The sequence below is a fragment of the Carassius gibelio genome, chromosome A19 (genome assembly GCF_023724105.1).
Source record: "Carassius gibelio isolate Cgi1373 ecotype wild population from Czech Republic chromosome A19, carGib1.2-hapl.c, whole genome shotgun sequence".
Lineage (NCBI taxonomy): Eukaryota > Metazoa > Chordata > Actinopteri > Cypriniformes > Cyprinidae > Carassius > Carassius gibelio.
Genome location: NC_068389.1, coordinates 27,257,371 through 27,329,459, shown reverse-complemented (window position 1 = coordinate 27,329,459; position 72,089 = coordinate 27,257,371). Strand labels below are relative to the sequence as shown.

Sequence of the window (72,089 nt, the reverse complement as noted above, 5' to 3'; positions counted from 1 at the left end):
GTGAAACAAAAAGCTTTTACAACATTATACACTATTCCATTCAAAAGCTAAGTCTGTATGTATGCATGTATGTATATATATATATATATATATATATATATATATATATATATATATATATATATATATGTATATATATATATATATATAGTTAAATAAATTATAGAAATTCATAATTTTATTTAGCAAGGATTCTTTAAATTGATCAAAGGTGATGATAAAGACATCCTTTTACAAGAGATTTCTATTTCAGATAAATGCTGCTCTTCTGAACTCTCTATTCATCAAAGAAACCTGAAAAAATTATACTCAGCTGTTTTCAACATTATCATGATAAGAGTTTTTTTTCTTTTTTTTTAGCAGCTAATCAGTATAGTTTGCAGCACTTGGATCAAATAAATGCAGGCTTGCATGGTGAACAGAAGAGACTTCTTTAAAAAAACATTAACAAGCTAACTGTTCAAAAACTTTTGACTGGTAGTGGATACTATAAGCAAATTTAATTTTTCTCTAATTTCTAGCTTTTAATTGACTTAGAAATCTATAACTGCTGGACAATAACACATAATAATGATTTGCTTATAAACTACATACTTTTTTTTTTTTTTTTACAAAATAAGGCAGAATAGTTTCTATACTGTAATAAATGCTGTGTCAATTAGCACTTTATTGTTCACATACTTTATTTATCACCTGTTGGAGATTTGTTTTGGACCTGAAAAAAACCAAACCCGAAAACAACTGTTTTCATACAGCGATAGCTGGACGCTGTTGCCCATATTAGGAGATTCCTGGTATTACTTTCTGCGCGAGAGCACCCTCCGGCTTCGAGTATAAATGAAACACACTGCATTAAAGTTTAGCGCTCCGTGATGTTCATTTCGCCTTCTCGGTCCGAAAAAAACATCAGGCCATGCGCAGACTATGACTGTCTCTATGAGTTTAAATCTATATTTATTCACACCAGCTCTTGAAAACCTCTATACGAACACACTTGCCCGAAAATAGTGCGGGGGACGATAGTTCCGTGATGATAAAAATGGGGGGACACGTCCCCCGCGTAATCTACGCCCCTGCATAGAGGTTATTAATGTAGGCTGAAATATAGTGTTTTTTAATAGTTTAAAGGTGATCTTATGGTGCATTGCTCGTTAAAAGTTAGGCTGTTAATATAGAGAAATATCATTCTAAATCATTTTTACTATTAAAATGCATTTACTTTTTAGGTCGAAGTTTTCAGATCGGGACTTCGGAGCCTGTTCGCGACTCGGTTGATTCAGATCGGCACTTCGGAGCATGTTCGCGACTCGGTTGATTCAGATCGGCACTTCGGAGCATGTTCGCGACTCGGTTGATTCAGATCGGCACTTCGGAGCCTGTTTGCGACTCGGTTGATTCAGATCGGCACTTCGGAGCATGTTCGCGACTCGGTTGATTCAGATCGGCACTTCGGAGCCTGTTCGCGACTCCGTTGATTCAGATCGGCACTTCGGAGCCTGTTCGCGACTCCGTTGATTCAGATCGGCACTTCGGAGCATGTTCGCGACTCGGTTGATTCAGATCGGCACTTCGGAGCATGTTCGCGACTCGGTTGATTCAGATCGGCACTTCGGAGCATGTTCGCGACTCGGTTGATTCAGATCGGCACTTCGGAGCCTGTTTGCGACTCGGTTGATTCAGATCGGCACTTCGGAGCATGTTCGCGACTCGGTTGATTCAGATCGGCACTTCGGAGCCTGTTCGCGACTCCGTTGATTCAGATCGGCACTTCGGAGCATGTTCGCGACTCGGTTGATTCAGATCGGCACTTCGGAGACTGTTTGTGATTTTTTAAAATTCAGATCTGGACATCTAAGCAGGAAGTGTTTGTCAAACAGTTCATTAGTGATAACTGAATATTTGGACCTGAGGCTTTTTTTTTTATCTTGTCGATTTGATTTTTAAATGATTTCAATGACAGGAAGTTGCATGTGTTGTGTTTTATGAATTGTGAATGGATTTATCAACTGAGAAATAAAGTTATACAGAAATGATCATGAACTCTTCAAGATGATAATGAAAAGAAAAAAGGTAATATTTCATATAAAATTATATCCTCCTATATAAATTATATTCCTCCTCAGATGATTATTTAACATGTTTATTATTGTGGGACATTAGTGTGTAAGTGCTACACACACACACACACACACACACACACACACACACACACACACACTTACACACACTTGATCTATAATCCCCTGCAGAGACACTGAAATACAACCTTTTTTGTTTCAAACAGATCATTGAACAATAATAAACAGTGGCGGCTCTAGACGAATTTTACTAGGGGGGCAAAGGAGGGGCCACTATTTAACCAGAGGGGCACATTAAAAATGGCAACATATTTTATTTAAATGTAACGCAAATAAATACAAAATTAATTATTGAAAAAATCTACACAGTAATTTTACACAATCTAAACATGTTAATAAAAAAAAATTATTATTAGTACTCTTATAATATTCAATCAGGCAATCATACATTTCACAATTTAATATTTATATATGAATGTCAAGAATTCAGAAGTGCATATATTTATAATGCTTACACTACACTACACAGAAATAATATACAATTAAATTATGCTTATTTTAAATGTATTGTGCAGGCTAAAAATATAATAAGCTTTTAATAATCTTTCAGTGCGCAAAACCATGATAATATGAAACGCTTCAAAACTGAGCTCACAAAGTGATTTATAAGTCGCTTTGGATAAAAGCGTCTGCTAAATGAATAAATGTAAATGTAAATGTAAAACGTGTGTGATCTAACAGGCACACTTTTAAAAACAGCAACAAACATAAATACAAATACACAAAATAAAAGTAATTTTATTTCCACAGCCTTTTTATCTACAGATCAAGCATTATAATATGAGTATATAATATTGGAGAGAGTTTTACCATGCATCCTGCTGTAAATGGACGAGGTGCGCGCTATTTACTGAATGGAGAATGATTGACAGCCGCAGAGGAGGGAAAACAAGGTTTCCGTAAACTTTAATTTAATGATGTAATTAGTCTTCTGTCCATAACATTAAGCTATGGAATTGCTTCAGATAACCAAGTCACCCAAACTGATGTGAAAAAAACGGGAGGCGCCGAAAAGCGCGATGTTTGCATCCCTGAATATGATTATTAAAGGGTTAGTTCACCCAAAAATGAAAATTATGTCATTAATAACTCACCCTTATGCTGTTCCAAACGTGTAAGACCTCCTTTTATCTTCGGAACACAGTTTAAGATATTCTAGATTTAGCCCGAGAGCTCTCAGTCCCTCCATTGAAGCTGTGTGTACGGTCTACTGTCCATGTCCAGAAAGGTAAGAAAAACATCATCAAAGTAGTTCATGTGACATCAGAGGGTCCGTTAGAATTTTCTGAAGCTTCGAAAATACATTTTGGTCCAAAAATAGCAAAAACGACGGCTTTATTCAGCATTGTCTTCTCTTCCGTGTCCATGTCTCTGATGGCACATGGACTACTTTGATGATGTTTTTCTTACCTTTCTGGACATGGACAGTAGACCGTACACACAGCTTCAATGGAGGGACTGAGAGCTCTCGGACTAAATCTAAAATATCTTAAACTGTGAAGATAAAAGAAGTCTTACATGTTTGGAACAGCATAAGGGTGAATTATTAATGACATAATTTTCATTTTTGGGCGAACTAACCCTTTAATGTTCCTAAGTGTTTGGGTGCGCTGCACTAATTTACCCATGTAGAAGGTTGTGTCAGATTAGTTCTGCTTTTGGCGCTCGCGTGTAAAATCATATTACTTTTTTTTTCAGCACGGGGGTGGCCAGGGACATGTCTACAGAGGCACGGGCCTCCCTAGGCCTCCGTGTAGAACTGCCACTGATAATAAATGAAGTACCTGAAGCTGACAATGAAGTAAATGTATAGTAATTAGCACAGATGATTAATTTAGCGCTGTAAACGCGTGTGTGAGGGGCCGAGAGGCGCCGCGGAGCGTCAGACGCGCGTGAGGACCAAACACAGCAGAACGGTGGGACATTTCACTCTTCTTATTATTTCTCTTTTACTATAGCGATTTATTTAAAGTGAATAATATGAAAAGCGAGTACAATGGTACAACAACATACCGGTATAATAGAGTTATAATAGCATAAAATTATATGTATAATATGAATTATACCATAACATAACAAGTCAGTTTGGGGTTCGCGAATCATTTGAGTCAGTTTGGATCGCGAATCATTTGAGTCAATTTGGGAGTTCGGAGTGGCTTCGCAGATCATTTGAATCAGTTTGGGAGTTCGTAGCTGGTTCGCGAATCATTTGAGTCAGTTCGGGAGTTCGGAGCCGGAATCGCGAATCATTTGCATGAGTTCGGGAGTTCATAGTGGGTTCGCGAATCATTTGAGTCAGTTCGGGAGTTCGGAGCAGGATCGCGAATCATTTGAATGAGTTCCCGAGTTCGTAGCGGGTTCGCGAATCATTTGAGTCAGTTCGGGAGTTTGGAGCTGGTTCGTGAATCATTTGAGTCAGTTCGGGAGTTTGGAGCTGGATCGCGAATCATTTGAATGAGTTCCCGAGTTCGTAGCGGGTTCGCGAATCATTTGAGTCAGTTCGGGAGTTCAAAGCGGGTTAGACCCTATGGATCTATATAGAACTCCAATGAACCCTTTTTTTCTAAGAGTGTTGTCCAGTGTTGGGCAGTATTGCCTTTATTAGTAACGCGTTACTGTAACGCACTTACTTTTGACAGTAACTAATACTGTAACGCATTACTTTTTAAATAAATTAACTCCGTTACCGTTACCATATGGTGCATTTTCCGTGACTTTTTTAAAAAATTAATTAATTTTGACTGAAGTGCAGCCTAACCTGTTTGCAGCAGCGACGCATTGTAGGATTGTTGGATGCCAACCACAAATTTATAATCTGCGCGCACACTTTCGCAATCCGTTCCCATGGATTTGTAAACTGTAGCCTACTCACATATTCATGCAGCAAGCTCCTACATGTTAACTTACAGTTTAAATGAATATTATTATGTGGAATGGGTCTACAGCAAAGTGTCTTAAGTGATTCTCTGTATGTTTTTCTCATGCAGGTGAAACATAGTTGAAAACATGCAGCCTGTCTGTGGAGTCACCGGCTTTCAGTCAGCTCCTTAGCATGATAACATAGATTTCATTTTTAAACAGCATCTTTATACATACATATACATATGTATATGTATGTTTCTCAAAATTGATTCTGTATAATTCAGATTGCTTTCATTTATTTATTTCAAAATGTTTTGTGTTATGTTGCCCATTGTTGATAGTTTTCATACTTAAGCTGTGAAAGGAACATTTTTAAGGGCTCAACACAGCAGCTTTTATGATGCAGAAGCCACTTTAGTTTTTGATTCTGAATATATTATTCAGGTGTTTTGTTAGTTATTTCAGAAATCCTTGTGATATACAGTCGTGGCCAAAAGTTTTGCGAATTACATAAATATTAGTTTTCAAAAGGTTTGCAGCTAAACTGCTTTTAGATCTTTGTTTCAGTTGTTTCTGTGAGGTACTGAATTACAAGCACTTCATATGTTTCAAAGGCTTTTATCAACAATTACATGACATTATCCAAAGAGTCAGTATTTGCAGTGTTGAACCTTCTTTTTCAGGACCTCTGCAATTCGACTGGGCATGCTCTGAATCAACTTATGGGCCAAATCCTGACTGATAGCAACCCATTCATTTATAATCACTTCTTGGAGTTTGTCAAAATTAGTGGGTTTTTGTTTGTCCACCTGCCTCTTGAGGATTGACCACAAGTTCTCAATGGGATTAAGGTCTGGGGAGTTTCCAGGCCATGGACCCAAAATTTCAACATTCTGGTCCCCAAGCCACTTAGTTTTCACTTTTGCCTTATGTGCCATAATGATGGTGCTCCATCGTGCTGGAAAATGCTTTGTTCTTCACCAAACTTTTGTTGGATTGTTGGAAGAAGTTGCTGTTGGAGGGTGTTTTGGTACCATTCTTTATTCATGGCTGTGTTTTGGGGCAGAATTGTGAGTGAGCCCACTCCCTTGGATGAGAAGCGATCCTGGCACTTGCTGGACTTTCTTGGACGCCCTGAAGCCTTCTTTACAAGAATTGAACATCTTTCCTTGAAGTTATTTATGATCCTATAAATTGTTGATTTAGGTGCAATCTTAGTAGCCACAATGTCGTTGCCTGTGAAGCCATTTTTATGCAACGCATAAACGTATTTCTTTGCAGGTCACCATAGTTAACAATGGAAGAACAATGATTTCAAGCATCACCCTCCTTTTAACATGTCAAGTCTGCCATTCTAACCCAATCAGTCTGACACAATTATCTCCAGCCTTGTGCTCGTCAACATTCTCACCGGAGTTAACAAGACGATTAGTGAAATGATCTCAGCAGGTCCTTTAATGACAGCAATGAAATGCAGTGGAAAGGTTTTTTTGGGATTAAGTTAATTTAACTATGCAATTCATCTGATCACTCTTCATAACATTCTGGAATATATGCAAATTGCTATTATAAAAACTTTAGCAGCAACTTTTCCAATTTCCAATATTTAGATTATACAATATTCAGTTTGTGCTGGTTTGCCTCAATCAAAATAATGTTTAAAATTACTTTCTGTTTTACTTTGTGTTTGTATAGACCATAACGCATAAAAGCGCATTAATGAGAACATTAAAGAAAGTTCTTTAAAAAAAGTAACTAAAAAGTTACTTTTAACACTAATGCATTACTTTTTGGTGTAAGTGATCAACAAAGTAATAGAGTTACTTTTTAAATTAAGTAACTAGTAACTGTAACTAGTTATTATTTCTTAGTAACTAGCACAACACTGGTGTTGTCATAACGCTCACTTTGGAGATTGAAAATGTTTCTTTTTTGAGACCCCAGGAGCCTACATTCAGACCCAGATAAGAGGTGGAAGTTCAAAAGAGGAATCTTTATATTACCAAACTGCAGGGAGAGGAAGAGTAGATATAAGTCATGATCTGCAAGATTAACCACAATCTGAGGCATCGGAGCGTGTTTGCAAAACATTTGATTCAGATCGGGACTCCGAAACGCGTTTCGCGAATCATTTAATCGGGGCTTCGGAGGGAGTTCGCAAAACATTTGATTCAGATCTGATCTCCGGATCGCGTTTCGCAAAATCATTTGATCTGGGCTTCGGAGCGAGTTCGCAAATCATTTGATCCAGATTGGGACTCCGAAGCGCGTTTCGTGAATCATTTGATCGGGGCTTCGGAGCGAGTTTGCAAAACATTTGATTCAGATCGGGACTCCGAAGCGTGTTTCGCGAATGATTTGATCGGGGCTTGGGAGCGCATTTGCAAACCATTTGATTCTATCATGTAGGCTACTAGATCAAGTTTAATAAAGAGAAAAGAGAAAATGTTGGTTAAAACCCTGGCTGAGAAGGTAACAAAAGCTTAAACTTACTGGAAGATAGCAAAATTTGCTCATCACAAAGCAGACAAGTTACTAGCAGGTGAAGAGAAGCATGGTGTCACTAGCAAGTGAGTAGATGATGATGATGTCACTAGCAGGTGTGTAGATGATGCTGATGTCACTAGCAGGTGTGTAGATGATGCTGATGTCAATAGCAGGTGTGTGGATGATGCTGATGTCACTAGCAGGTGTGTGGATGATGCTGATGTAACTAGCAGGTGTGTAGATGATGCTGATGCCACTAGCATGTGTGTGGATGATGCTGATGTAACTAGCAGGTGTGTAGATGATGCTGATGTCACTAGCAGGTGAGGAGGAGCATGATGTCACTAGCAGGTGTGTAGATGATGCTGACATCACTAGCATGTGTGTGGATGATGCTGATGTAACTAGCAGGTGTGTAGATGATGCTGATGCCACTAGCATGTGTGTAGATGATGCTGACGTCACTAGCATGTGTGTGGATGATGCTGATGTAACTAGCAGGTGTGTAGATGATGCTGATGTCACTAGCAGGTGAGGAGGAGCATGATGTCACTAGCAGGTGTGTAGATTATGCTGACGCCACTAGCATGTGTGTAGATGATGCTGATGTCACTAGCATGTGTGTAGATGATGCTGATGTCACTAGCAGGTGTGTAGATGATGCTGATGTCACTAGCAGGTGTGTAGATGATGCTGATGTCACTAGCATGTGAGTAGATGATGCTGACGTCACTAGCAGGTGTGTAGATGATGCTGATGTCACTAGCAGGTGTGTAGATGATGCTGACGTCACTAGCAGGTGAGGAGGAGCATGATGTCACTAGCAGGTGAGGAGGAGCATGATGTCACTAGCAGGTGAGTATATGATGCTGATGTCACTAGCAGGTGAGTATATGATGCTGATGTCACTAGCAGGTGTGTAGATGATGCTGACGTCACTAGCATGTGAGTAGATGATGCTGATGTCACTAGCAGGTGTGTAGATGATGCTGATGTCACTAGCAGGTGTGTAGATGATGTCACTAGCAGGTGTTTTTTCCAGCTCCTTTACTTTTCCCATGCCTCAGCAAGAGCACTTAATTAACATAAAGCAAACAACAATACATGTATTATTTTGTGTTAAACATTACACTTTAATAAAAACAACTCATTAATTTGGAAAGTTACTATCACATTTATGCAAAAATATAACAGTTACTTAGAAAATTAATTCAAAGTTAAATAACCTACAAACCATTATAAAATCATTTGAATTCTGCTTGTACAACAGGTGTTTGTTCAACTGCTCGTATTTCCTACATTGTTGTGGATTTTATTGATAACTTTAAATGTCTTTTTTAATTCTGTGTGACTTAAGCCAGAAAAAGAGCAGTATAAAAGGGTGATGGCAAAAGTATAAAAACACCGCTTCACTAACCTGCTTGACTGTTAGCATAACTGCTACCATGTGCTACATTAAATGTATAACGTTACATCTAACAATACAAATAAAACATATATTATACATATTATACTATATTTGATTAATGACTATAGTTGCACGATAAGCTTTTAATATTGTTTTAGTTAACACATTACACTCACCTGGGACAGGACGGTTGTTGTAATCGTGCTCCTGCCCCATCTCGGCATTTACTGCTCTGCACCACAAACATCCCGTTTTGACGCGTGATTTAACGTCTCCGAGACTTGTCCACGCAAACCTGGAAGGCACAAAACATTTGATCCAGATCGGGACTCCGAAGCGCGTTTCGCGAATCATTTGATCGGGGCTTCGGAGTTTGCAAAACATTTGATTCAGATCGGGACTCCGAAGCGTGTTTCACGAATCATTTGATCGAGGCTTTGAAGTTCGCAAAATTTTTGATCCAGATCGGGACTCCGAAGCGCGTTTCGCGAATCATTTGATCGGGGCTTCGGAGTTCGCAAAACATTTGATTCAGATCGGGACTCCGAAGCGCGTTTCGCGAATCATTTGATCGGGGCTTCGGAGTTCGCAAAACATTTGATTCAGATCGGGACTCCGAAGCGCGTTTCGCGAATCATTTGATCGGGCCTTCGGAGTTCGCAAAATATTATATTCAGATTTGGACTAGCACGTTTCACGACAGCAAGCAGTTTGGGCCCAGATGTGGGCCAGATCTGGGCCAAAACTGTTTGCTGCCTGGGTTTGATCGGGGCTTCAGAGCGAGTTCGCAAAACATTTGATTCAGATCTGGACTCCGAAGCGCGTTTCGCGAATCATTTGAGATCAGGCCTTTAGAGCGGATTTGCAAAGCATTTGATTCTATCATGTACTTGTCTAGATTAACTTTTAATAAATAGAAAAGAGGTTTAGAGACAAATTTTTGTTAATAGCCTGTTATTAATCCTACAGTCCATAGCATCAGTAACTGTATAATTTAGTAAGGGAAAATTAAAACAAAATAGGTTGAGTTTCAATTTTTATTTTATTTATGTAGCAATGGTCATCTTAACCTCTGTGCAGTGTTCAGGGCATTTCAGTTAAATTCTAATTCATCTAAATGACATGACACTTAATGACTTTACCAAAACAGAAATTGGGATGTCTGATAGTATATTAGTGTAATAAAATCACTCAGAATGTTCATATAGTGCTTTTGTTTAAAATTGTAATTTTAAATGTTTTCCAGTAAATGGCAGAAATGTACCACTTAAGTAAGGCAAATTTTTATATGACCATGTATGAAAGCAAGAAATGTAGATATACTTTAAAGTTAACGACATATTTATTTTGTATAAGCATTTCATATAAACATGTAATACTTTTTTTTCAAAAATGTAACATTTAAACAAATTCCATATCAACTGTATAGTAAAAACATTAAAAGAAGTGATGTTACAATTCATGATTGTCTATATTTTGGTGTTTTTAATTTCACCTCTTAAAGCACTTTCTTTTATCATTGCAAATATCCGTATTCAACATTTTGGGATTAAAACATCAAAACATTATTCATTTGTGATTGCAGGTTAAATGCATTTATATCTTGCATTAAACAGTATGTGTAAACATCTGCCGGGGTCTGTAGAGAGAGATGTGTAGAGGATTAAAACTTGAGCCAGAGGTTCTTCACCGCTATGAGGAGACCTTTAACGTTAACGTTCTTCCATCTGGTCTCATCATCCATCCTGATGCTCCACACCTTGGTGCAGATGGCAAAGTGGTGGACCCAAATGAAGAACCTCTCTGTGGCCTGGTAGAGGTTAAGTGCCCTGATGTGAAAGAAATCGGAGAGGCATCCCACGTTGAGTTTATTGGGGACCATGCAAAACTGAGAAAGAAACACACAATTGGCATTCCCTGGTCAGCTGATGGTTACTGTCTTAGTTAACCTGGTGTGATCTTGTGACAAGTTCAAGAGGTGACTTCCATGTGGAGAGGGTATGGAGAGATGACGAGCTGATCACAGAGATCACGACTAAAGCTGTTGAATTCTACTTTGGCATATACATTAATTTTTTGCTAGGAAGAAAATAGGCATGAAAAATTTACCAACAAATGATGTTCCTGTTCTATAGTGAATGTAGTTCTATAGTGTTCTATTACAAGAAAAAACAGTTGCCCCAATAAGTCATGCTTCAATTAATTATATTTTATTGTTATTTATGTAATATTGTTGCAACATACCCACCCCAAACTGGAAAGATATGTCAGGAGGGGTTGGTGATTTCTGATGTGTTCAGAATCTGAAACGATATTGCAGATCATAAGTCAAAGTAAAGAGTTAGTTTTTTAAATTTTCCCCCTAAAATCTAAGCATTAAATTCAGCAAAAAAAGCACACTGAGAACTATGTGAAAGATTATATGTATAATGTTGGTTAAAACCCTGGCTGATAAGGTAACAAAAGCTTAAACTTACTGGAAGATAGCTAAATTTAGCTAAATTTGCTCATCACAAAGCAGACAAGTTACTAGCAGGTGAGGAGGAGCATGGTGTCACTAGCAAGTGAGTATATGATGCTGATGTCACTAGCAGGTGTTTTTTCCAGCTCCTTAATTTTTCCCATGCCTCAGCAAGAGCACTTAATTAACATAAAGCAAACAACAATACATGTATTATTTTGTGTTAAACATAATACTTTAATAAAAACAAATCATTAATTTGGAAAGTTATGATCACATTTATGCAATAATATACCAGTTACTTAGAACATCAATTCAAAGTTAAATAACCTACAAACCATTATAAAATAATTTGAATTCTGCTTGTACAACAGGTGTTTGTTCAACTGCTCGTATTTCCTACATTGTTGTGGATTTTATTTATAACTTTAAATGTCTTTGTTAATTTTGTGTGACTTAAGCCAGAAAGAGAGCAGTATTAAAGGGTGATGGCAAAAGTATAAAAACTAGGGATGCACCGAATCCAGATTTTTGGGGTTCGGCCGAATACCGAATCCACTGTTTAAGATTCGACCGAATCCGAATCCTACTCGCATCCTTATTCCATTAACACAGTAAAACACATTGATGAAGTAAACAACGTCCACAGCAATGTATTTTATTTTATTTTAAATGTAAAAGAAAAAAAAAAGAAAAAAAAAAATAGAATAGGCAACATTATGCCAGGGTGACAAGTGAGAAAAACTTTTTTGACAATCACCAAGCTTATGCTTACCCAAGTAAACAACCAAAACCTTTCAATAAAAGTGCAGCAATGCAAAGAAAAGTGTTTTTCTTTTCTTTTTTAAAATCAGAATATGTTTGGTGACTTAACTGAAATGAATGTAATTGAACATTAACTCAATAAACATGGATAGTAGACTGTTTAGTTTTCGTTTATAACAGTAGGATAGGCTACGATTAGAACAGTAGCCAAATATTACGAAAAATATTACGGAAGATCACACACATCTCCTGCATCATAATTAAATTAACGTAAAACCAATAATCTTTCACATGAAATTAGAGTTTAAATAGAAAAAAAACGCTCTGCATTAACAGGTGATCGGTGTAGCAGTCAATTCTGTTCCCCTCTGAATGTCTGTTCCACTTTACGCAAACATACTACAATTCTTGCGTAGTTGCCGAGTTACTATACGTACAATCAGAACTAGCGTGCGCAAGAAGTGCGACTGGATGTACGGCAAGTCAAATAGTTCAAAATACCGTCCTAAATACTAAACTTGAAAATAGTTTTATGACGAGAGGTTTTTCAACTTGAAATGCATTTCCTTTTTTTATTTTTTTATTACCGATTTCAATGTGATGCTTGATGCTTTTGCTGTTCTGTTTTATACTGTCGTATACTTATTAATTTATGCTCATTTATGTTTACTTTTTTATCATATGCTGTTGTTGTATTTATGTATGCACTGAAAACTTAAAAATCTCTGTGTGTGCAAAACATACATTAGAATAAGTATACAATGAACTATAAATGTTGTGTATAAATCAGAACCCTATGCTCACATGCAAATTTTAATTCATAGTGATCTTTTTACCCTTTATTCAATAAACTATATAGACCTGGATAACAGACTCTGTGCCTTGGTCTGAAAGAATGATCTTTGTTGCCCCAAACCTGTGAAATAAAGTAATGCAGTACACAACTGCTTCATATTTGGTAAGATTAGCATTTTGTGTAATAGTCAATAAATGTAGTACTCATTTACATTGTTGGTCCTTGTGTCTTTCCCCTCTAAATTCATCCTAGCTGTTAACATAATCAGTTTATGTCTCACAGCAATGTTGAAAAGGAAAATATTTAGTAGCCTTAACCATTTATCAACGTCCACCTTCATTCCAGGACAGTAGAATCCAGCTGAAATGGCAAGCTTGCTTTTTTTCTAAATCTAAAATAAAAATCGGCAGGTCTCTTTTTGTCCTAAAGCCACTTTTCTTCTAAACTTTGCACTGTTTTCTGATGAGATGTGATCAAGTTTGCCATCCATTGAAATAGCTTTATTGTTAAAATCTAAACAAATAACCTGCAATGAGGTTCTAAAGGCTCAATTGAAGGAATACACCCATTTAAACTGAAATTAGAAAACAGGTCATTGTCAATGTGCTAGTTGCTTTAAGTCAGTTAAGTATAGTGTCTTGACAAGCACTGACTTTTTGTTAATATCAAGACTTGGTGTATCACTATACCTCACTTTAAACGTGTCAGTGAAGAGAAATTATCACTTAAAGTACTTTGCTTACCATGAGCTTGGAAACTGGAGGAACATCTGCAGGTGAAATATTTCTGCTTTTTTGTTGTTGTTTAAGACAAATGGATAAACACCTTGAATTTTGTAATTTAGAATTTACTCATAAAGGTTGGACACATATGAGGAACTATATTCCACTGTTATCAGTAAGAAGGTAAACAGATTAATCAAATATAATATTAGTTCAAATGTACTGGTGCTCTATATGGAAACAGCAATATAATACCCTGAGTTTGGACGTCAGCATGGACAGATTACACTAATCTGCAATGGAAAAATTAAACTGCAAAAATCGGACATAAGACAAAAATAAAGTAACAACTGAAAGATTAATAAAAAAATAGAACATACACGGGAGTGTGAGAATCATTTTACTACGCTGCAGCAAGAAATGTGTCCCTTTTTGCTTTCCTTACATCCAGGTGCGTCCCCAGCAGTACTGAAAAGTCTTTCACTGGGCACAGAGGTAGATTTTTGCCAGAATTGGAAATCGCTGCTGGTTTGTCTTCCACCACTGAAGAGGAATCAGAGGCTCACCGAAAAAAAACGCTTATCTCCACGTCAGCACCCGATGTCACTGGCTGGCTACGTTACAAATCGTCCCCAGCCGCTCAAGATTCCTGAACGGTTTAGTTTATAGCGAACTGTCGGGTCATGTTCCTCTTCATATAAACACTTTCACACAATCAACGGCCGCGTGACGTCGACCAGCCTAATGCAAGCCTAGGGTTCGGTTCGGTGAAAAAAAAAAAAAAAACTAAGGTTCGACCGAAACCGAACCCCGTCAAAAAGCCCAGTATTCCTGGATTCGGTGCATCCCTAATTAAAACACCGCTTCACTAACCTGCTCGACTGTTAGCATAACTGCTACCAAGTGCTACATTAAATGTATAACGTTACATACAAATAAAACATACTATATTTGTATAGTTGCCGATAAGCTTTTAATATAAGTTATTGTTTTAGTTAACACATTACACTCACCTGGGACTGGACTGCTGTTGTAAAACCATCTCAACATTTACTGCTCTGCACCACAAACATCCCGTTTTGACGCATGATTTAACGTCTCAGCAACTTTTCCACGCAAACCTGGAAGGCACAGCCCACGGTGCGAGATCGACCGTACTCCGACATGGACCACTCCGTGAAGTGCTAAGCACACACTAAAGTACCTTTCCTCACAGTAATTGTCGCCTCCTCCTCTCGCTGTATAGGCCAATTTCAACGCTTTTTTTATTTTCGTCGGTGAGAAAACTATGAAATGATAAATAAGGTTTTTTTTTTTTATCAAAGGCACACTGAACACATTTGATTACTTTTGGTCTCCGCCATTTTTCGGCAAGCAAAGGCTATAGCGCTTTCACTGGAAAATAACTTGACATTCAGAGGGAGTTCGCAAAATATTTGATTCAGATCGGGACTCCGAATCGCGTTTAGCAAATCATTTGTTCAGATCGGGACTCCGAAGCGTGTTTCCCGAATCATTTGTTCAGATCGGGACTCCTGGGTTTTGGAGTTCTCAAAATATTTGATTCAGATCGGGACTCCGAAGCGCGTTTCGTGAATCATTTGATCGGGGCTTCGGAGTTCGCAAAACATTTCATTCAGATCAGGACTCCTAAGCGCGTTTCGCGAATCATTTGATTCCGATCGGAAGCGCGTTTCGTGAATCATTTGATCGGGGCTTCGGAGTTCGCAAAACATTTCATTCAGATCAGGACTCCTAAGCGCGTTTCGCGAATCATTTGATTCCGATCGGAAGCGTGTTTCGTCAATCATTTGATCGGGGCTTCGGAGTTCACAAAACATTTGATTCAGATCGGGACTCCGAATCGCGTTTCGTGAATCATTTGATTCAGATCGGGACTCCGAAGCGCGTTTCGCAAATCATTTGATTGGGGCTTCGGAGTTCACAAAACATTTGATTCAGATCGGGACTCCGAAGCGCGTTTTGCAAATCATGTGATTCAGATCGGGACTCCAAAGCGCGTTTAGATAATCATTTGAGATCAGGTCTTTCGACACACACACACACACACACACACACACACACACACGGTTCTGGTGTCCAAACAACATCAAGGTCTTTATAAACTGTTACAGCACTTACTCAGAGTGACACATAGCATAGCTTTTAGCCTCATGGTTGCAGTTTGAGGTTTAGGAATTAGTGTTTTTTTTTTTTTTTTTTTTTTTTAGCCTTTATGTTTATGTCAGTTTTAGCTAATAATTTTAGCATTTCAACATTTTTGTAAAAAGTTACTACTTTAATTTTAGTACTGTTTTCATTTAATTTATAGTGCTTTTTACTTTACAAATAATTGCAAAACAACTTTACAGAAAATTAAGTTTCTACAATATTTAGTAGTAACTTGCACGATTTATCTATATCATTTTACTTTAGCTTTATTTCAATTACAGAAAACTGTTTCAGTCTTAGTTAACAACAATGACACATAGTTGGTTGCTTTTGGGAATTAGTTAGGAATAAAAGTTTAACTGTGTGTGCTTTTTTTACATATTTATTTTTTTAAATAAAATCTACTAATTATATATTTTTTTGTACGAGTTTCTGTCTTCTGCTGAATGCTAAAAAGATGATGCTTTAAACACCAAACGGTTGATGGTACCCATTCACTTCCATAGTATTTCTTCCTGTAGCATAGAAGTCAATGGGTGCCGTCAACTGTTCGCTCTCAAAAAAACATCTTCTTTAGTGTTCAGCAGGAAAAAAAACACAATATTCAATAATGTCATGGGTAATTCGTGACATATTTTGTTTGCTAAATTAGATTTATAATACGGTTAATTTTTTTTATATAAAACAAAAAACAAATTGCACACAAAAAGTAAATCACTGTGAAACCAAGTATCCACGAGGTTCGGGAAATTTAATTAAACGAGGGAACGAATAATAATAATAATAATAATAATAATATTAAAAATAATAACAACGAAACTGTTTGACGTCGTGCGTCGCAAAATGATTCGATGCTTTCGATTCGAATATATAGCGAATCATTTGAATCAGATCAGGAAATTAACAATGGAAATTAGGAGCATGTTCGCAAATCTTTTGATTCAGATATAGGATATTTAGGCTATCATATACTTCAACTTTTACCTTTTTACATATAACTTTTATTTATATATTATGTGCTGATTTTTTTTTAACTATAAACTTCGAACATTTAAAAAAAAAAAAAAAAAAAAGTAAACATGTTTACTTTACAGGTGCAATCATTCTAACCTAATTCAATTATTAATAAACAAAAGTAGAAAATGTTACAAAGCCAAAGTGTTCAAGATTCAGGATCAGTGTTCGCATAAACTCATTTTCACATGAGGAGGACTGATTCTGAAATACAAGTGCTTTCAGAAACTAAAATACATGTAAGTAAATACACAAAAGTGCTCAAGATAATAGAAAATGACAAATCCCTTGATTATGCTTTCCAATATTAAACTATTTGTTCTCAAACAGGGGAGTTTTATAATCATCAAGACAGTAAAATGAGTAAAAAAAAAAAAAAAAAATTAGTATTATGCCCATGCATTCATATTTTAAATAAGATGATACTGAACAAATGTATAATGATGTTTAAAATCAGCCGAGGCATATTATTTATAGGATACTTCTATGCACTTTTATGTATTGCATGCATGTTCTGTTTTTATGTTATATGCATATATTGTATTTGTACTGTCGCTGTATTTCCATTTGCAACTTCTCACTTTTGAGATAAAGTCTTCTCTTCACTGTATAACATTATCAAATCTTTTATACTGGCTGATAGTCAGTTCAGGGTGTGATTCCAGAGAGCCTTGCGGCCTCATTGAGGAGATTCTCAGCCTCTTTCCTGTAGTTCGGACTCAGTTCTTTGACTCTCCGAGTCTCTCTGAGGTTTTCCCGCAGGTTTTCCACCAGCCGTCTTCGCTCCTGGTGTCTGGATTCAGCTGCTTCGACGTGACTGATCATGCCGTCCTCGGCTCTCAGAAGAGAGTCGATCATTTGGGTGAGTTTAGTGCCGACGGAGATGATGGCTTTGGTGGCTCGGCTCATCTCGGTGATGTTCTCCTGCGTCTGCTTCAGTTCGCCGGGGATCTCAGTGTCTGATTTCACCATCAGAATAAAGTCGTATCCTTTGACCTCCAGACTGATGTGGCACAGCTCTGATGGAGGAAACAGTGATGAGGGCTCTCAATAAAGATGAAATAATTGTGCAAGATGTGGCTTATAAATGAGGGGTATACAGACTCAGTATCCGGTATGATGATGAATTCATTTCTGAATGACTAACTGCAATGAATAATTCAATGCATAATAATAACATCTAACACACAAACAAAACAATTACACAGCCATGCATCTTGAAGAAAGAAAATCTGATGGGCAAAAAATACCTAATATTAGCTAACTTGATGATGCTTAAAAACTGTTTTTTTTTTCTTCTTCACAAAAATAATATGTGTGTGTGTTTTAATGCATTAATCAAAATAACAAAAGCACTCAAATTTTTTTAATTTTAATGACAAACAGAAGTATTCTAAATGTATAAATTTAACTTACATTCTATAAAGGAGTGACCATTTTCAAATCAGTGTTTTTTTAGTACATATTATTAAAGTTCATATATTGAATTTTATTTTATTTTTATATTTTCTGCTTTTATGTAAATTTCTGTTTTATTTTTATTTTTATTTTGTTGTGTGTTTTTGACTTATTTGTTTTTATTGATTCATTTTTATTTCCCATTTTGTTTTTAGTTATTTTAGTGCATCAAAACAAACTAAATAAAAAAGGTAAATGTTACCTTGTTAACTAGCTGAAATAAAATAAAATTAGATTTTTATTTGATTTATTTTAATTTTAATTAATGAAAATGTTAGGCACAGCACGGTGCGAGATCGACCGTACTCCGATTGGACATGGACCACTCCGTGAAGTGCTAAGCACACACTAAAGTACCTTTCCTCACAGTAATTGTCGCCTCCTCCTCTCGCTGTATAGGCCAATTTCAACGCTTTTTTATTTTCGTCGGTGGGAAAACTATGAAATGATAAATAAGGTTGTTGTTTTTTTTGTTTTGTTTTTTATCAAAGGCACACTGAACACATTTGATTACTTTTGGTCTCCGCCATTTTTCGGCAAGCAAAGGCTATAGCGCTTTCACTGGAAAATAACTTGAGATTCAGAGGGAGTTCGCAAAATATTTGATTCAGATCGGGACTCCGAATCGCGTTTCGCGAATCATTTGTTCAGATCGGGACTCCGAAGCGCGTTTCGCGAATCATTTGTTCAGATCGGGACTCCGAATCGCGTTTCGCGAATCATTTGTTCAGATCGGGACTCCGAAGCGCGTTTCGCGAATCATTTGATCAGGGTTTCGGAGTTCTCAAAATATTTGATTCAGATCGGGACTCTGAATCGCGTTTCGCGAATCATTTGTTCAGATCGGGACTCCGAAGCGCGTTTCGCGAATCATTTGATCGGGGTTTCGGAGTTCTCAAAATATTTGATTCAGATCGGGACTCCGAATCGCGTTTAGAGAATCATTTGAGATCAGGTCTTTCGACACACACACACACACACACACACACACGCGCACACGGTTCTGGTGTCCAAAAAACATCAAGGTCTTTATAAACTGTTACAGCACTTACTCAGAGTGACACATAGCATAGCTTTTAGCCTCATCATTGCAGTTTGAGGTTTAGGAATTAGTTTTTTATTTATTTATTTTTTTAGCCTTTATGTTTATGTCAGTTTTAGCTAATAATTTTAGCATTTCAACATTTTTGTAAAAAGTTACTACTTTAATTTTAGTACTGTTTTCATTTAATTTATAGTGCTTTTTACTTTACAATCATTGCAAAACAACTTTACAGAAAATTAAGTTTCTACAATATTTAGTAGTAACTTGCACGATTTATCTATATCATTTTACTTTAGCTTTATTTCAATTACAGAAAACTGTTTCGGTCTTAGTTAATGACACATAGTTGGTTGCTTTTGGGAATTACTAGTTAGGAATAAAAGTTTAACTGTGTGTGCTTTTTTTACATATTTATTTTTTTAAATAAAATCTACAAATTATATATTTTTTTTGTACGAGTTTCTGTCTTCTGCTGAATGCTAAAAAGATGATGCTTTAAACACCAAACGGTTGATGGTACCAATTCACTTCCATAGTATTTCTTCCTGTAGCATAGAAGTCAATGGGTGCCGTCAACTGTTCGCTCTCAAAAAAACATCTTCTTTAGTGTTCAGCAGGAAAAAAAACACAATATTCAATAATGTCATGGGTAATTTGTGACGTGTTTTGTTTGCTAAATTAGATTTATAATACGGTTAATTTTTTTTATATAAAACAAAAAACAAATTGCACACAAAAAGTAAATCATTGTGAAACCAAGTATCCATGAGGGTATCCACGTTCGGGACCATTTAATTAAAGGAGGGAACGAATAATAATAATAATAATAATAATATTAAAAATAATAATAACGAAACTGTTTGACGTCGTGCGTCGCAAAATGATTCAATGCTTTCGATTCGAATATATAGCGAATCATTTGAATCAGATCAGGAAATTAACAATGGAAATTAGGAGCATGTTCGCAAATCTTTTGATTCAGATATACGATATATAGGCTATAATATACTTCAACTTTTACCTTTTTACATATAACTTTTATTTATATATTATGTGCTGAATTTTTCTAAATGTTCAAACTTCGAACATTTAGAAAAAAAATTATAAAAAAAGTAAACAGATGTTTACTTTACAGGTGCAATCATTCTAACCTAATTCAATTAGGCTTTGGTGGCCCGGCTCATCTCGGTGATGTTCTCCTGCGTCTGCTTCAGTTCGCCGGGGATCTCAGTGTCTGATTTCACCATCAGACTAAAGTCGTATCCTTTGACCTCCAGACTGATGTGGCACAGCTCTGATGGAGGAAACAATGATGAGGGCTCTCAATAAAGATGGAAATAATTGTGCAGGATGTGGCTTATAAATGAGGGGTATACAGACTCAGTATCCGGTATGATGATGAATTCATTTCTGAATGACTAACTGCAATGAATTTTTGTCCTAAAGCCACTTTTCTTCTAAACTTTACATTGTTTTCTGATGAGATGTGATCAAGTTTGCCATCCATTGAAATAGTTTTATTGTTAAAATCTAAACAAATAACCTGCAATGAGGTTCTAAAGGCCCAATTGAAGGAATACACCCATTTAAACTGAAATTAGAAAACAGGTCATTGTCAATGTGCTAGTTGCTTTAAGTCAGTTAAGTATAGTGTCTTGACAAGCACTGACTTTTTGTTATTATCAAGACTTGGTGTATCACTATACCTCACTTTAAACGTGTCAGTGAAGAGAAATTATCACTTAAAGTACTTTGCTTTCCATGAGCTTGGAAACTGGAGGAACATCTGCAGGTGAAATATTTCTGCTTTTTTGTTGTTGTTGTTGTAGAAGACAAATGGATAAACACCTTGAATTTTGTAATTTAGAATTTACTCATAAAGGTTGGACACATATGAGGAACTATATTCCACTGTTATCAGTAAGAAGGTAAACAGATTAATCAAATATAATATTAGTTCAAATGTACTGGTGCTCTATATGGAAACAGCAATATAATACCCTGAGTTTGGACGTCAGCATGGACAGATTACACTAATCTGCAATGGAAAAATTAAACTGCAAAAACTCGAACATAAGACAAAAATAAAGTAACAACTGAAAGATGAATAAAAAAATAGAACATAAACGGGAGTGTGAGAATCATTTTACTACGCTGCAGCAAGAAATGTGTCCCTTTTTGCTTTCCTTACATCCAGGTGCGTCCCCAGCAGTACTGAAAAGTCTTTCACTGGGCACAGAGGTAGATTTTTGCCAGAATTGGAAATCGCTGCTGGTTTGTCTTCCACCACTGAAGAGGGTCCTCTCTAAAAGGAATCAGAGGCTCACCGAAAAAAACGCTTATCTCCACGCCAGCACCCGATGTCACTGGCTGGCTACGTTACAAATCGTCCCCAGCCGCTCAAGATTTCTGAACGGTTTAGTTTATAGCGAACTGTCGGGTCATGTTCCTCTTCATATAAACACTTTCACACAATCAACGACCGCATGACGTCGACCAGCGTAACGCAAGCCTAGGGTTCGGTTTGGTGAAAAAAAAAAAAACTAAGGTTCGACCGAAACCGAACCCCGTCAAAAAGCCCAGTATTCGGCCGAATCCGAATCCTGGATTCGGTGCATCCCTAATTAAAACACCGCTTCACTAACCTGCTCGACTGTTAGCCTAACTGCTACCAAGTGCTACATTAAATGTATAACGTTACATACAAATAAAACATACTATATTTGTATAGTTGCCGATAAGCTTTTAATAGAAGTTATTGTTTTAGTTAACACATTACACTCACCTGGGACTGGACGGCTGTTGTAAAACCATCTCAACATTTACTGCTCTGCACCACAAACATCCCGTTTTGACGCGTGATTTAACGTCTCAGCAACTTTTCCACGCAAACCTGGAAGGCACAGCCCACGGTGCGAGATCGACCGTACTCCGACATGGACCACTCCGTGAAGTGCTAAGCACACACTAAAGTACCTTTCCTCACAGTAATTGTCGCCTCCTCCTCTCGCTGTATAGGCCAATTTCAACGCTTTTTTTTATTTTCGTCGGTGGGAAAACTATGAAATGATAAATAAGGTTTTTTTTTATTATTATTATTTTTTTTTTTATCAAAGGCACACTGAACACATTTGATTACTTTTGGTCTCCGCCATTTTTCGGCAAGCAAACGCTATTTCACTGGAAAATAACTTGAGATTCAGAGGGAGTTCGCAAAATATTTTATTCAGATCGGGACTCCGAATCGCGTTTCGCGAATCATTTGTTCAGATCGGGACTCCGGGGTTTCGGAGTTCTCAAAATATTTGATTCAGATCGGGACTCCGAAGCGCGTTTCGTGAATCATTTGATCGGGGCTTCGGAGTTTGCAAAACATTTGATTCAGATCGGGACTCCGAATCGCGTTTCGCGAATCATTTGTTCAGATCGGGACTCCGGGGTTTCGGAGTTCTCAAAATATTTGATTCAGATCGGGACTCCGAAGCGCGTTTCGTGAATCATTTGATCGGGGCTTCGGAGTTTGCAAAACATTTGATTCAGATCGGGACTCCGAAGCGCGTTTCGCGAATCATTTGATTCAGATCGGGACTCCGAATCACGTTTCGTGAATCATTTGATTCAGATCGGGACTCCGAAGCGCGTTTCGCGAATCATTTGATTCAGATCGGGACTCCGAATCACGTTTCGTGAATCATTTGATTCAGATCGGGACTCCGAAGCGCGTTTCGCAAATCATTTGATTGGGGCTTCGGAGTTCACAAAACATTTGATTCAGATCGGGACTCCGAAGCGCGTTTCGCGAATCATTTGATTCAGATCGGGACACCTAAGCGCGTTTAGAGAATCATTTGAGATCAGGTCTTTCGACACACACACACACACACACACACATACACACTCACACACACGGTTCTGGTGTCCAAACAACATCAAGGTCTTTATAAACTGTTACAGCACTTACTCAGAGTGACACATAGCATAGCTTTTAGCCTCATGGTTGCAGTTTGAGGTTTAGGAATTAGTTTTTTTTTTTTTTTTTTTTTTTTAGCCTTTATGTTTATGTCAGTTTTAGCTAATAATTTTAGCATTTCAACATTTTTGTAAAAAGTTACTACTTTAATTTTAGTACTGTTTTCATTTAATTTATAGTGCTTTTTACTTTACAAATCATTGCAAAACAACTTTACAGAAAATTAAGTTTCTACAATATTTAATAGTAACTTGCACGATTTATCTATATCATTTTACTTTAGCTTTATTTCAATTACAGAAAACTGTTTCAGTCTTAGTTAACAACAATGACACATAGTTGGTTGCTTTTGGGAATTACTAGTTAGGAATAAAAGTTTAACTGTGTGTGCTTTTTTTACATTTTTTTTTTTTTAAATAAAATCTACAAATTATATATATTTTTTGTACGAGTTTCTGTCTTCTGCTGAATGCTAAAAAGATGATGCTTTAAACACCAAACGGTTGATGGTACCCATTCACTTCCATAGTATTTCTTCCTGTAGCATAGAAGTCAATGGGTGCCGTCAACTGTTCGCTCTCAAAAAAACATCTTCTTTAGTGTTCAGCAGGAAAAAAAACACAATATTCAATAATGTCATGGGTAATTCGTGACATGTTTTGTTTGCTAAATTAGATTTATAAGTACATACTGTTATTTTTTTTTTTATATATAAAACAAAAAACAAATTGCACACAAAAAGTAAATCACTGTGAAACCAAGTATCCACGAGGGTATCCACGTTTGGGACCATTTAATTAAACGAGAGAACGAATAATAATAATAATAATAATAATATTAAAAATAATAATAACGAAACTGTTTGACGTCGTGCGTCGCAAAATGATTCGATGCTTTCGATTTGAATAGCGAATCATTTGAATCAGATCAGGAAATTAACAATGGAAATTAGGAGCATGTTCGCAAATCTTTTGATTCAGATATACGATATTTAGGCTATCATATACTTCAACTTTTACCTTTTTACATATAACTTTTATTTATATATTATGTGCTGAATTTTTTTTAACTATAAACTTTGAACATTTAGAAAAAAAATAATAAAAAAATTAAACAGATGTTTACTTTACAGGTGCAATCATTCTAGCCTAATTCAATTATTAATAAACAAAAGTAGAAAATGTTACAAAGCCAAAGTGTTCAAGATTCAGGATCAGTGTTCGCATAAACTCATTTTCACATGAGGAGGACTGATTCTGAAATACAAGTGCTTTCAGAAACTAAAATACATGTAAGTAAATACACAAAAGTGCTCAAGATAATAGAAAATGACAAATCCCTTGATTATGCTTTCCAATATTAAACTATTTGTTCTCAAACAGGGGAGTTTTATAATCATCAAGACAGTAAAATGAGTAAAAAAAAAAAAAAAAAAAATTCTTATTATGCCCATGCATGCATATTTTAAATAAGATGATACTGAACAAATGTCTAGATCTATAATGATGTTTAAAATCAGCAGAGGCATATTATTTATAGGATACTTCTATGCACTTTTATGTATTGCATGCATGTTCTGTTTTTATGTTATATGCATATTTTGTGTTTGTACTGCCGCTGCATTTCCATTTGCAACTTCTCACTTTTGAGATAAAGTCTTCTCTTCACTGTATAACATTATCAAATCTTTTATACTGGCTGATAGTCAGTTCAGGGTGTGATTCCAGAGAGCCTTGCGGCCTCATTGAGGAGATTCCCAGCCTCTTTCCTGTACTTCGGACTCAGTTCTTTGACTCTCCGAGTCTCTCTGAGGTTTTCCCGCAGGTTTTCCACCAGCCGTCTTCGCTCCTGGTGTCTGGATTCAGCTGCTTCGACGTGACTGATCATGCCGTCCTCGGCTCTCAGAAGAGAGTCGATCATTTGGGTGAGTTTAGTGCCGACGGAGATGATGGCTTTGGTGGCTCGGCTCATCTCGGTGATGTTCTCCTGCGTCTGCTTCAGTTCGCCGGGGATCTCAGTGTCTGATTTCACCATCAGAATAAAGTCGTATCCTTTGACCTCCAGACTGATGTGGCACAGCTCTGATGGAGGAAACAATGATGAGGGCTCTCAATAAAGATGGAAATAATTGTGCAGGATGTGGCTTATAAATGAGGGGTATACAGACTCAGTATCCGGTATGATGATGAATTCATTTCTGAATGACTAACTGCAATGAATTTTTGTCCTAAAGCCACTTTTCTTCTAAACTTTACATTGTTTTCTGATGAGATGTGATCAAGTTTGCCATCCATTGAAATAGTTTTATTGTTAAAATCTAAACAAATAACCTGCAATGAGGTTCTAAAGGCCCAATTGAAGGAATACACCCATTTAAACTGAAATTAGAAAACAGGTCATTGTCAATGTGCTAGTTGCTTTAAGTCAGTTAAGTATAGTGTCTTGACAAGCACTGACTTTTTGTTATTATCAAGACTTGGTGTATCACTATACCTCACTTTAAACGTGTCAGTGAAGAGAAATTATCACTTAAAGTACTTTGCTTACCATGAGCTTGGAAACTGGAGGAACATCTGCAGGTGAAATATTTCTGCTTTTTTGTTGTTGTTGTTGTTGTAGAAGACAAATGGATAAACACCTTGAATTTTGTAATTTAGAATTTACTCATAAAGGTTGGACACATATGAGGAACTATATTCCACTGTTATCAGTAAGAAGGTAAACAGATTAATCAAATATAATATTAGTTCAAATGTACTGGTGCTCTATATGGAAACAGCAATATAATACCCTGAGTTTGGACGTCAGCATGGACAGATTACACTAATCTGCAATGGAAAAATTAAACTGCAAAAACTCGAACATAAGACAAAAATAAAGTAACAACTGAAAGATGAATAAAAAAATAGAACATAAACGGGAGTGTGAGAATCATTTTACTACGCTGCAGCAAGAAATGTGTCCCTTTTTGCTTTCCTTACATCCAGGTGCGTCCCCAGCAGTACTGAAAAGTCTTTCACTGGGCACAGAGGTAGATTTTTGCCAGAATTGGAAATCGCTGCTGGTTTGTCTTCCACCACTGAAGAGGGTCCTCTCTAAAAGGAATCAGAGGCTCACCGAAAAAAACGCTTATCTCCACGCCAGCACCCGATGTCACTGGCTGGCTACGTTACAAATCGTCCCCAGCCGCTCAAGATTTCTGAACGGTTTAGTTTATAGCGAACTGTCGGGTCATGTTCCTCTTCATATAAACACTTTCACACAATCAACGACCGCGTGACGTCGACCAGCGTAACGCAAGCCTAGGGTTCGGTTTGGTGAAAAAAAAAAAAAAAAAAAAAACTAAGGTTCGACCGAAACCGAACCCCGTCAAAAAGCCCAGTATTCGGCCGAATCCGAATCCTGGATTCGGTGCATCCCTAATTAAAACACCGCTTCACTAACCTGCTCGACTGTTAGCATAACTGCTACCAAGTGCTACATTAAATGTATAACGTTACATACAAATAAAACATACTATATTTGTATAGTTGCCGATAAGCTTTTAATAGAAGTTATTGTTTTAGTTAACACATTACACTCACCTGGGACTGGACGGCTGTTGTAAAACCATCTCAACATTTACTGCTCTGCACCACAAACATCCCGTTTTGACGCGTGATTTAACGTCTCAGCAACTTTTCCACGCAAACCTGGAAGGCACAGCCCACGGTGCGAGATCGACCGTACTCCGACATGGACCACTCCGTGAAGTGCTAAGCACACACTAAAGTACCTTTCCTCACAGTAATTGTCGCCTCCTCCTCTCGCTGTATAGGCCAATTTCAACGCTTTTTTTTATTTTCGTCGGTGGGAAAACTATGAAATGATAAATAAGGTTTTTTTTTATTATTATTATTTTTTTTTTTTATCAAAGGCACACTGAACACATTTGATTACTTTTGGTCTCCGCCATTTTTCGGCAAGCAAACGCTATTTCACTGGAAAATAACTTGAGATTCAGAGGGAGTTCGCAAAATATTTTATTCAGATCGGGACTCCGAATCGCGTTTCGCGAATCATTTGTTCAGATCGGGACTCCGGGGTTTCGGAGTTCTCAAAATATTTGATTCAGATCGGGACTCCGAAGCGCGTTTCGTGAATCATTTGATCGGGGCTTCGGAGTTTGCAAAACATTTGATTCAGATCGGGACTCCGAATCGCGTTTCGCGAATCATTTGTTCAGATCGGGACTCCGGGGTTTCGGAGTTCTCAAAATATTTGATTCAGATCGGGACTCCGAAGCGCGTTTCGTGAATCATTTGATCGGGGCTTCGGAGTTTGCAAAATATTTGATTCAGATCGGGACTCCGAAGCGCGTTTCGTGAATCATTTGATCGGGGTTTCGGAGTTCTCAAAATATTTGATTCAGATCGGGACTCCGAAGCGCGTTTCGCGAATCATTTGATCGGGACTTCGGAGTTCACAAAACATTTGATTCAGATCGGGACTCCGAAGCGCGTTTCGCGAATCATTTGATTCAGATCGGGACTCCGAATCACGTTTCGTGAATCATTTGATTCAGATCGGGACTCCGAAGCGCGTTTCGCGAATCATTTGATCGGGGCTTCGGAGTTCACAAAACATTTGATTCAGATCGGGACTCCGAAGCGCGTTTCGCGAATCATTTGATTCAGATCGGGACTCCGAAGCGCGTTTCGCGAATCATTTGATTCAGATCGGGACACCTAAGCGCGTTTAGAGAATCATTTGAGATCAGGTCTTTCGACACACACACACACACACACACACATACACACTCACACACACGGTTCTGGTGTCCAAACAACATCAAGGTCTTTATAAACTGTTACAGCACTTACTCAGAGTGACACATAGCATAGCTTTTAGCCTCATGGTTGCAGTTTGAGGTTTAGGAATTAGTTTTTTTTTTTTTTTTTTTTTTAGCCTTTATGTTTATGTCAGTTTTAGCTAATAATTTTAGCATTTCAACATTTTTGTAAAAAGTTACTACTTTAATTTTAGTACTGTTTTCATTTAATTTATAGTGCTTTTTACTTTACAAATCATTGCAAAACAACTTTACAGAAAATTAAGTTTCTACAATATTTAATAGTAACTTGCACGATTTATCTATATCATTTTACTTTAGCTTTATTTCAATTACAGAAAACTGTTTCAGTCTTAGTTAACAACAATGACACATAGTTGGTTGCTTTTGGGAATTAGTTAGGAATAAAAGTTTAACTGTGTGTGCTTTTTTTACATTTTTTTTTTTTAAATAAAATCTACAAATTATATATATTTTTTGTACGAGTTTCTGTCTTCTGCTGAATGCTAAAAAGATGATGCTTTAAACACCAAACGGTTGATGGTACCCATTCACTTCCATAGTATTTCTTCCTGTAGCATAGAAGTCAATGGGTGCCGTCAACTGTTCGCTCTCAAAAAAACATCTTCTTTAGTGTTCAGCAGGAAAAAAAACACAATATTCAATAATGTCATGGGTAATTCGTGACATGTTTTGTTTGCTAAATTAGATTTATAAGTACATACTGTTATTTTTTTTTTATATATAAAACAAAAAACAAATTGCACACAAAAAGTAAATCACTGTGAAACCAAGTATCCACGAGGGTATCCACGTTTGGGACCATTTAATTAAACGAGAGAACGAATAATAATAATAATAATAATAATATTAAAAATAATAATAACGAAACTGTTTGACGTCGTGCGTCGCAAAATGATTCGATGCTTTCGATTTGAATAGCGAATCATTTGAATCAGATCAGGAAATTAACAATGGAAATTAGGAGCATGTTCGCAAATCTTTTGATTCAGATATACGATATTTAGGCTATCATATACTTCAACTTTTACCTTTTTACATATAACTTTTATTTATATATTATGTGCTGAATTTTTTTTAACTATAAACTTTGAACATTTAGAAAAAAAAAAAAAAAAATTAAACAGATGTTTACTTTACAGGTGCAATCATTCTAGCCTAATTCAATTATTAATAAACAAAAGTAGAAAATGTTACAAAGCCAAAGTGTTCAAGATTCAGGATCAGTGTTCGCATAAACTCATTTTCACATGAGGAGGACTGATTCTGAAATACAAGTGCTTTCAGAAACTAAAATACATGTAAGTAAATACACAAAAGTGCTCAAGATAATAGAAAATGACAAATCCCTTGATTATGCTTTCCAATATTAAACTATTTGTTCTCAAACAGGGGAGTTTTATAATCATCAAGACAGTAAAATGAGTAAAATAATAAAAAAAAAATTATGCCCATGCATGCATATTTTAAATAAGATGATACTGAACAAATGTATAGATCTATAATGATGTTTAAAATCAGCCGAGGCATATTATTTATAGGATACTTCTATGCACTTTTATGTATTGCATGCATGTTCTGTTTTTATGTTATATGCATATTTTGTATTTGTACTGCCGCTGTATTTCCATTTGCAACCTCTCACTTTTGAGATAAAGTCTTCTCTTCACTGTATAACATTATCAAATCTTTTATACTGGCTGATAGTCAGTTCAGGGTGTGATTCCAGAGAGCCTTGCGGCCTCATTGAGGAGATTCTCAGCCTCTTTCCTGTACTTCGGACTCAGTTCTTTGACTCTCCGAGCCTCTCTGAGGTTTTCCCGCAGGTTTTCCACCAGCCGTCTTCGCTCCTGGTGTCTGGATTCAGCTGCCTCGACCTGACTGATCATGCTGTCCTCCGCTCTCAGAATAGAGTCGATCATTTGGGTGAGTTTAGTGCCGACGGAGATGATGGCTTTGGTGGCTCGGCTCATCTCGGTGATGTTCTCCTGCGTCTGCTTCAGTTCGCCGGGGATCTCAGTGTCTGATTTCACCATCAGGATAAAGTCGTATCCTTTGACCTCCAGACTGATGTGGCACAGCTCTGATGGAGGAAACAGTGATGAGGGCTCTCAATAAAGATGAAATAATTGTGCAAGATGTGGCTTATAAATGAGGGGTATACAGACTCAGTATCCGGTATGATGATGAATTCATTTCTGAATGACTAACTGCAATGAATAATTCAATGCAAAATCGTACTAATAACATCTAACACACAAACAAAACAATTACACAGCCATGCATCTTGAAGAAAGAAAATCTGATGGGCAAAAAATACCTAATATTAGCTAACGTGATGATGCTTAAAAACTGTTTTTTTTTTCTTCTCCACAAAAATAATATGTGTGTGTGTTTTAATGCATTAATCAAAATAACAAAAGCACTCAAATTTTTTTATTTTAATGACAAACAGAAGTATTCTAAATGTATAAATTTAACTTACATTCTATAAAGGAGTGACCATTTTCAAATCAGTGGTTTTTTAGTACATATTATTAAAGTTCATATATTGAATTTAATTTAATTTTTATATTTTCTGCTTTTATGTAAATTTCTGTTTTATTTTTTTTTATTTTGTGTGTTTTTGACTTATTTGTTTTTATTGATTCATTTTTATTTCCATTTTGTTTTTATTTTAGTGCATCAAGACAAACTAAATAAAAAAGGTAAATGTTACCTTTATAACTAGCTGAAATAAAATAAAGTTCGATTTTTATTTTATTTCATTTAATTTTAATTAATGAAAATGTTTTATTAATGGTTTTAGTTAACTATAATAACCCTATAATATATTTCATTGAATGTCAAAAGGTTTTTTATTTTAACAAAATCTGTGATTTTCTGTGGCTGTTTGGATGAAGAAAAACATCATGCTCATGTTTTCATTTTCTTCTGTCACTGGCCATAACTCTAACCTTGAAATCATAATTATGCATAAAATAATGTCATGAAAATGGTCTGAGAATTGAAATAACAGCAGTAATCTGGATCAGATTCGGGCAGGAATCATATGCTTGTGTCAGTTTCTTTGCTGATTAAAGGAGACTTATACAAGACTTCTACACCTTTGGTTGTCAGAAGCAAAACAGCTACGAAATGCAATATTTTGTCAGGTACTGTGTTCTGCTGGAGAAAAAAAGATGCTATTTTTGCATTCAGCACCCAAAATTTGTAAGAAACCAGTATAGGATTCCATTCAGCAAATTTGATGCATGTCTAGACGAAGATATGTACAAAACAATATTACCACAGGACACATCACCACTGCACCTGCATGCATCCAAAACATGATTCTGAATGAATTATTAAATGCATTGTGCACAACATAAAACTTTTATCCCTATTGTGTATTCTATTAATCTTAGTCCATTATAAATGAATGAGTTTTGCTGTGTACACTCGTTGCTTTGGCAGGCTGTGCCCCCTGCAGGCCCTGTGAAGATCTTACCATGTTTCTCCTTGATTTTCTTCAGGCATTGAGACAGACTGTCATCGTTTTGGCAGTGGTAGTGGCTTGCGAGAGTCTGAAGATTGTTCTTCATTGTTTCATAATGGTCCTGCTGTTTGTTGAAAGTATCAGCAACGTCAGTAAAACGCTCATCGAGGCCCGGAACGCCAACATGACGAGCTGTAAATCTGCCGCTCTTCTGAACTCCATCTGCTGGAGGATAAACATAGATAGATAGATAGATAGATAGATAGATAGATAGATAGATAGATAGATAGATAGATAGATAGATAGATAGATAGATAGATAGATAGATAGATAGATAGATAGATAGATAGATACTCTGAACTAAATTATAAACACAACCCTTTTGTTTTTGCCCCCATTTTTCAGGAGCTGAACTCAAAGATCTAAGACTTTTTCTGTGTACACAAAAGGCCTATTTCTTTCAAATATTGTTCACAAATCTGTCTAAATCTGTGTTCGTGAGCACTTCTCCTTCGTTGAGATGATCCATCCACCTCACAGGTGTGGCATATTAAGATTCTGACAGCATGATTCTTGCACAGGTGTGTCTTAGGCTGGTCACAATAAAAGGTCACTCTAAAATCTGCAGTTTTATCACACAGCACAATATGTTGCAAGTTTTGAGAGAACATGCAATTGGTATGCTGACTGCAGGAATGTCCACCAGAGTGGATGGAGGTGGGGTTATGGTATGGGCAAGCATATGTTATTGACAACGAACACTGGATTTTATTGATGGCATTTTGAATGCACAGAGATGCCATGACGAGATCCTGAAGCCCATTGTAGACAGACAGATACCTTTAGCTGCTGGTCGTGGTGGTCTTGCAGATTCAGTTTGTGTTCTATTGCTGGACTGAAGCAAAGGTTCTCTCTGTAAGTGACGGAAACCAAAATAATATTAAAGAACACATTCACAGCTAAAAGTAAAGAAAGGCCATTTTAAGTGAATAAACTACTGCAGCACCGAGAATAACAAATCACACGCACAAATGACAAAACAGGAATCATCTCTCAATCATTCAGACAGAATTCCACACACTTATCCTTCGCTTAATGATTACTCTTCTTTCTTGTCAAGCTACACATGACCTGCTTTACAGCGCGTTTACATGCACGTTTTCTTTTATGGATATAAAGTCATAAACCGGTCGACACAGGCAGTTCTTAGCATCTTACTGTAAACATGCAGTGAGAGAAATACTTCTGAGGCTGAAAACAACAAAACTACTAGACTGGCCTACAAAATTATGCTACTTCATATATTTTCCAAGTCTAAAAGCAGTGACAAGGAAGAACGCCGACACTTTTGTCTGCTACAGATCCACCTGATAAACTGTCCTACTTCATAATAATTCATATTTTTAATTTTAATCCACCTGTAAAATCAAATAACCATAAAATAGCCTTCTACCTCAACGTCTCGATCGGGAGAGGAGAAACAACATCCCATTTTTCAGAGTTTTCGGAGTTTTCATTCCCATACAACACTTGAAATGAAAGTTGGGTGTCGATGACGTACAGTCATGTGATGCACGTCACGGACAGGTGAAACAGGTAAAACATTCATTACATTCATTTCATGTGTGATATGAGCATGTGATAGACTACTTTCGTTTTAAGTTAAAGCATCAGTTTAAGTTGAAAAAAAAACAGACAAATAAAAAGTGCAATAAAATAACAGCATTATGCTATTTTTATATTAAAGTATAATAAAAAATAATAATACGTCAACGATAATATTCTTCCCAATGATAGCATAGCATATATATCTATGGTATTAAGAAAATAGCAATTCTGTATTATGGCCTCTAGAGGTCACCATTGACTTACGTTTAATGCGCTCTGTTTTCCTTTTTATTTTGCTTTTAATATTATTAAGCTTTTGCATCATACTTCCATAATTTTTTTTTCTTTAAATAGATTTTTTTTTTTTTGTTATGTCGGCATTGAATAAAATTTTTGTGCATGCTTTTTGAAAACATTTTCATGGTCCTAATACACAGCCATATATATATATATATATTATAGTATAAGTAGATAATAAGTATAATCATGAAAACAAAAGTCATTCTATGGAAAGTGAAGTTTGCACGAATGAGAAATCAGCTGATTTGAGTGCTGACAGTTAACAGCACCTTAGGTAACCATTTCAGGAAGCTCATTTGGTTATGATGTCGAAGTAGGCATCAGTTTGGATTGAGACACATGGTCAGAGATGCTGCGTAGGCTATTAAGCAACTCATTTGGTGTCTAATTTTGCCAAAAATGCACAGCAACTATTGTGACAAAGCCACTGGTTTGTCTTTGACTTTGAGTGCCAAGTGCTTGAAAACACAAAAGCAGGCAGCTAAACAAAGCTTAAGCAGCTGTTGGTAATTTGTCCTCTTTATGTGCGGCTACCTGCTGTGCGGTGGCGCGCTGCGCGGGCGCGTCGGCACCGTATCATTTCGCTGTCACCCACGCGCTGTTTGTTGAGCGCATAAGTGAAGGTTTGCGGAATAAAGCAGTAGCCAATTGATGGGGGACGTCTCCGGATGCAGGTGTTTGTGCTGACAAATGAGAAAAAGCGCTTCACTAGCTACTAATTGAGCAGAAGGCATGGATCGAGACGTGCATTAGTTGTCTGTGGGCGAAGAGACGCGCATCCAACCGGTGCAATCACGCGTCAAACACAACAATAGCACTCAGGATCAGACGAGGCTTATCTTCCAATGACTTAACGCATTCTGCACGCTCCTACACATTACTGAAGTGATTAGAAATGCGATTTAATATTGCATTATGTAGAGAAATCATTAGGCTATGTAGCCTATATATATAGTTGCTTCTGACTTTATTTCAAGATAGTGATGTATTTCAAAGTGAAGCGGAATATTGAACAGAGGGCGGGGTTTTATTTTAGGGAACTGGACAAACGTCATGCATTTTTAAGGAGACACAACAAATCAATATAGGGAAATAAATTATAGATCAATATCCCTATGAAATATGAGTTATTCTTATGAGAATGTTTAAAAATGTTATTAAGAATATATTTTATATATATATATATATATATATATATATTTTTATAAGGATATTTTATAATTTCATTTTAACATAATATTTGTACTATTTTTGTAAATTGAAATTCAAAACAGCATTTTGTCATATATATATTTATAAAAAAATTAAAATTTTCCTTTAGTTTTTAAAAAAGAATATTTATATAACAAATTATGAAAATGGAAGTCAAAACAGCATTTTTCATATATATTTGTAAACAATAAATACAACATTTTAACATTTATTTTGTTTGAATAATATTTGTACTTAAAATACATATAAATAAAAACTGCATTTATGGTATATATTATATATTATATTATAAATAATAATAATAGTAATTTAACGTTTTATTTTGTTTTAAAATAATATATATATATATTTAGAACTTTTCATATATTTGGAATTAATATTCTGAGTGACAGTTCATGTGGAATACAGATCTGTGCTTGAGTAGTTTTTGGAGGTGTGTGTGAGGTCTGTGCTGTGCTCCTGCAGGCCTGGGAGTGTGTAACTGCAGTCTGTGTCCTAATATTATTTTAAAATGAAAAATATATATATTTTTGTTAATTGTATTATTAATTTTATTTTATAATTATTACTTACAATTTTATTTACAAATATGCACAGAAACAAATGTAACTACATTTAAAAAACTATATTTAAAAATTTTCTAATATGACTATTTGAATTATCAACCTAAAAACTACATTTTTTATTATATATATTCGTTTGTAGATATTTTTAATTTAATTATTTAAAAAAAAAAAATTCTGGTATAACTAATTATATTTATCAACTCACAAACCACCCTCACAATAAATATTTATACATTTTATATTTCTTCTATAATTAATTATAGCTTTTTGCAAGCTTTTCATATATATTCATGCAGTGTTCAGCACTAATATGCAAATCAGTTGTTTCTTACTTCATGATGTTACACTGTGTTTGTACTGATTTTATATTTGTTTCAATGAATCATCCTGTTCTCTTGCTAATTAAAGGCAGAGATATCATCATGAGATCCTGTAACAGATGTTTGTGATTACAGAGCGCTTTCTCTCATTTGCACAATTTGTGTTTTTCTCTCGAATTTTTTTTTTTTTTTGGAAAGTAGATTTAATAAAGGTCCTTTTATTTCACATTTTACATGCACAGTTTTTTTTTACATACCATATGTGTACTGATAAAGATTTAATTAATCAAGCACAAATTATAGATGGTTTTTCTTTGTCTTCGATGTTACTCTGGAGGGAATGTGAATGGAGAGAAGTCTATTATAGATGTTAAAACCTCAAACACCATCAGCATCCAGAACATCTTACAATACAATTATTTTCTTTCTTTATTAAATATTATAAAAAAAAACATATTACAGATATTACAGATGCACTATCAAGTAAATAAATAAACAAATCAGTTAATTAAACTGAAACTGTTTTATTTTTATTTTTGCTTATTTTGTCTGGGAAGAGAGATTTTCAAAGTCATTCTTTGGCAGACAGAAATACAGGCAGAGAGACATACATACATACATACATACAGACAGACAGACAGACAGAGACACAGACAGACAGACAGACGTAAAGACATACAAACAGACAGACAGAAAGACAGACAGACATACAGATAGAAAGACAGACAAACAGAGGGAGACACAGACAGACAGACAGACAGAGAGACAGAAAGACAGAAAGACAGACAGTCACAGGCAGACAGACATACATATAGACAGAAAGACATACATATAGACAGAAAGACATACAGACAGACAGACAGAGACACAGACAGACAGACAGAGACACAGACAGACAGAGACATAAACAGAAATACAGACAGACAGAGACACAGACAGACAAACAGACAGACAGAGACACAGACAGACAGACAGACAGACAGAAAGACATAAAGACATACAGACAGACAGACAGAGACACAAACAGACAGAGACAAACAGACAGACAGACAGACAGACAGACAGAGACACAAACAGAAATACAGACAGAGACACAGACAGACAAACAGACAGACAGACAGAGACACAGACAGACAAACAGACAGAAAGACAGAGACACAGACAGACAAACAGACAGACAGAAAGACATAAAGACATACATACAGACAGACAGAGACACAAACAGACAGAGACAAACAGACAGACAGACAGACAGACAGACAGAGACACAGACAGACAGACAGACAGAGACACAGACAGACAGAGACACAGACAGACAGACAGACAGAGACACAGACAGACAGAGACACAGACAGACAGACAGAGACACAGACAGACAGAGACACAGACACAGACAGACAGAGACACAGACAGACAGACAGACAGACAGACAGAGACACAGACAGACAGACACAGACAGACAGACAGACAGACAGACAGACAGACAGAGACACAGACAGACAGACACAGACAGACAGACAGACAGACAGACAGACAGACAGACAGACAGACAGACAGACAGAGACACAGACAGACAGAGACACAGACAGACAGACAGAGACACAGACAGACAGAGACACAGACACAGACAGACAGAGACACAGACAGACAGACAGACAGACAGACAGAGACACAGACAGACAGACAGACAGACAGACAGAGACACAGACAGACAGACACAGACAGACAGACAGACAGACAGACAGACAGACAGACAGACAGACAGAGACACAGACAGACAGAGACACAGACAGACAGACAGAGACACAGACAGACAGAGACACAGACACAGACAGACAGAGACACAGACAGACAGACAGACAGACAGACAGAGACACAGACAGACAGACACACACACACACACACACAGACAGACAGACAGACAGAGACACAGACAGACAGACACAGACAGACAGACAGACAGACAGACAGAGACACAGACAGACACAGACAGACAGACAGACAGACAGACAGACAGATAGTCAGATAGACAGATAGAACTATGAATCTCACAATCTGTTTATCTTCCATTATTAAGTATGAACAGCAAACTGTTGAGACGTGTCAAATAAGACAGGTGCTCCGTTACTGTCTGCATGCAGATGGAGCGAGTGTTAGGTGCGCGCACACACACACACACACACACACACACACACACACACACACACAGAGCAGCTGTTAAAGTGGATAAAGCTTACCTTTGGTGGCGCACTGCAGGTACAGAGCTGTCAATCAAATGGAGAAAAGAACAAAAGAGAGTCGCCCACCTGAACCATCTCCACCTCCACACTGTCATCCCTCACTCCTGCCCTCCATCACCAACTCAACACTCCACACACACCCAGAGAGGAACAACTTCTGCAGTCGGTGATCGGAATGACAGCAGTGTTTGGTCACATGACCTGTCAAGTATTTTTTAAAAATATACTATTTTGTATTATTATTATTATTATTATTATTATTATTATTTATTTACAAATTTCCAATCCAAAACATCACTCTCAGGACATGCACAACTCATGTTCTTTCTAAGACTTCATCTATTCAGCACATTTCTCCAGTTCTCCAATGTCTACACTGGCTCCCAGTGAAGTATTGCATCGACTAAAAAAATTTGCTTCTAACATTTAACGCATTTCACAGCTTTCACAAACTTTTATACTCCTTCACACACTCCCAAATCTTCACGCTCTATTTCTTGTGTTGCTGCATATACACTTAAACACCATGGGAATAACTCCCTCCATCACAATATATGCAACAGTGACAGTCTGTATACTCTTAAATCTCTTTAACCAGACTCTTATAACTTGCTCTTTTTAAGCCTCTAATGTTTTTATGATGTACAGTTGAGGTCAAAAGATTACATATAACTTGCAGAATCTGCAAACTGTTATTTTACCTAAATAAGAGGGATCGTACAAAATGCAGGTCATTTTTTTTTATTTCATACCGACCGGAATAATTTCACATAAAGTACATTTACATATAGTCCACAAGAAAAAATTATAGTTGAATTTATGAAAAATGACCCCGAACAGAATGAAAAAAAAAACTCTTCTAAAATGTTTAGAAAGTGTGTTTTTTTTTTTTTTTTTTTACTTAATGGGAACATTAGCAAAATGCTCTTACATTTTATTGGCATTTCAAACTGGAACGTCTTAATAATGGATTTGTTTCTTAGGTTTTCTTTTCTCAAGACATTAACTGATGGACTGGAGTGGTGTGGATTACTGTGATGTTTTTATCAACAATTTGGACTCTCATTCTGACGGCACCCATTCACTGCAGAGCATCCATTGTAGAGCAAGTGATGCAATGCTACATTTCTCCAAATCTGATGATGAAACAAACTCATCCTAATGTTGAATGGCTTGAGGATGGGTAAATTCTCACCATTTTTGGGAGAAAAACTCCTTTATGAGGTATTTGTAATTGTTTACTAATGTAGGTGACTAATGTTGAAAAAATAAAAGCTCATGCTGCAAATAATAGCACAGACTGAAATAAATAATTAGACATGGACATGGAATATTTAAGACAGAATTACTCACTTTAATTTCAAGTGTTATGCAGGCAAAGTTTTTTTTTTTTTTTTTTACCCATTAACATAACACATTTGTACAAAGTTATTTTAAAAATATCAATAAACTGCAGCCTTTCAGGCTAACCTGGAAAAAAAAAAAACATTATCAAATGCCATGAGGACTAAGGAACATCTTAGAAAAATGATTTACAAATAAGGTGTCACTAGAAAATATTAAAGAAAATCGCTCGCCACAGAAAATATTACCAAAAAAACATCTATTTATAATTGTTTGGTATCAACCACTTCTTTTTAAACTTTTTTTTTTCTCCATTTGAAACACATCATCATGTTGCGAAACGTCAAATAAACGAAAAGCCATGGTTTTACTTCTAAAAGGACCACGTTTAGAAATAACTGAACGGTACTAAATAGAAATTGTTAGCGGAAATGAACCATGCAGCACGTCATCTCTGCATTAACAGCGCACAATACACATTAGCATATACTAATAATAGAAGGATAAATAATAAATTAGACGCGCACACGCAAACGCACGGGCGGCTTGTTACCCTACTCGTGCTGTGTGGGAACACAAACTGGGCTTGAAATGAAACGAAACTCATGGTTAAGAACGCCAAGCCACAGATTTCTCACTATCAAACTCATCTAAGTGGCTTCAGGGTGCGTTTCCCACCCATTCGTGACCTGTGGAGGCAGAGGGAACGTTTTTGAGGGCGTCGGTGCACATAACAGGGTCAAATCTCTTTGGAGAGCGCAAGAAAGTCAACGGGCGACAGGAGGACACATGCACGCGGGTCGGGGACCTTCACAAGGGCTGAAGTGGACACAGTGTTCGCCATCGTGTATAAAAAGCTAAACGCGGTCTCCTGCACACGAATATGTCTGAAAAAACAGTCCCCCTGCCCAACCGTAACGTAGTGGTACTGCAGTGTTTGTTAAGGCATCAGAGTACAGTTTATATGACTTGAGATCAGAGAGAACTTCTTAAACCTATTCTACCCCTCGGTAATGTAAACATGGTAAAGATTGTCTTTAAAGTATTGCTTTCGTTTAACATCGAATGTCTCAGAAAGCTAGATTGTTTTCTTTTTCGTTTATTATTATTATAAATTTTTCTAAAGAAATCGTAACTGGAATGCATTATTTGTAAATCTACTGTGCTTTTCTTTAAATAGCCCGTTTCTATAATCTCGTTTCTCCTTACATAAAAGTTTGACTGTTGAATCATCGGTTTTATATATATATATATGCCTGAATTCTAAAGCGCTCTGAACGTGAGGCCGTGATTGGCTGACGCTTCGCGACATGCTCCAATCACAGACAGCGTCACTTTCTAGCTTGTGCTGCGGCTCTAATCATGCACTAAAGATCCTTCAGGTACTTATCTTTTTAGCCTGATCGTATGGAAACCCACAGATGTCGCGTGAAATTTTGCGATTCTCAAACCCCGAGAATCCATCTGAAACCTACGGAAGCTTGTTTCCACTACAGGGTAAAAATAAATGAAAAAAGGTATTTGCAACTTTTACTCATAACTATTCGGACTACTTTTCTTCGCAATTTCAAGTTTATATCACAATTCAGACCTTTTTTGCAATTCTACATTTGTATCTCATAATTCTGACATTTTTCCCGCAATTCTGATTTTATATCACAATTCGAAAAAAAATTCTCCCAATTCTAACATTTCATCTCATAATTCTGACTTTTTTCTTCCACGTGAAAAAAAAAATCCGAATTTAAAGATAAAAATTGTGAAAAAAAATGTGTGAGAAGCGAGATAAGAAGTCGAAAATTCCTTTAATTTATTTTTATTTTATGGCAGAAACAACCCTCCGCACCCCCCAAAAAAAAAAAAAAAAAAAAAAAAAAAAAAACAGAACACCGAAATGTAAACTTATAATTAATTATGATTAAAAAGTCAAAATTACAAAATATAAACTCATAATTTAAAGAAAAATTTGAATTGCAAGGTATAAAGTCCATAATTAAAGAAAAATCGGAATTGTGAAATATAAACTTAATTCAAAGAATTGCAAGATATAAAACTCAGAATTCAAAGGAAAAGTAAAATTTACGAAATATAAACTCAGAATTATGAGAAAAAAGTTAGAATGACAAGATATAACCTAGAATTACGAGATAAAAACTCAGAATAACGAGATATAAACTCAGAATTACGAGATATAAACCTAGAATTACGAAAAAAGTTAGAATTACGAGATATAAAATCAGAATTCAGTGAAATATATCAATTGCGAGATATAAAATGCGAATTATGAGAAAAAGCTGAATTGTGGAATATAAACTAAATTCAAAGAAAAAGGTAGAATTGCGAGATATAAACTCGGATTTATTAGAAAAAAGTCAGAATTGTGAGATGAAAAAAAAAAGATAATCCATATTTATTTTTTTCTTGTGGCGTAAACAAGTTTCCACACAAACCACTTCGAAACTGATATATATTATTTTTGTGCATAGCGACATCTTCAGGAGCATCTGGGAACCTCAATACTTCAGTAACTTCAGTACTTCTTGTGCTACTCGTAACAAAACAAATGCCATCTCTTAGAAATGCGCGTCTCTTAACAACTCATACTATTTCCATTAGATTATTCTGTCATAATATTTGATAGTATTAAATTTCCATAAGAAAAAAAATCGAGTGCGCTCAAACAGCTGTCCATCGTCGATAGAAAAAGAATGAAGAACATAAACAAATCAACTTATAAACAAACAATATTGTGGTGCTTTCAGCCGATCGTTTTTGGCGGGAAAACTACTCAAACTCCTCCTCTAAATTGTTTGAAGTGGTGGGCGTGGCCGGGTTCGAATCCTGCGAGATCGTGGACACAGTGACGATCCTCGGCGAGCCCAGCGCTTCCTCCATCTCCTCCTCCATCTCATCTGTGGTGATGATGGTGAGTGCCGCTCCACCTTTTTTGTTCTGGTGGGTTTTGATGTGCTTTGACAGGTGGTCGCTCCGCATGAACCTCTTGGAGCATTCTGGACACTCGAACCTCTTCTCACCTGATCGAGAAAAAGAGAAAATCATTCGTTTATTCAGATCAGAGCAAGAAAAAGACACTTGTTCTGTGTATATTTTATTTGTATATAATATATGTATACTGTATATTCACATACACTCTACCATTCAAAAGTTTAGGATCAGCGACATGTTTTTTTTTTTTTTTTTCAAGACTGCATTAATTTGATCAAACAGTAAAATTGTGAATTATTATTCATACAATTTATAATACATTTTCCAATTTAATGCACTTTAACATTTGTGTAAGTACATATAATATACATTTTATAATGTATGAAATTTTGTATACTGTATATATACATACATATATACATACATATATATATATATATATATATATATATATAATGAAAATAATAAAAAAAAACATTAAAGAATATTGCAATTAATAAAATTAAATAAAAAATGCAAAAGAATTAAAATAAAAATGTAATAATTAGAGAGTGAAAATGTATTTAACATTAAAAAAAAAAACGAATACACCTTGAAATAAAACACAATTTATAACAAATCAATATATATCACAAAATAACCGAAACCATAATGAAATGTAGCTGAAACCATAATGAAATGTAGCAATCAATAATTTAATAATAATGATTATAAATAATTATGGGGTGTGGAATATAATGTGTGAAAAATTACCTGAAATATGACGTTATATACACCTTATGGTATGAAATATGCCTTGAAATTACTTATAAAACTCTTGAGGAGGTCTAAAGTTTAAACTTGCTAAAGAATGATGCTTACTAATTGAAATGTATGATATAAATTAAACAATAGTTATGTCTTGTTAAAACTGCACTTTTAACCTATATTTGTCTATGCTATATTGACAGCTAACAGGACGTTTGATTGGTTAATCAGCCTGGTGCATATAAACACACTCAAGCTGATTTTCTTCCTCCTGTGCATGTTTATCGTCCTGTTGTGTGATCGTCTGCGCACCTGTATGTGTCCTGCGATGCCGCTGAAGCTCGTCGCTCCTGGTGAAGCGTTTCCCGCAGAAGATCCAGTTGCAGACGAACGGTCTCTCTCCCGTGTGCCAGCGCAGGTGAGCTCTCAGGTGAGACGTTTTGCCGTAAACCTTCCCGCAGCCCTCCATGTGACACACGTGCTGCTTCTTCTTTGACGGGTCGCTGTTATTTCTGTCAGATTACAGTGAAATTATTAGCTTTAGCTGTTCAAAACACAAATTATAACACACTAAAGAGATTTTTAACATTTGTAGTACCTGTGTATATACAGTCTGATCTACTTAAAATATATTTTACATTTGCTATGAGTTGTACTTAACTGTATAAGTTTTAGGGACAGGATAAGAAAATAATAATAATAATTGCAACTTTTTCTCTCACAATTCTGAATTTTTTCTTAATTTTTAGTTAATATCTCACAACTCTGAGATTATATCTCATAATTCAGTGTTTTTATCTCCTAATTCTGGGATTATATCTCACAATTGTGAGGTTATATCTCATAATTCAGAGTTCATATCTCATAATTGTAGTTATATCTCATAATTATGAGTTTACATCATATTATAAGTTTATATTGTGTAATTCTGAGTTTATATCTCATATTTCTGAGGTTATATATAGCAATTCAAACTTCCAAACTGACTCAAATGATTCGCTTACCAGCTCTGAACTCCCGAAATGACTCAAATGATTCGCGAAGCCGCTTTGAACTCCCAAACTGACTCAAATGATTCGCGAACCTACTACGAACTTTCGAACTGACTCAAATGATTCGCGAACTCGATTCGAACTCTCGAACTAATTCAAATGATCCGCGAGCCCGCTACGAACTCCCGAACAGACTCAAATGATTCACGAACCCACAACGAACTCCCGAACTGAATCAAATAATTCGCGAACCTGCTCCGAACTCCCAAACTGATTAAAATGATTCGCGAACCCGCTACGAACTCCCGAATTGACTCAAATGTTTCGCGAACCCACAACGAACTCCCGAACTGAATCAAATAATTCGCGAACCTGCTCTGAACTCCCGAACTGACTCAAATGATTCACGATTCCAAAACTGACTCAAATGATTCGCGAACCGCTACGAACTCCCAAACTGATTAAAATGATTCACGCTCTGAACTCCCGAACTGACTCAAATGATTCGCAATGCCCAAACTGACTCAAATGATTCACGAACCCACTCCGAACTCCCGAACTGACTCAAATGATTCGCGATCCCCAAACTGATTTAAATGATCTGCGAAGCTGCTCCGAACTCTCAAACTGACTCAAATGAATCACGCTCACACTCTTCATCTTCCACGTATTTTGGTAATATAAAGATTCCTCCTTTGAACTCCCACCTTTTCTGTGGGTTTTATTGTTCTGGGTCTGAATTTGGGCTCCTGGGGTCTCAAAAATAAAAAATAAAACATTTTCTATCTCCAAGGTGAACGTTATGACAACACCAGTGTTGTTCTAGTTACTAGGAAATAGTACTAGTTTAACTAGTTAACAGTTACTAGTTACATTATTCAAAGAGTAACTCAATTACTTTGTTGAGTACTTACACCAAAAAGTAATGCATTACTGTTAAAAGTAACTTTTTAGTTACTTTTTTAAAGAACTTTCTTTAATGTTCCCATTAATGCGCTTTTATGCATTCTATACAAACACAAAGTAAAACCGAAAGTAATTTTTAAACACTATTTTGATTAAGTCAGAACAGCACAAACTGAATATTGTATATCACAAGGATTTCCATTGTTGGTCATCTTACTTTAAAAAACTCCTAAAATGTAACTCAGTTACCACATTGTAAAAGTAATTAGTTACTTTTATGTTCTATAATGCTATTACGTCCTATAACATCTTTAATAGAAGATGTTTAAGTATTTTAGAAAATGTTGTATTTATTTGAACTCAGTAGATTGCAGCCTGCCATATGAAATGCATAGAAATAAAACATAAAAAATAAATATTGAAAATTAAATTCAAGTGCAAAATTAAGACAAACAAATTTAAACTTGGGTAAAAAGAAACAAAGGGTAACCTGGCCATTAGTGCATATCTCTGTAACTGAATATTAGGCCTAAAGTTACTGCACAAGAACACTATCCAACTCTTATGGTGAGTTCACACCAGACGCAAACAGAGCATCTGTCGCGAGTGATTTCAATGTTAAGTCAATGCAAAGACGCTAATAGACAACCTCCAAAAATCGGCAAAACAGATTTTTAAATAGACGCTGTCTTTATAAATAAACCACATATTTGAGTTTAAAACAACTACATTCTCGCATGAAATACTTTCAAAACTATATTTATTCGCGCAAGTCGCGTCTGGGGTGAATATAGCATTAAATATTCAGTACAGTAACATGTTAGCATGTGCTGATGTGAGGTGGTTCATAAGATTTGAGTTGCTTGAGGCAGACTTGGATAAAGTCTTTTTTCCTGGGCATACCGTGCATGTTACAGAAACATTCTTGCTTTTAAATCCCGGTACTTCCAGTTTGAGAACGGCATTATCGCTGACGCCGTCTTGTGTTTAGTGGTTGTCAAAATGTAAACACAGAATTTACATTTATTAAAATAATAAATTAGAATAAAATGTGTAGTGACAGTGAGACAGCGTGAGCAGCCAATCATCGGATTTGCAAAAGCGTCATCGACCTCACTGCTTTCTCAATGCAGCTGATGTGTAGCCAAAAGCATGACACATCGCGCTTTATTCAAACAAATTGTAGTAACGCAACACTTTACATTCTCAGTAAAGATAACAGCGTTGCAATGATGGGAAAAGTAATTAATTAGATCACTCAGTTACTGAAAATGTAACTCTGTTAGTAACGCCGTTATACTTAAACGCCGTTACTCCCAACACTGCTCATAATACTGAGGTTCTATCACATAATTCTGAGTTTATATCTCACAATTTTGACTTTTCCTGATAATTCAGAGTTTTTATATCATACTTCTGAGGATATATATCACAATTCTGGCTTTTTCATCATAATCCTTAGTTTATATCTCACAATTTTGACTTTTTCTATGAATTCTGAGTTTACATCTCTTAGTTTTGACTTTTTTTATAACTCACAATTTTGTCTTTTTTTCCCCTCATAACACTGATTTATAAACGAGAGAGATGAGATATAAATGCATCTGTGAGAAAACGAGTCAGAATTGTGAGATAAAAAGTTTCAATTACATATTTTTTTATCCTCTGGCAGAAACAAGCTTCCATACTTAACTGCTAAAAAAAACATCATAAACAAAATGTGTGCATGTCTTTGCATCCCCCGGTTTATTCTCTAAGCCAAGCTTCTCTCATAGTACATTTTTCGGCGTACCTCCCCTCTCCGTCCCTGCAGTTGGGGCAGGAACAGGCCACCCTGCGCAGCCTCTTGCCGGGCTGACCCTCCTGATCCGACGGGCTCTGGACCTGCCCCATCTGGTCTGGACTCACTGCGTTTAGGGTCGTGCTGCTGATGTTGCCAACAGTGACCGTCATCGGGGCCGTCTGAACTTTGACCCCCTCTTGACCCTGCTGCTGACCTGTGGGAATTTACAAACAGCACAGTTAAGTTCAAACGTCAATGGATTTTGGAAAATATAATTTAGACCCCAAAAAGCAATTGTCCAAGATGTTTTGAACCAAACAAATGTTTTGAGTCCCTGTAGTTCCAGTTGAACTTTTTACATAGAGTACAGCTAGTCAACAATGGATCCAGACGTACAAAGGCCAATAACAAAGAGTTTCTGAAATCTGACACCTTGCAAAGCATTTGGAAACACCATTCAGAGTCTGACTCATAAAATATAAATGCCTTAATTTGTCATTTTAATTCATGAGTAATAAAGCGTCTATGGAAACACACACAACTACATTTTATTCTACTGTTACATATTTTACATTTTACATTTTGTATATATGTGGTTAAATTTGTGATAATTATGATAATTATTGTAACACCTATTAATAGCTTATTCTAGCAAAAAAAAAAAAAATCCTCAATTTATAATTACATTTACATTTATTCATTTAGCAGACGCTTTTATCCAAAATAATATAATATAATTACAGTTATCATTTTCCAGTTGAAATGATGCCTAATTTTAGAGCCATTATTTTCCTGGCAAAAATTTCATTATTGTAATAAATAAATACATAAACAAATAAATAAAGACATTTTATTTTAGTATCATTGAGATACAGTACTGTTAGTTTTTATTAATATTTTGCATTACTTTCTATTTTTATATTTTAGTAATTTTAGTTAAGTACAAATGAAAATTAGAAATGTTACTCAAATAAAGTTGTGTTTTTATATTTTATTTTTGTTAATAACTAAACACTTCAAAATAAATAAATGAATAAATAAATATTTAAAAATATATATTTTGCACGTGTTTTTTATTATTTGTATTATTTCTATTTTAAATATGCCTATTTAGATGTATTAGTGTTTGTAATTTTGCTTATGTGTTTTTTATTTGTTTAGATTTATTTTTATTTAGATTTACGAATTTTATTGTGGTTTCAGCATTAGTTATTTTAGTACACAAAGTTAAACTAAAAGAAACTGAGAAATGTTGAAATATTAGTATAATATACTAGCTGATATGTTTATTTTTATTTTTTTTATTTTACTTCATTTCATTTAAAGTTCATTTTATTTCAAGTAAGTTAAATACTTAAGTTTTTAAGTTTTTAGTTTTAGTTAACTAATAACCCTGCTTCATACTCACTACTGTAATTAAAAAAATATTAAAATATGTGTTTTATACACACTTAGAATTATTAAGTGTTTCTACATCGTGGTATTATTTTCTGTACTGCTTTTTCGTATAAACACAGATGTAAACAAACTCATCACTGTATTACAGAAAGGTGAAATTATTTAAAGAATGAAAAGATCTAGTCAACATCACCATAAAGACTAACACAAATACACAAAAATGCAATGTCAAAAAATGTGCTTAATTGTCAAAATGCAACAAAAATTTCATAGTTTTTAAACACAGGCTTAATTTGCTGGCACAAAATGATTTTGTGATGAACATGAACATGATTATTTATGAGACTCACCATAAACTCAGTCCAAACGTTTAAATGATTTCAGCGGAATACTGTGCATTAATTCCAAATAAATGGTTTAATTATTTATGCATATAGGTGACTGGTGGGAGGGGCTTACCTTGCACGCCGGTGATGGTGAGCGGGACGCCCTGCATCTGGACCCCAGCCGTCCCTAAACCTGCGATGTTCACCGTCTGCACCCCGGTCCCAGAGGACAACTGGGCGGCGCTGAGCGTGATGGGCGACCCACCGAGCGTCAGCGGGGCGATCTGCGTGTACGTCCCCCCGCTTGTGTTCGACCCCATGGGGGCGAGTGTCAGCTGCTGGGGAACGCCCGCATTCTGGACCTGGACGGTCTGCCAGCTGATCTGACCCGACGGGGTGAGCGTGGGCGTCCGGATCAGAACCTGCGTGGGGTTCTGGAAGGCCTGCAGCTGGAGGTTCTGCTGCATCGGCTGTAAAGTCTGGCCGGGCTGGATCTGTATGGAGCCCTGGACCACCTGCTGTTGGGGCGACTGGATCTGGATCTGCTGGAGAACTGGGTGACCCACGATTTGGAACTGCTGGATTTGGCCGGCCTGCTCGGACACGGATTGCAGGCCGTTGGATTGAGCGAGATTCTGGGCGTCCGACTCGCCCGACTGACCCTCTTTCTGGCTCTCGGTTCCGCTGGACGCTGTAGGATTGGTAGACGTCGCGACGATCGCATCGCTAGTCGTGGTGAACGTCGAAACGCTTGTGGATTCTGCTGTGCTTGCTTGGTTTCCGTTTGAAATGCATCCGTCGCCTGATTGGACGAGTTGAACCGAAGCTCCGCCCCCTGCTACGTTATTGATAACCGGCAGCGCAAAAGTCATGCCACCGAGATTAATAGGTAGCGTGGTCATCATAGGCCCTTGCGTACCCTGAATAGTTTGCAGCTGCAAAGGAAACGACGGTCTGATTTGAAGCGGAATCGTCTGGTTTTGTGTGACGATGCCGGTTGATCCCGCCCTTTGGGGCGTGGCCAGAATGGCTTGGTTGTTTCCGGTGGAAATGAGCTGGATCTGTTCGGGCTGGACGCTTAAGGCCGTGGGGTTACTAGGGCTTATTTGGATCTGCTGTCCGTCGGCGGTCTGAAGGTGCGGGATGACTTGATACTGAATCCCGCCGGACGAGTTCGGCAGATTCTGCACCTGGATGATTTGAAACTGCTGCTGCTGCTGTGAACCAGGTGCATTATTTGAACCCATCAACTTGACCTTTCGTCCTGCCGCGCCATCATTGGCCGCCTGCTGCTGAACGCTGTCTTTGGTTGCAGTGGCAGGGGAAGTGGCTATGATCTGCCAGCCGTTTCCTGTAAGCTGTGCAGGAACCAGCTCGAGCTGCTGCGTGGGGTTCTGGAGCTGAAGCAGACCTTGGTTGGGGTCGATTATTATCTGCTGTTGCGTGGCCGCTTGACCCTCGCCGCCAACACCCCCTATTTTACTGCACGTCGCTGCAAGCATTGCGAGAGGAGACGGCTGTGCATCCTACACACACACACACACACACACACACACACACAGTGAGATGTCAGTGTCAGCAGATGTGGGCGGGTTCACAGGAAGAGTAAGTGGGCGTGTGAAACACAGTCTCTCCATTTCACAAACGAGGCCTCCAGAGTCAAACTAACACAAAAAAATAAATAAAAAAATAAAAATAAACTAATTCAAAGGCTTTTCTGTTAAAACTAACTCATAAATACTACAAACACAAACATTTCTAGTACAGTGGGTTGCAAAAGTCTGAAATCACTAGTGAAACTGATTCTAAAATGTTTTTCATGACAAATATATATTTACATTAATTTTACAAATATATTAACATTTACATTATAATTTGCATTCTATTATTTGTTTTAAAACGATTGTTTTTTATAACTATTTATGCATTATTCTTATTTGTACAATATAAATATTATATTATTTATAATTATTTATTAATTTAAACAAACAAATAAATAATTATATATATATATATATATATATATATATATATATATATATATATATATATATATATATATATATATATACACGTTTACAAATTAAATATTTAAGTGAAATAAGGCATTTGAAAATATATTTTGCTCATATTATTTTTATTATTTAGTAGCAGCAGCATTTAGGCTGACTTGAAAAAGAGGCTTAATATCCTCTTTGTTCACATAAAAATTATTTATGCATTTTATATTATAATGAATATATCTGAGTGAACATATACAAGATTATGCAGATATCTTCTCCTTATATTATTTTCATTATTATGCTGTTGTTTTTTAAATGACAACAGCACTGGAGCTGACATGAACAAAACATGATTGTTATCTTTGTTGTCACAAAAATTAATTATTCATTTTTATATTTACAAATTAAATACCTTTATGTGAAAAATGTACAATAATTTGGGGAGAATTAATTTATTATCTATTTAATTTTACTTGTTTTTTTAATCTTTAATGACAGCTAAACTAAATCTGACATTAACAAATATTTCTTGTTTCTTTTTGCAATTATATTATTATACATATTATAATTATATATTATTTATATTTACAAATTAATATATTTTAGTGAAAAATGTAAAATAATTTACTTATTTTTGCTTTAATGGAACTGACATACACAATGCATGATAATCATGTACTGTTGTCACAAATTTGGTTATATTTAAATCGGTAAACAATAAACAGAGCAGATTCTTAAATGTTTATCTTTTATCTGATGCCTTTATCTTTCTTTCAGTTTATTTTCAGGTTAAAACTAGATTTCAAATGCAGTTTTAGACTTTTGGACACAATTGCATTTTTGTGCAAAATCATTATAATGAAAGTTTGTCCCAGTTCTGAAATGCTAAAGATTAAAAGCGTTACCTAACACAGTCCACAAATGTTTAATCGAAGCATTACAGAGCACAACAGGTTAAGACAGGAACAGTGTGAGTGTGTGTAACTGTGCACCGAAGCGCCCTGCAAATAATCAGGAAGTGCTTTTGGTGCACAAACAAGTGGGCACTTAAGGGACGTCAAACGTGACATTTGTGCTACCTGTGATCCAGAACTTTTCCCTTTCGTCCCAACATCAGCTCCACCGGCTTTCCCCCCATCTGTGGCCATGGCTTCCTTCTTTTGATCTGTAAAAAGTCAAAACCCAAAGCAAAAGTTTGAGTTTGGAAATCAAATGCATGATTAAAAGATCAGGGTTTATCATGCAAAACCTCCTAGAGACATCAAAGCAAACTCTCCAGTGCCTTACAAGCATTGCACAAGAGCCCAAACTGATCAATGGGCACAGATAAACAGCAGATCCCTTATGAAAGTAAGGGGACAGAGATGGATGGATGGCACAGATGCACGCATGGAGAATGAAGGGGTGGAGACGCATAAGGAGGGGAGGGTACGTACCACTCATTCCGCATTAATGAAACCCGGAGAGGAGTTGTTTAAGAGAAAAAAGGCCGGACGCCGTGGAAGGCAGGCGGAAGGCAGGCAGCAGCCCAGCAGAAGGACGGCCTATTTTCTCCAGCGGCCGCAGACCGTGGCGCAGCTCTGACGCGCGGACCCACCCCGTCAGGAAGGGCGGTGCCAATGCAAAAACACCCGTCAATAACGGAGCACAAACTGTCAGGCGAGTCCGAGCGGGTCGGGTCGAACGGCGGAGATCTCAAAACGGGCCTTGTTAAATAATATTCCTGCGCGGATCTGTCAGAGAGCTCCGTCTGCGCGAAGGCCCACCCACTTCTATTTAAATATCGATGTATTCCGAACCATCACGCCCTTGGTATTCCCCTCCGCTTTTTTTCTATCCCGGATGTATTTTTGTGAGATTATTCGGAGGAATTCACTCCCGGATTCACTTTTTTTGATGCACAATTGCGTTTGAGGCACAGTAAAAAAAATTCTGTGGCTTTTGTGGGCGGACGCGATTCCCTCCCACATATTCAGATTGGATGGGCGTGGTGACGTTTGGGGCTTGTAGTTTTAAAGCGCGCTGCGTGTGTTGGGATTCAATACGCCGCGGACTACAAGTCCCGTGAACACGTTCGGGTGTTCCGGCCGAAGAAGGGCGGGCTTTTGTGGTAAGTGGGGGTTGGGCGAATGGAAACGGGTGGAGAAACACGAACCACCGGCCCGGTTCTGTGAAACACACGCCCTGCACGTTATCACGACTCTTAAATATGAAATAAATAAACGCTTTGTGACTAAAACTGCCAAAGCTTCACACTTCTTTGCAATGGCAGCAGCTGAAAGTGCTCGGACGCTTAAGAATGTGTGAATGTCATTGCATTGCATAACCATGTGGCGTTTATTTTAAACAAATATAGCAAGAACACCTTTTAAGCAAATTCTTTAACAAAAAAATATTAAAACAAACACCTGTGTGAACCTGAGGAAAACTGACTTACGGTGCACATGTAGCCTATGGATTACTGAAGTGCAATACTCATAATCAGGCTACAGTTAGATTTTTTTATTGATTATATGATTTCATATTACACAAGTGGCAATAAATTATTAATAATTTGTGACCCTGGAGCACTTAAGGCAGGTCAAACGTGTCAATTTTCCAAAATTAAGATTTATACATCATCTGAAAGCTGAATAACTAATCTTTCCATTGATTTGTTTGGAGGACAATATTTAGATGAGATACAACTATTTGAATCTGAGGATGCAAAAAAAAATATAAAAAAATAAACAAAATTAACATCTTTAAAGTTGTCCAAATGAATTCTTAGCAATGCATATTACTAATCAAAAATTAAGTTTTTATATATTTACCGTTTTTCTAAATATCTTCGTGGAACTTGATCTTTACTTAATATACTAATGATTTTTATGCATAAAAGAAAAATCTATAATTTTTAGCCATACAATGTATTTTTGACTATTGCTACAAATTTGCCCCAGAGACGTAATACTGCTTTTGTGCTCCAGGGACACAAATATTGATTATTTTTTATTCCCATTTCCTATTTCCTAGAAAATAGTCTAGCGCTTTTATATACAGTCAGAAAGTCTTCCAGGTTTGTGGACAGTCACACAGAAATCAGTCTAGACAGCATTTGATCAATGCATTTAACAAACATCATTTCAGGATTAAGAAGTTTCAACATTGCATAAACTACTACTTATCTGAAACATCACTCTGTAGGTCATTTAATCATGGTTTGTTATGTCTTCAGAAGACTTTTTTTCTTCACATTAAAATGCACAAATTCACATATGTTTTTCTTTTTTCACACATATGTTTTTTCTTTTTCTTTTTTCTCTCAAAATCACTTAAATCTAAATAAGAATTATATATTTACAAAGATAATTATGTTTTCTTATAATTATGTCAGCTTAGTGCCAGTGTCATTACACAACAATAATAACATCAGCAAAAAAATTTATGTATGTATATATATATATATATATATATATATATATATATATATTACACTTCTGGACATATTGGTGCAAAATCAGTTTTATTTAAATTTTTGTTCCAGTTCTGAAAAAGATTAAAAGTATTATCTAACACAGTTCACAATTGTTTTTGGTCTTATTTTAGATCATCTTCTTTTTAGTTTGTTTAATATGTTTAATTACTTATTGAACACTGGTGTCTTTTATCATATTTTTGTACTTTGCATAACAGCATGCATTAACTAAGATAAAATAAAAATAAAAACATGCATTAACCATGATAAAACAACTGTAGGACTCATTGTTTTATTGTAGTTAATTTGGGCTGGCATTAATAACTCTATTTGTTAAATGTACAGCTGAGTTTAAATTTCATTATTTCAGTAACTGACCTAATGTCCCACAGCAGTGAGAAAACCTCCATTTCTGTTCATGTGTGTGTGTTTGCGTGGTTCACACACCCACACTGACAATGTGCGTTCAAATTCTGTTCTTCTTCTTCTGCAGCTGATGTTCTGAGGGTCAGTGTTGTTCACGGATGCCCTCTGCTGGCCGTGGGAAGTTACACTCTGGACAAAGTCAAGTGTTTTAAAGTGGTATTATTTTTTAGCAAAATGAATTGACATGAAATAAAAATTTAAATTGAAATAAAACACTATGCATGCAACCAGAAAATCTAAATCTACATTAGTATTGAAGTAAAATATGTCTTTGAAACAAAAAAAAAAGCATGCAGAAAAAAGAATGCATTACATTAACAGTGCTTATTTTCATCAGGGCTTGCATTCGTAGGTTTTCAAATCTAACATAGTTGTTTATTTAAGCTATGAATATTTAAATGCAAAATATTTCGCACACATTTTCATAATTAAAAATTCAAATAATTCACATTCACCAGAATTCCCTTTCAAATTCTATTCCTGCAGATTGGGCGAATTTTCTGCACAATTTTAACCACTGAATTCTGGAAGGTGAATATGATTTATTTAATTAAAAAAAAATTAAATGCACCTAAAAATGCACGGAAAACAAAACATTAAAATGCAAGCCTTGTTAATGCAATGCATTATTTTTTCAGCATGCTTTTTTTTTGATTGTTTCAAAGCAGGGGCGGATCTAGAAAAATCTTGATGGGGTGGCGAGAAGGGGGCAGGAATTTTAGAGGGGTGGCAACATATGGCAGACGTATATATACTGAATTTAGTCACAGTTATCACAGTTTGATGATAAATATATGTGCACACTACAAAAGGACACAGGCTATAATTTACAAACTTAATCTCATGCAATCAATGTCTTGCATTTGAAACAGTTCATATAAGGAATAAGTGACCATACCCCATAAGCTCCTCCACACTCACTAATGCATGCAGTATGCATCAACATGTCATTAAGAGCGTGTTTTTTTTTTTTTTTTTACTTTTAGTTTTCTTTTCTCTTTGCTGGATTGGATTGATCCATCAAGTATGAACATTCAGCCGCAAACATGGTGTGAGCGGTCGCGAGCGCAGATGGGAGAATGGAGGAAGTTTTTTTTTTTTTTTTTGGAGCAACTGGGATGGTGCCCCCTCTGGGAGTTGGTGCCCCAGATTGAGTCAGTTCGGGAGTTCGGAGCGGGATCGCGAATCATTTGAGTCAGTTTAGGGATCGCGAATCATTTGAATCAGTTCGGGAGTTCGTAGCGGGATCGCGAATCATTTGAATCAGTTTGGGAATCGCAAATCATTTGAATCAGTTCGGGAGTTCGGAGCGCGTTCGCGAATCATTTGAATCAATTCGAGAGTTCGGAGCGGGTTCGCGAATCATTTGAGTCAGTTATGGGGATCGTGAATCATTTGAGTCAGTTCGGGAGTTCGGAGCGGGATCGCGAATCATTTGAATCAGTTTGGGGATCGCAAATCATTTGAATCAGTTCGGGAGTTCGGAGCGCGTTCGCGAATCATTTGAATCAATTCGAGAGTTCGGAGCGGGTTCGCGAATCATCTGAGTCAGTTATGGGGATCGCGAATCATTTGAGTCAGTTCGGGAGTTCGGAGCGGGTTCGCGAATCATTTGAGTCAGTGGAGCGGGATCGCGAATCAGTTCGGGAGTTCGTACCGGGTTCTGAATCATTTGAGTCAGTTCGGGAGTTCGGAGCGGGATCACGAATCACGAAAGATTCGAGCTCTAAAATTTTCTAATTGCTACCAACTGGGGTGGCAGCAGGGGTAGATCCTCCCCTGCAAGACATATAGCATTATTTTACTTCCATTCATTAGTTTATATGCTTTATACTATATTTGTACAAGATCACTTGCATTAGGAGTATTTTTTAATTGTTTGCATTAGTAAAGGAAGAACCAGTTAATGTTCTTAATGTCAGTCTCATGAGAAGCTAAAACACTTTATGCACTTTTCATGTCTGTAAAATGACTAAATTAATGACAACGTAAAATATAAAAAACAGCGCACATAAAAGTTAAATTCTGAAATTTTGTGCAGAAATTATCCCAAAGTTTTAATCTAAATGCAATCAGGGAAAAATGACATAATATCCTTATATTTTACTTCTTGCATATGAATATACGATGGCAGATCTCCAGTGATGTCCAGTAGGGGGCGGTAGATGAACTTAACAGCAAACTGTTAACCAACTTTGAGTTCTTCAGTGTCTTGAAGCAAAAACAGCGCCAGGTGTTCATGAATGAAATGTTGATCTGTGACTACATTCACGTGGATTTCAGTTCAACAACAGTCTTACAGTTTCATTACAGTCTCTCAGGATGAAGTTGTGCAACTCCAGAAATTCTCAAGAACAACCAGAACCACTTGACAAATGACAATTGTGAGATGTGTTGCATTTTGAAAAATGCTATTATTTTTTTTTTTAATGATTAATGCACACACGCACGCACGCACGCACGCACGCACGCACACACACGCACGCACGCACACACACACACTTGAGAAATGTCACTTGTGTTGTGAGATGTGTTGCATTGTGTAAATATTTAATTGTATACAATATCTAATATAATCTGATTTGTATATATTATAAATGTTTATATTATTAATCTATGATATATATATATATATATATATTAAAGAATATTATATGATAATACTTTTTTAAATAATTTATCCATTATATATAATATTATACAATGTATCTAATGTGTTATAAAAAATATATTTAATATAATATTTAAGTATATTATCGTTAATATTTATGACAATATTATATTATAAAACATTATATGTTAAAATAATACTATCATCTTTTTCACATATTTATTCCACAGTGGGTCCATTATTTGTAATGTATATTTAATATTGTGTTAGTTTATATATGTATATCGTTTATGAATTTCATAGGTTATGAATTCTGCCTCATCTCAAGTGTATCTCAGATGTAAACAAAACTAGTGTTTGTTTGTTTTCTTGAGGAATTTGATAAGAACTGAGATGTCTTGACTTTTGACATCTTCAGCAAATCTGAGAGCAAAGTGTGAAAAACAGAAAAACTAAAAAACAAATGTGCTCTCCGTTTGATTTGATTGGACTGCTCTCTCTCTGAGAAACACTGGAGGGATTCCAGTCAATCAAGATTTCAGTTTCAGCTATTTCCACATAAGTTCTCCATTGTGTTGACACGCTCTTCAAGCACAGTAAGGTGTGTGTGTGTGTGTGTGTGTGTGTGTGTGTGTGTGTGACAGGCGTCTTGCTGTCTCTGTGTCCCGCGGCTGAAGGTAAGACAGATTTACTGCCTCTCTAGTGAATGAGATTTTTGGCACGCCACACACTTGATCCTAAAGTGAGTGTTTACTCACTCAGGAAGGTGTTGACGGGCCAAAACATGCATCTTTTAACCCTTCATGTGCTGGAAAGAGCAGCTGATCTTGTCAACAGGTGCATGAATGGATTCTGTAGCGTCTGTCCTGTTTTCATCACACTGTAGCAGTAAATGTTGATGTAAGACGCCTGTAATGACCCTCAGGGCTCCAGAAAGCTCATATCTGACACGAAGAACTGAAAAGACATGGAGAGAATACAGGTGTTAAAAGACGAGTCTTCTGGACGTGAACCACACGAATCAGCATCTTGATTTATTGGGATCTGCAGCGTATACAGTCATGAAGAGCGTGCGTGTGTGTGTATGTGTCTCCGATCTGTCTGAGCTGAGTAATGTTTGCTTGTTGAATGACGTAAAAACAGCCGAACATAAATGTTTAGTGCTGTCTGTCTGGAGTTGTGATTCTGGGCCAACAGGTGTGGTTCAGGATGATTGCCTGGAATGTTTTTATGTTACGAGTGCGCTTGTCAGTTTACTGATGCCTCATGTCTTTATTATTTTTTTTTTTTTATGTGCATGTTGTTTTTAGTTCAGAGGAATATTGTCTCACGGCTGGGAAGACTCACTTAGGCACCTAAAATAATATTATAATTGCATTACATCCTAAATATTTACTGGAATTAAATCATTTTAAAGAATATTTATTTTTTAGTTGTAGTTATTTTTCAGTTTTTATTTATTTATATATTTACTTTAAAAAATTTCCTGAATATTTTTGCCCTTTTCATACTTTATGTTCAAATCTAAAGTTTCTGTTCTAACCTATTTTAATTTTAATTTAATTTTTTTTATTTTAATTGTTTTTAAACTGTTTACATTCTACTGAAATTAAATAATTTATTTAATATTTTTCTAGGATTCCTAGGAAAACAATGACAGTGATTATTATACTGTAAAATATTGTGAAGAATATTTGATAATACTGTCAACTAGTGCCATGATATTTGATATTATTAATCATTTTTGCACTGACCGTCACTCTTCAAAGCCGCAACACTGATGAATGTTGAACAAAACATGTTTGGAAAGAGAAATACTTTTTTAAAAGAAATACATATAACAACTGAGAATGACCTTTATAACATATATCACACACACACACACACACACACACACACACACACACACACACACACACACACACACATATATATTCATAGACACACACACACACATAATGAGAATCACCATTGAAAATAAGGTCTAATAACCTTTTGTCATAAAAATAATGTCATAATACAAAAAAAACTTTTTAAATTGTTTCATTAAAATAAATACATATAAATAAAGAAATTAAAAAAAATAAAGGATTTTGTTTAAAGTATGTATATTGCTAGTATTTCTTGTTTCATTTGAGCAATTAGTTATTATAAAAAATATAAAAAATTTAATGTGCATAATGTATAATGACAATTTAATTATATATATATGTGTGTGTGTGTGTATATAAACCTTTTAAAACAATATTTTAAAAAATTATTTAAAAATACTACAAATTATTTACATGATTTCACCACTTTTAAGGGTATTATCGATGTTTTGAATGTGGCTCATCCAATCAGATTTTAGAGTTGGAACGATTCATTTTAAGTTTACACACATATAAAGACACATGGATGTTGTTTTCAGATACCTGATACCACATCTGCAAAATAAACTCACTCTTCCACTTCAGCGTTCATCTTCATGCAAAGAAACAAAGCTGATAAACCACAGCCGGATTCAATCTGATCAGCAAAATGAGTTCATAATCACACCCTGACGTCTGGAGGGTGAAAGAGCACTCGCGCGGGAAAACTGGCCTCAATCTTGATCCATTACTCCCGCCAGGCCAATCTGAGCACACAAATTACGCCATGGCCACCTCATCAGCGCAGGTATTTTAAGATCAAACAACAGACCTCTGTAAGGCAGTCCAACAAGGAGGTAAAAGCTTTCCCCACCCATTACCACAGCTTTACCCCGGGACTCCTTTTAGCCCCAGGTGAAGACATGATTGGTCAATTGCTCCGGGAACGAAACACACCTGAACGGTCCGTGTCCTCAGCAGGACGAGCGGAGGAGAGCAAGCAGGTGCACATTTCACTGCATTCACACTTCCTGAAGAAAACACACCTGCTTTAAAGTTTTAGATATAAGTCTAGGCTTTGGGGAAAGTTACTAATGCATTACAATATCTAATTGCATGACTTTTTTGTATGGAAAGTAATGCATTATGTTACTTTTGGTCACCTTATTTATTTTTAATAACAAAAAAGTTTTGTTTTGCACCTGTAAAGGCCCTTGCACACCAAAAGCGAAATTAATAAGCTTCTCACTCCCAACTTCTCGCAATATGGACGAGCTGTCAGTGAATAAATGGGAAAACAGAGTAACTTGCACCTGAAAAAGTCACTTTTTTTTATTTGAAAGTAGCGGATTACTTTACTAGTTACTTGATAAAAGTAATCTGATTAGGTAACTGGAGTTACTCGTGATGCATTACCCCCAAACCTGTCAATAGATGCTTAAAATGCACAGATTTAAGTATATGATTGGTTGAGACCGATCATAATAACACAGTATGCAAATATGGGTGTAACGTAATGCAATGTTCAGACTTAAATCATAAATTTCATAGAACACCTTTGAAGAATTAAAAAGGAAGAGTTGACTCCATGCTTAAAATTGGTTTAAATTACATCTTAAATTACATCTTGAATATTCATATGTTCTCATGTGAAAAGAGACGCCGTGGATCTTCTTATTTCTAGATATGGCTTGGCTCCTTCCTTCACTGTATGTCTGCGTTCGGGACGTTTTTCACCCAATTCATCTTCTGCAAGACCTCCTAATCCTAAATGATCTCTCTATGATCATCAAGTTAACTCCACCTCGGGGCTCTAAGACCCAGGGGCCGAGGAGCACTCGCTCCTAATGTACATTTCCACTACTAGGTGTCCCATTACAGCCAATCTGCCGTCGGAGAGATCTGGCCAAGTGTGCAATCCCAAAACAATGAGCTCTTTTCAGAAGTTAAGTGCCCATTGTGACCCTGAAGTCTATAGCAAAGCATTGACTAATTACACGCTCTTCAGCAGACACCTTCTGGTGCTCGGGCCTGACCGACAGGACGGGGCTCCCGTCAAACTATTAGTTATTTTACAGCGGTAATTTGAGCCCAACCCACTTCAAAAGACACAGAGAGGAAGAGAGTGCAAGCTTGGGTCGCCTCCAGACGTGTCTCTGATCTTCTAACACAAGTGTAAACACGCTGGAAGAAGTGCTGAATAACTCTCTCAGCGCTGTATTTCTCTCTGTCTGTTTCCTATTTCATCCTCAGGCCAATGATGAACTGTTAATCTCTCTGCAGTCATTCCTCATGCCGTCATCTACAGCTTGTTTACAGGCATCGACTGCATTTTTCTATCAATAACATTCATTTTTTTTAACCTTGCACGCATTTAACCTTCATCATGTGCAATGTCAGACTGATGCCGGACTCTCACGGACAGTTCAGGAGGAAAAAATATATCAATCCAGTCATCTGTCAATTTTCATTCCTGTATAGTGCCAAAAAGCAACAGGTTTGTCAAGTTGTATATTGGTAGTATTTCATTTATTGGTATATGTTATTTTAATGAGAATTATTATAAATTGATTGAATAAATCTATAATGAAAGTCTATTTTTATATCCATTAAACCAAATTTCCTTTTCTGTAAAACCTGTTAAAATTGTTTATATAACGTGGTGGTATTGTTCATTTAATTTTAGAAAGAAAAATGTTTTATTACATTTAAGTAACAATAAAAACAGAATAATAATAATAATTTATTATAAAGTAAAATAATTTAATAATTAAAAAATGTAAAAATTTTTTTTTACACACACACACACACACAGTAACAGACACACAGACACACACACTCACACACACACACAATAACAGACACACACACACACACACACACACACACACAATAACAGACACACAGACACACACACAGACACACGCACACACACACGCACACGTACACACACACACACACACACACACACACACACACACACACACAGACACACACAGTAACAGACACACAGACACATGCACACACGCACACACACACGTACACAGACACACACACACAGACACACACAGTAACAGACACACGCACACACACACGTACACAGACACACACACACAGACACAGACACACACACACACACACACAGACACAGACACACACAGTAACAGACACACAGACACATGCACACACACACGCACACACACGCACACACACACACGTACACGCACACACACACACACACACAGACACACACAGTAACAGACACACAGACACATGCACACACGCACACACACACGTACACAGACACACACACACAGACACACACAGTAACAGACACACGCACACACACACGTACACAGACACAGACACACACACACAGACACACACACACACACACAGACACACATATAAAACTTATATATAAACTTTTATATAAATGTTGTTTAAAGTATGTGTGTATATTGGTAGTGTTTGTTGTTTCATTTTAGCAATTATTTTTTAAAACATTCATGTAATAAATATATAATGAAAATGTAATTATTAACAATATTACTGAATAATAATAGATTTAACAAGCAATATAACGGAGACGTCACAATGCAAAAAGAAAAGAAAAACAACAACAAAAACTTCATTTTATTTGCACAAAATATAATTCATTATTTCCTTCCTTTGATTTGGGGTGAAACGATGATCTATCATCAGTACTAGTACAGCAAATGAGCAGATTATTAAATCAGCTGTAAGACACTTTGAATAAAGGTGTCTAATGTGAATTTGGCTACAGTACGAACCACATTAAACAGCGATCCTTCATGGGGATTCGGAGAAAACAGAGGAACAGCCGAGACTGGAGTCCTCTGAATATCAGGTGATCTGCCTCCCTGAAGGCCTGAGATGAAACACAAAGATTAAAGGTCAAACCAGGGTCAGCGGCCTTTTGAAAAATCCTCCTGATGAGAAAAGTGTGAAATATATCTTTTCCCTGAAAATGTAGTGCATCTTTGTTCTCAAAGACTGATTAACTGCCCTAAAATAATTAGACCTAAATTTAAGATTCATGCATTTGAATTGCATGTAGAATATTTGTCTATTTAGAATTTGAACTACACATTTTTTTTTAAATAATGTCATGCATACATCAATTTGTTAGTCTTACCTAAACCAAACAGGTAGGAAACAGGCAAGATTTTATTCAAATTACACTGAAAGTCACATGATTAAGCACACTCCCCAAATTACTGTAAAACTTGTTTCAAGTATATTTATATATTAAAATTAAAATATTATAGTTTTAGTAATTATAGTTATTTTTATTAAAAGTATTTATGTAGTATTTGTCATTTAATCTTAACAAAAATATGTTTAATTTATGTAATAAAAAACAAACAAACAAGAACAGGTTTATACATTTAACATCAATAAATCCAATTTATTTACATCTTTATTTATTTATTTATCATTTAATTAATTTAAATACATTTTTACCAATCAAATATTGCTTGTTCCACAACTAGTCATTTTGGAAGCATGTTCTTCACTGAAGAAATGCGATTGTTATTAACAGAAAACAATACAAAACAGATTTATGTTGATTTTAAGCTATTTTAATAAATGAATTTTTCAAATATGATATTTAAATAAAATCAAATAGATGCGAATAGTAAAAAAAAAACACTGCTATAATATTTTAATTTAATTTAATTTAATTTAATTTTTTAGAATGGAGAAATCTGGCCTGTTTCATTTATGTATGAATGACAAATTTGTGAAAAATTAAGTTTATTACAGTTTGGACTCTCATTCTGACGGCACCCATTCACTGCAGAGCAAGTGATGCAATGCTGCATTTCTCCAAATCTGATGAAGAAACAACTCATCTAGATCTTGAATGACCCGAGGGTGAGCTCATTTTCAGCAAATGTTCATTTTTGCATGAACTAGAGTGTAGTTTAATGGTTAGAGTATTGTTTCTGGCCTAATTCACTAAAGGAGTGTGTGTGTGTGTGTGTGTGCACAGGAAAGACAGAACATTTTACAGGAGCAGTAAGTGGTAGGTGCAGTGTGTATAATAAAGATAAAGGCAGCGTGAGAGAGATGTTAAGTGCTGTACAGGAATTGTCTTGCCCGGCGGGGTCGAGTACGACCGTCCTGACGCCAGAGTCTGTCTGCATGAGGAGCGCAGTGGCCACAGGCACTAACCCGGCCGGACGCGTTTCATCTCTCACACATAAAACACACTTCAAACGCTGCATTCTTCTGCAGTATGAGCTGGAGTCATAGAGAGTCCAGCTCCAGTGGACTTTACACGCACAGCTCCAGCTGGATGGACATAACTGAGACTCTAGTGTTTACATGAGAACAGATGCAGAAGTAAGTCACTCGTGTGTGACTTCATCACAAAGTTGTGCAGATAAACACCTGATTGAACCAGTACCACTTCAATCAATATAAACATCTAGAGGGAATGTTTTCAGAACGTCCAGGCAACGTTCCATTAAGATTCAAAATTCTTCCAGTAACGTTAATAGAACGTTCGTTTAAAGTTATCTGGTGTAAAAACAACAGAGGGGCACATTAAAAATGGCAACATATTTTATTTAAATGTAATGCAAATAAATACAAAAAGTAATTCTTGAAAAAATCTACACAGTAATTTTACACAATCTAAACATGTTAATAAAAACAAATTACTACTAGTACTCTTATAAAATTCAATCAGGCAATCATACATTTCACAATTTAATATTTATATATGAATGTCAAGAATTCAGAAGTGTATATATTTATAATGCTTACACTACACTACACAGAAATAATATACAATTAAGAATAAATAAATAAAATAAATTGTGCTTATTTTAAATGTATTGTGTGTGATTTTAAAAGTTTACGGCTTTTAAAACGTCTGTGTGATCTAACAGGCACAAGCAAGTCTTTTAAAAACAGCAGCAAACATAAAATACAAATACACAAAATAAAGTCATTTTATGCAAATCCACAGCCTTTTTATCTACAGATCAAGCATTATAATATGAGTATATAATATTGGAGAGAGTTTTACCATGCATCCTGCTGTAAATGGACGAGGTGCGAGCTATTTACTGAATGGAGAATGATTGACAGCCGCAGAGGAGGGAAAACAAGGTTTCCGTAAACTTTAATGTAATGATGTAAATAGTCTTCTGTACTTAACATTAAGCTATGGAATTGCTTCAGATGACTTTGAGAAATTAAAATCAGACCCAAGTCACTCAAACTGATGTGAAAAAAGTGCGATGTTTGCATCCCTGAATATGATTAAGTTCCTAATGTGTTTGGGTGCGCTGCACTAATTTACCCGTGTAGAACGTTGCGTCACATTAGTTCCGCTTTTGGCGTTCGAATGTAAAATCCCAGGCGGCAAGGAAGCATAGACAGTAAAAGAAATGGACACAGCGACCCCATTGGAACTCAATTGAGACAAGTGAAGCCCATTTTTAGCGTTTTTTAGCACTTCCGTTTCTGACCCGCAGACTCAAACTAAGCTTCAGATGTAAAGTTATTCGCTGTCAAAGAGACGCTAAAATGAATGGGAGTCAATGGGAATGCTAACGGAAGTGAAGTTCTGCTACAAGATGGCGGCACGTGGCCGACTTCAACTTCCGGTCGACTTCCTTGCCGCCTTTAGATCTGAGGCGTTTAAAGACTCCGTTTGTCCATTATTTATTCCTAAAGATACACGACAATGTATAAAGGGCTCCATTACCTTCAATGTTACATTATGACCCCGTATAAACAGTTTTTGTAAAAATAGGCTAACGATTGCGTCATAATCACTCATCTCTCTGTCGCATTACCGTACAGACAGGAGGAGAAGCTCCCAGGTAATTAACGTAATATGGCGTACTGGCGTTACATTTTAAAATACTATACAAAATAATTACTCACGCCAAAGAACTCCCCGCTCAAGGCTAACGATTCGAATAGGATAACCACTCGGCTCTCTGTAACATTACCGTACAGACAGGAGGAGAAGCTCGCAGGCAATTAACTTAATATGGCTTGCTGGCGTTACATTTTAAAATACTATACAAAATAATTAATCAGAATACTTACTCCTGCTCACTCACGACAAAGAACTCCCCGCTCAAGCTCGCCGTCTCTGCAAGATTAACGATGGCAGTTTTCACGCACAGCTACTAGAAGATTTACATCTGGCAGACAGGTTGCTGACGTCGTCAAGCTTCGTTTGAGTCTGCGCGTCAGAAACGGAAGTGCTAAAAAACGCTAAAAATGGGCTTCACTTGTCTCAATTGAGATCCAATGAGGTCGCTGTGTCCATTTCTTTTACTGTCTATGGTAAAATCATATTACTTTTTTTTTTCAGCATGGGGGTGGCCAGGGACATGTCTACAGAGGCACGGGCCTCCCTAGGCCTCCGTGTAGAACCGCCACTGCAACAACAACAACTAAAACATTATGTGTACATTGTTAATTCTTGAAAAATAATGTTTTGATGAAACATTTTAGTTTGAGGAACGTCTGTCCTTAATAGTTTCAGACAATTCGGAGAATATTTAAAAGTAACTTTCCCTAATGTTTCCAAAGGATAACATGGAACGTTCCTTTAATGTTTTCTCTAACATCTAAAATCATTAAATTGTATTTTTACGTTTTTAAACATAAAAAAAAAAAATGACATTCTGAACGTACATCCAAACTTTTTTTTTTTAAATGTTACTAGTTTAAGTTGGTCGAGAGAACCTTCAAAAGTAACTTTTGCAAAAAAGTTCATTCATTGCAAAATAATAAAATGGAATTTTCCTTAACATTTTCTCTAATATTCACATAACCATCCTTTTTTTAGTTTTTTTTTTTTTTTGCTAATTAAAAAGAAAAAAGAAAAAAAAGGACAACACTCTGTAATTTCTGTATGTGTTACACTTTAATGGTTTATTACAATACAATTTTCATTGCCTCAATATTTTATTTTATTTTATTTTCATTGTCTTTAATTAATTAATTTATTGTATGTGTTTATTTATTTTGAAGGGAGAGGATGGATAATTTGTTGGTACTTACTGTGAATGTTTTTAATGCTTTGCACAAAATAATTATATATATATAATTATCAAATTAAAAGTTCCTTAAATGTTTTCCCTAACATCCACATTTTTTTTTACATTTTAAAAACTAGATGTTTTGAGTATTCTGAGGACATTCAGAAACAACATTTGCATAACTGAAAGGGAATGTTAGCAAAATGTTCTTAGAACATATTTTAGCTGACACAACACAGCAACCAAAATCCATTTTGGTAAGCACAGTATGTTAGCATGCTAATTAAAGCACCATCGCTACAATTACCAAAACTTTACATTTAATTAAAAAAAAAATCCCCAAATAATTTGCATCACTAATCTAATGCATGAACAATCTCTGTCACAAAAAAGCTTCCTCCACAAAAAATACTTTAATATTGTATAAGATATTAAGACTGGTTTTTAATTTAATATTTTTTTCATGTTTAATACAAGAGAAAATGGTGTACTTGCAGTAAGACAAAGTTCAATATACATTTGCAGAAAACAAAATTTATTTTGTTGTAATGATGTTTAGATATTTGCACAAAATCTAAAACATATTTGTAATATTTAAGAATTGTATTTTTCTTTATGAAAACCAGAGCAGCTCAGTTTTAGACATCGTTGAGCTCTCTTATGAACTTTTTTTCTTAGTTTTATGAATTTTTCAATAATAATAATAAGAGAATATTTTTTAATTCAGTTCCTAAGGTATTAATTTATAAGGTAATAATTTATACTCAATTGTATGTGCAGTCAGAAAAAATAAAATCATATTCAATATACATTCTCCATAACCAAATTTATCGTGTTTGTATGGTTGTTAGATATTTGCACAAACACTGCACAAAAATACTTGATAAGAATAGATCTGTAAAATGTATTTATTTTTGCATTGATGTTTCTGATCACTAAAACCTAGTCAAAAATGTGTCTCTGTAAAAAATTGGAAGAATAAAAACAAGTCAATGATTGATGTTTCATAGAGCTGTATCAATAACGGGAATATTAGCTCATATCAACTTAGATAGACAAAGAAACTGATAAGAAATGTTTGAGTTCACACTGAGATCTTTGATTTGAGACGTTGTCGAGACATGTGAGAAACGTCTGAGAAGCAGGAGACTGAAGTTGTCTGTGAACGGCTGGTGTTTTGAACTGTGTGTGAGTGAGTAGTTGTGTCAATATTTGATGTGTGATTCCTCCAGGCGTGTGTTTACCATCTCTTGAGTTGGCTCTGATCACAGAGAGAAGCCCGCGGCGATTACAGCCTTCACTTCAAACACACACAGACAGTAAATCACTGGCCACTCTCATCAGACCGGCTCATCTCATTCATTCCCAGTGTTTCTCAGAGCTACTGTGTGCCGGCTGAGAGCCACTGAGCGACGCTGACACTGAATAATAAAGCTGTCATTAAAGTGACTAAAAGGCTGGGTAATGAAGCTTTGTCACAATGAGTGACATCTGTGGCCACCTGTAGAATTAAGCCCGTGCAAAATATTGTGCTATGTTCAGAAATGTAACATTTGGCTTCTTTTTAGTTCAACTTAATTGGCCACTTTCCACATTTGGATGGATGGCATTTAAAATATAAGACACAAAATATATCTATATCCTAACTTAATTTTGTATTTTACGAATGCAAATAAACTCAGAAATTGAATTGTTATTTAAAAAGCATCTCAGTTCAGTTCTAAAACAGTGCACGACGCTGCAATTTCACTTTCAAAAAGAATTGAAAAAAAAAAATAATAAAGTTTGGAGTCGGTATGAATCTCTTCTGCTGACCAAGGCTGCATTTATTTGATCAAAAATGAATTAAAAACAGTTAAATATTATTACAATTTAAAATAACTGTTTTCCATGTGAATATCTGTTCAAATGTAATTTATTTCTGTGATGCACAGCTGTATTTTCAGCATCATTCCTTCAGTCATCAGAGTCACATGATCTTCAGAAATCATTCTGATTTGCTGAAACATTTCTGATTATTATGAATGTTGAAAACAGTCAATATTTTTGTGGAAATCGTGATTCATTTAGTTTTTTTTTTGGATTCACAGATGTATAGAAAGTTCAAAAGAGCAGTGTTTATTTGATATCATACAGTAAATGTCACTTTTGATCACTTTAATGCATCACTTATTAATGAAAAATGAAAAGCGTATTTACCCCAGACTCTGTAAGTGTGATGCTGATCTCCTGAATGTGAAGGCGTTTGATTCAGATGAACACGTCTCTGTGTGTGAGTTGTGTTGGTGTTGGTCTGGTGTTGTGTTGTGGTGAAGGATGGACCATGACCTCCGCTCCAGTCTCTCATCTGTCTCTCATCCGCTCCGCTCCGGCTGATTTATCACGGGAGAAACGCTGCAGGCCAATGGGCTTTTGATGAAACTGTTGGAGGGATCCGGAGCGATAAATCCACATCTATACATGCAGGTCACCAGCGACTCTCCCATTCATTCTGCCATCAATAACCTCCACGACACAGAGAAAACCATAACCTCTGAGAAATACTGCAGAGAGACGGGACATGGATTTAAAGTCTTTTTCCACTTCCACCCAAGTTTGTATGAAATGTACATTTACATTTAATCATTTAGCAGACGCTTTTATCCAAAGCGACTTACAGATGAGAACAATAGAAGCAATCAGATCAACAAGAGAGCAACAACATGTTGTAGGATCACATGGATGCTCTGCAGTGAATGGGTGCCGTCAGAATGAGAGCTGATAAAAACATCACAATAATCCACAGCACTCCAGTCCATCAGTTCACATCTGGAGAAGACACAAGCTGTGTGTTTGTAAGAAACACATCCATGAGTGGTGAGGATTATTGTGATGTTTTTATCAGCTGTTTGGACTCTCATTCTGACGGCACCCATTCACTGCAGAGCATGTGATGCAATGCTGCATTTCTCCAAATCTGATGAAGAAACAAACTCATCTACGTAAATGAATAGTACTTTTTTTAGAATTTAGTTTCAAATATTGCATGCATCCTATCAGATGACCTGCTATATTTTACAAAACACTGCATGAAAAATTATGGAAAACTGTATCCCACAATGCAATGCAGCTAACTTTCCATTTCCATTGCAACAAATGAACCAGGATGAAAATCAGCTGGTTACATGATTTGGTCAGACTGCTAAAAGTATATTAGTACATTAACCATAGGCTAAAATTAAATAATAAATGCTGTATACAAGTGCTTAAAATGTTATTGTGTATGTATGTTATGTAATGTAATGTTTTGTCAGATCAATATGCAATAAACACAATCATTTAAAAGTTTGGGGTTGGAGCAATTTTTTTAATGTGTCACTTTTGCAGAATATATATGTGGAATATATTTATATTTATTTTTACTTAAATTAAATAATTGTTACATTTTTTATTAATTTTTTTATATTTAATGCTTTACACATTGTCATTGTACTTTCTGTTCAATCCTGACATTTGATTTATTTTTAAATAAGGTTTTATTATTTTTTAAATTGTTCTTAAGTTCTTTTTTTATATTCTTTTTGAGTAGTTCTTTGTTTACATACACTACTGTTAAAAAGTTGTCTGAAAGATTTTTTGATATATTTAAAATAAGTCTCTTCTGCTCCCCAAGGCTGCATTTATTAGACCAGAAATGCAGCAAAAACAACAAAAATGTGAAATATTATTACTATTCAAAATAACTATTTTCTGTACGGATATCTGTTAAACTGTAATTTATTTCTGTGATGCGCAGATGTATTTTCAGCATCATTCCTCCAGTCTTCAGTGTCACATGATCTTCAGAAATCATGAAAATATTCTGATTTGCTGCTCAAGAAACATTTCTGCTTAATTTCTGCATTTTGCTGCTTAATATTTTTATGGAAACTGTGATTCTTTGACAATCAGAAAAATAAATCTAAAGAGCAGCATTCATTTGAAATGTAAGTAATCTGTGATATTATAAATGTCTTTACTGTCACCTTCTGACCCCAAACTTTTGAACAGCAGTGCATCTTTAAATGTTTTTAATAATGCAAATTGTCTATGCACAAAAGGAATTATGCATAAACACAATGCAGCACTCTGAGCAGCAAAAATGTTTAATTTCTCCCGCTTGGCTTCCTTCCTGGGAGTGCACTGTAGATTCAGACACACAAAGCCTGCGGGCCCCCGGTGGGGCGGATCGGCTGTCATTAACCCCTCACAGCTGGCCTGACGGGGGGCTGCTGTCTCAGTGTGAGGACGGCACACAGCCACACAAATTTACACCATTGTGCTGGAGCGCTGGTGACAGAGCAAAGGCAGTCGTGTCCTGCGCCCCATGCTGGTATCTCAATCCAACACGCTGACTTCTCCAGGAACCACACACATCTTCTCTGTTCTTCACTACTCATACGCAGCATCTCTTCACCTGCTGCTAAACGAGCCCACAGTTTAGTGCACATGCATTTTTAAAGTCTGTAGGAAGCAGCATAAGAAGAGAATCGATCTATAAAACTGAAATCTGCAAAAATAATGATTCTTACTTGATGCTTTCTGCAATCTATTAACAATTAGCCGACTTCTAATTAGCATAAAATCGCTGTAGCATTTTTCTGGTCCATTTAACAAATTTGCAGAGGCATCTATTAGCTCGAATCTATTTGAAAATGGGGTGCATCGGATGAAAACTCATGCATGGTTTGTAACAAGCTCTGAAAATAAAGAGAATTTTTATTAAGGACACTTTTGGTTTTATTTTGAATCTGATTTGTTTAATCTATGCTGTTTGAGATAGAAAATGCCAATATATCACTTGTAAATCTTAAGAGACACTGTAAATCAACAGGCTGTATAAAGAACACTATTATTCAAAAGCTGGAGAAGACACATCTGCTCACCAAGGTTGTATTTAATTGAGTAAAAATAAAGTAAAATTGTGACATATTATTACAATTCAAACTTCTGTTTTTCTATGTGAATATATGTTAAAATATAATTTATTTCTGTGATGCGCAGCTGTATTTCCAGCATCATTCCTCCAGTCTTCAGAGTCACATGATCTTCAGAAATCATGAAAATATTCTGATTTGTTATTCAAGAATCATTACAATCTTGATCAGTTTTTTTAATATCAGCATAAAATCTCTGTAAATACTGAAGCTAAATAGAGACCCGAACACCCGCGCAGATTACTTTTTGGATGTTACACAATTAACATCCAAACCTCTAGAGACAAAGCTCAAGCATCATGAACAAGTACTTTTGAAACACATCAACTGATAAGCAGCTAATACGTTCCACAGAAAACCTGATTATATTCAGGACGACCGACAGACACGGTCTCTCACAGCTCTCTCTGCTGTTGATTAACATACATA

At 36.1% G+C, this 72,089-nt stretch overlaps 2 protein-coding genes across 6 annotated transcripts; both read right to left on the bottom strand.

Moving 5' to 3' along the window:
• Positions 1-16,956: 16,956 nt before the first annotated feature.
• Positions 16,957-33,207, bottom strand: LOC127934951 (uncharacterized). 4 transcript variants are annotated; one of them, XM_052532539.1, is made up of 4 exons: positions 33,082-33,207; positions 32,469-32,541; positions 31,641-31,853; positions 16,957-17,844 (listed from the first exon to the last, which is right to left on the bottom strand). In XM_052532539.1, the coding sequence occupies exons 1-4, from the start codon at positions 33,118-33,120 to the stop codon at positions 17,474-17,476; spliced, it is 696 nt and encodes a 231-aa protein (XP_052388499.1). In that variant the 5' UTR covers positions 33,121-33,207; the 3' UTR covers positions 16,957-17,473. The 4 variants fall into 4 exon arrangements, with proteins under 4 accessions (XP_052388499.1, XP_052388498.1, XP_052388501.1 ...); XM_052532538.1 differs by lacking the exon at positions 16,957-17,844 and adding an exon at positions 24,482-25,379; XM_052532541.1 differs by lacking the exon at positions 16,957-17,844 and adding an exon at positions 24,482-25,379 and having other exon boundaries at positions 31,641-31,850.
• Positions 33,208-39,207: 6,000 nt separating this feature from the next.
• Positions 39,208-52,285, bottom strand: LOC127935564 (transcription factor Sp4-like). 2 transcript variants are annotated; one of them, XM_052533555.1, is made up of 6 exons: positions 51,756-52,285; positions 51,399-51,484; positions 48,450-49,842; positions 46,602-46,806; positions 43,224-43,423; positions 39,208-42,253 (listed from the first exon to the last, which is right to left on the bottom strand). In XM_052533555.1, exons 1-6 carry the CDS (start codon positions 51,760-51,762, stop codon positions 42,003-42,005), a joined length of 2,142 nt encoding a protein of 713 aa, XP_052389515.1. In that variant the 5' UTR covers positions 51,763-52,285; the 3' UTR covers positions 39,208-42,002. The 2 variants fall into 2 exon arrangements, with proteins under 2 accessions (XP_052389515.1, XP_052389516.1); XM_052533556.1 differs by lacking the exon at positions 51,756-52,285 and adding an exon at positions 51,607-51,740.
• Positions 52,286-72,089: the final 19,804 nt, after the last annotated feature.

Bases quoted from the DNA above. Each gene is read 5' to 3' on its own strand.
- LOC127934951 (XM_052532539.1), bottom strand. From the start codon at position 33,120: ATGGGATGTTGTTTCTCCTCTCCCGATCGAGACGTTGAG. The intron at 32,542-33,081 runs GTAGAAGGCTAT...CGTCACTTACAG, and splicing joins CTCCCGATCGAGACGTTGAG to AGAGAACCTTTGCTTCAGTC. The intron at 17,845-31,640 runs GTAAGATCTTCA...TTCCTCCATCAG, and splicing joins GAAAATCAAGGAGAAACATG to AGCTGTGCCACATCAGTCTG.
- LOC127935564 (XM_052533555.1), bottom strand. The intron at 49,843-51,398 runs GTAGCACAAATG...GTGTGTGTGTAG, and splicing joins GGAAAAGTTCTGGATCACAG to GATGCACAGCCGTCTCCTCT. The intron at 46,807-48,449 runs GTAAGCCCCTCC...AAATTCCCACAG, and splicing joins CACCATCACCGGCGTGCAAG to GTCAGCAGCAGGGTCAAGAG.